The sequence below is a fragment of the Accipiter gentilis genome, unplaced genomic scaffold, assembly GCF_929443795.1.
Source record: "Accipiter gentilis unplaced genomic scaffold, bAccGen1.1, whole genome shotgun sequence".
NCBI lineage: Eukaryota > Metazoa > Chordata > Aves > Accipitriformes > Accipitridae > Astur > Astur gentilis.
The window spans coordinates 12-68,285 of record NW_026060919.1 but is presented as its reverse complement, the minus strand read 5'-3'; the positions used below and the strand labels follow the sequence as shown (position 1 = coordinate 68,285).

The 68,274-nt window shown below is 57.7% G+C and overlaps 1 protein-coding gene across 6 annotated transcripts; it reads left to right on the top strand.

The window, feature by feature from the left end:
• The first annotated feature begins 28,873 nt into the window (after positions 1 to 28,873).
• Positions 28,874 to 62,415, top strand: LOC126037109 (electroneutral sodium bicarbonate exchanger 1-like). Of its 6 annotated transcripts, none has more exons than XM_049797325.1 (16): positions 28,874 to 28,917; positions 40,984 to 41,118; positions 41,935 to 42,102; positions 43,996 to 44,117; positions 44,381 to 44,720; positions 45,398 to 45,578; positions 55,482 to 55,643; positions 56,374 to 56,487; positions 56,826 to 56,987; positions 57,601 to 57,852; positions 58,671 to 58,739; positions 59,283 to 59,456; positions 59,556 to 59,693; positions 60,172 to 60,272; positions 60,793 to 60,897; positions 61,168 to 62,415. In XM_049797325.1, the coding sequence occupies exons 6-15, from the start codon at positions 45,486 to 45,488 to the stop codon at positions 60,878 to 60,880; spliced, it is 1,353 nt and encodes a 450-aa protein (XP_049653282.1). In that variant the 5' UTR covers positions 28,874 to 28,917; positions 40,984 to 41,118; positions 41,935 to 42,102; positions 43,996 to 44,117; positions 44,381 to 44,720; positions 45,398 to 45,485; the 3' UTR covers positions 60,881 to 60,897; positions 61,168 to 62,415. The 6 variants fall into 6 exon arrangements, with proteins under 6 accessions (XP_049653282.1, XP_049653285.1, XP_049653283.1 ...); XM_049797328.1 differs by lacking the exon at positions 28,874 to 28,917 and adding an exon at positions 39,567 to 40,132; XM_049797326.1 differs by lacking the exon at positions 28,874 to 28,917 and having other exon boundaries at positions 40,318 to 41,118; positions 44,428 to 44,720.
• Positions 62,416 to 68,274: the final 5,859 nt, after the last annotated feature.

The following is a 68,274-nucleotide window of genomic DNA, read 5'->3' as shown; positions in this document are numbered from 1 at the left end:
GGGCCGAGCCGGCGGGTAGGGGCCTGGCCTCGGCCGGGCCGAGCCGGCGGGCCGGGGCCTGGCCTTGGCCGGGCCGGGCCGGCGGGCAGGGGCCTGGCCTTGGCCGGGCAGGTGCCGGGCCGAGCCGGCGGGCAGGGGCCTGGCCTTGGCCGGGCAGGGGCCGGGCCGAGCCGTCGGGCAAGGGCCTGGCCTTGGCCAGGCAGGGGCCTGCCCTGGCCCGGGCCGGGCCGGCGGGCAGGGGCCTAGCCTGGGCCAGGCCGGGCCTTGGCCGAGCCGGCGGGCCGGGGCCTGGCCTTGGCCGGGCCGGGCCGAGCCGGCGGGCAGGGGCCTGGCCTTGGCCGGGCAGGGGCCGGGCCGAGCCGGCGGGCAGGGGCCTGGCCTCGGCCGGGCCTTGGCCGGGCCGGGCCGAGCCGGCGGGCAGGGGCCTGGCCTTGTCCGGGCCGGGCCCAGCCGGCGGGCAGGGGCCTGGCCCGGGCCGGGCCGAGCCGGCGGGCATGGGCCTGGCCTTGGCCAGGCAGGGGCCTGGCCTGGGCCGGGCCGAGCCGGCGGGCAGGGGCCTGGCCTTGGCCGGGCCGGGCCGAGCCGGCGGGCAGGGGCCTAGCCTGGGCCAGGCCGGGCCTTGGCTGTGCCGGCGGGCCGGGGCCTGGCCTTGGCCGGGCCGGGCCGAGCCGGCGGGCAGGGGCCTGGCCTTGCCTGGCCTGGGCCGGGCCGGGCCGAGCCGGCGGGCAGGGGCCTGGCCAGGGCCGGGCCGGGCCGAGCCGGCGGGCAGGGGCCTGGCCTTGGCCGGGCAGGGGCCGGGCCGAGCCGGCGGGCAGGGGCCTGGCCTCGGCCGGGCCTTGGCCGGGCCGGGCCGAGCCGGCGGGCAGGGGCCTGGCCTTGGCCGGGCCGGGCCGAGCCGGCGGGCAGGGGCCTGGCCTTGGCCGGACCCGGCCGAGCCGGCGGGCAGGGGCCTGGCCTTGGCCGGGCCGGGCCGAGCCGGCGGGCAGGGGCCTGGCCTTGGCTGGGCCGAGCCGGCGGTCAGGGGCCTGGCTTTGGCCGGGCCGGGCCAGGCCGAGCCGGCGGGCAGGGGCCTGGCCTTGCCTGGCCTGGGCCGGGCCGGGCCGAGCCGGCGGGCAGGGGCCTGGCCAGGGCCGGGCCGGGCCGAGCCGGCGGGCAGGGGCCTGGCCTTGGCCGGGCCGGGCCGAGCCGGCGGGCAGGGGCCTGGCCTTGCCCGGGCCGGGCCGAGCCGGCGGGCAGGGGCCTGGCTTTGGCTGGGCCGAGCCGGCGGGCAGGGGCCTGGCTTTGGCCGGGCCGGGCCGGGGGGTGCCGAGCCGGCGGGCAGGGGCCTGGCCTTGTCCGGGCCGGGCCGGGCCGGCTGGCAGGGGCCTGGCCTTGTCCGGGCCGGGCCAGGCCGAGCCGGCGGGCAGGGGCCTGGCCTTCTCCGGGCCGAGCCGGCGGGCAGGGGCCTGGCCTTGGCCCGGCCTTGGCCGGGCCGGGCTGAGCCGGCGGGCAGGGGCCTGGCCTTGGCCGGGCCGGGCCGAGCCGGCGGGCAGGGGCCTGGCCTTGGCCCGGCCTTGGCCGGGCCGGGCTGAGCCGGCGGGCAGGGGCCTGGCCTTGGCCGGGCCGGGCCGAGCCGGCGGGCAGGGGCCTGGCCTTGGCCGGGCCGAGCCGGCGGGCAGGGGCCTGGCCTTGGCCGGGCAGGGGCCGGGCCGAACCGGCGGGCAGGGGCCTGGCCTTGGCCGGGCAGGGGCCGGGCCGAACCGGCGGGCAGGGGCCTGGCCTTGGCCGGGCCGGGCCGAGCCGGCGGGCAGGGGCCTGGCTTTGGCTGGGCCGGGCTGGCGGGCAGGGGCCGAGCCGGCGGGCAGGGTCCTGGCTTTGGCCGGGCCGGGCCGGGGGGTGCCGAGCCGGCGGGCAGGGGCCTGGCCTTGTCCGGGCCGGGCCCAGCCGGCGGGCAGGGGCCTGGCCCGGGCCGGGCCGAGCCGGCGGGCATGGGCCTGGCCTTGGCCAGGCAGGGGCCTGGCCTGGGCCGGGCCGAGCCGGCGGGCAGGGGCCTGGCCTTGGCCGGGCCGGGCCGAGCCGGCGGGCAGGGGCCTAGCCTGGGCCAGGCCGGGCCTTGGCCGTGCCGGCGGGCCGGGGCCTGGCCTTGGCCGGGCCGGGCCGAGCCGGCGGGCAGGTGCCTGGCCTTGCCCGGGCCGGGCCGAGCCGGTGGGCAGGGGCCTGGCTTTGGCTGGCCTGGGCCGGGCCGGGCCGAGCCGGCGGGCAGGGGCCTGGCCAGGGCCGGGCCGGGCCGAGCCGGCGGGCAGGGGCCTGGCCTTGGCCGGGCCGGGCCGAGCCGGCGGGCAGGGGCCTGGCCTTGCCCGGGCCGGGCCGAGCCGGCGGGCAGGGGCCTGGCTTTGGCTGGGCCGATCCGGCGGGCAGGGGCCTGGCTTTGGCCGGGCCGGGCCGGGGGGTGCCGAGCCGGCGGGCAGGGGCCTGGCCTTGTCCGGGCCGGGCCGGGCCGGCGGGCAGGGGCCTGGCCATGTCCGGGCCGGGCCAGGCCGAGCCGGCGGGCAGGGGCCTGGCCTTCTCCGGGCCGAGCCGGCGGGCAGGGGCCTGGCCTTGGCCCGGCCTTGGCCGGGCCGGGCTGAGCCGGCGGGCAGGGGCCTGGCCTTGGCCGGGCCGGGCCGAGCCGGCGGGCAGGGGCCTGGCCTTGGCCGGGCCGAGCCGGCGGGCAGGGGCCTGGCCTTGGCCGGGCAGGGGCCGGGCCGAACCGGCGGGCAGGGGCCTGGCCTTGGCCGGGCAGGGGCCGGGCCGAACCGGCGGGCAGGGGCCTGGCCTTGGCCGGGCCGGGCCGAGCCGGCGGGCAGGGGCCTGGCTTTGGCCGGGCCGGGCCGGCGGGCAGGGGCCGAGCCGGCGGGCAGGGGCCTGGCTTTGGCCGGGCCGGGCCGGGGGGTGCCGAGCCGGCGGGCAGGGGCCTGCCCTTGTCCGGGCCGGGCCCAGCCGGCGGGCAGGGGCCTGGCCTGGGCCGGGCAGGGACTTGGCCTGGGCCGGGCCGGGCCGAGCCGGCGGGCCGGGGCCTGGCCTTGGCCGGGCCGGGCAGGCGGGCAGGGGCCTGGCCTTGGCCGGGCAGGTGCCGGGCCGAGCCGGCGGGCAGGGGCCTGGCCTTGGCCGGGCAGGGGCCGGGCCGAGCCGTCGGGCAAGGGCCTGGCCTTGGCCGGGCCGGGCCGAGCCGGCGGGCAGGTGCCTGGCCTTGGCCGGGCCGGGCCGAGCCGGCGGGCAGGGGCCTGGCCTTGGCCGGGCCCGGCCGAGCCGGCGGGCAGGGGCCTGGCCTTGGCCGGGCCGGGACGAGCCGGCGGGCAGGGGCCTGGCCTTGGCTGGGCCGAGCCGGCGGTCAGAGGCCTGGCTTTGGCCGGGCCGGGCCGGGGGGTGCCGAGCCGGCGGGCAGGGGCCTGGCCTTGTCCGGGCCGGGCCGGGCTGAGCCGGCGGGCAGGGGCCTGGCCTTGCCTGGCCTGGGCCGGGCCGGGCCGAGCCGGCGGGCAGGGGCCTGGCCTTGGCCGGGCCGGGCCGAGCCGGCGGGCAGGGGCCTGGCCCGGGCCGGGCCGAGCCGGCGGGCATGGGCCTGGCCTTGGCCAGGCAGGGGCCTGGCCTGGGCCGGGCCGGGCCGAGCCGGCGGGCAGGGGCCTGGCCTCGGCCGGGCCGGGCCGAGCCGGGGGCCGGGCCTTGGCCGGGCCTGGCCGAGCCGGCGGGCATGGTCCTGGCCTTGGCCGGGCAGGGGCCGGGCTGAGCCGGCGGGCAGAGGCCTGGCCTTGGCCGGGCAGGGGCCGGGCCGAGCGGGCGGGCAGGGGCCTGGCCTTGGCCGGGCAGGGGCCGGGCCGAGCGGGCGGGCAGGGGCCTGGCCTTGCCCGGGCCGGGCCGAGCCGAGCCGGCGGGCAGGGGCCTGGCCTTGCCTGGCCTTGGCCAGGCCGGGCTGAGCCGGCGGGCAGGGGCCTGGCCTTGGCCGGGCAGGGGCCGGGCCGAGCCGGCGGGCAGGGGCCTGGCCTCGGCCGGGCCTTGGCCGGGCCGGGCCGAGCCGGCGGGCAGGGGCCTGGCCTTGGCCGGGCCGGGCCGGGGCGTGCCGAGCCAGCGGGCAGGGGCCTGGCCTTGGCCGGGCCGGGGCGTGCCGAGCCGGCGGGCAGGGGCCTGGCCTTGGCCGGGCCGGGGCGTGCCGAGCCGGCGGGCAGGGGCCTGGCCTTGGCCGGGCCGGGGAGTGCCGAGCCGGCGGGCAGGGGCCTGGCCTTGGCCGGGCCGGGCCGAGCCGGCGGGCAGGGGCCTGGCTTTGGCTGGGCCGAGCCGGCGGGCAGGGGCCTGGCTTTGGCCGGGCCGGGCCGGGGGGTGCCGAGCCGGCGGGCAGGGGCCTGGACTTGTCCGGGCCGGGCCAGGCCGAGCCGGCGGGCAGGGGCCTGGCCTTCTCCGGGCCGAGCCGGCGGGCAGGGGCCTGGCCTTGGCCGGGCCGGGCCGAGCCGGCGGGCAGGGGCCTGGCCTTGGCCGGGCCGAGCCGGCGGGCAGGGGCCTGGCCTTGGCCGGGAAGGGGCCGGGCCGAACCGGCGGGCAGGGGCCTGGCCTTGGCCGGGCCGGGCCGAGCTGGCGGGCAGGGGCCTGGCTTTGGCCGGGCCGGGCCGGCGGGCAGGGGAAGAGCCGGCGGGCAGGGGCCTGGCTTTGGCCGGGCCGGGCCGGGGGGTGCCGAGCCGGCGGGCAGGGGCCTGCCCTTGTCCGGGCCGGGCCCAGCCGGCGGGCAGGGGCCTGGCCTGGGCCGGGCAGGGACTTGGCCTGGGCCGGCCTGGGCCGAGCCGGCGGGCAGGGGCCTGGCCTCGGCCGGGCCGAGCCGGCGGGCAGGGGCCTGGCCTTGGCCGGGCCGGGCCGAGCCGGCGGGCAGGGGCCTGGCCCGGGCCGGGCCGAGCCGGCGGGCATGGGCCTGGCCTTGGCCAGGCAGGGGCCTGGCCTGGGCCGGGCCGAGCCGGCGGGCAGGGGCCTGGCCTTGGCCGGGCCGGGCCGAGCCGGCGGGCAGGGGCCTGGCCTTGGCTGGGCCGAGCCGGCGGTCAGGGGCCTGGCTTTGGCCGGGCCGGGCCGGGGGGTGCCGAGCCAGCGGGCAGGGGCCTGGCCTTGTCCGGGCCGGGCCGGGCCGAGCCGGCGGGCAGGGGCCTGGCCTTGCCTGGCCTGGGCCGGGCCGGGCCGAGCCGGCGGGCAGGGGCCTGGCCAGGGCCGGGCCGGGCCGAGCCGGCGGGCAGGGGCCTGGCCTTGGCCGGGCCGGGCCGAGCCGGCGGGCAGGGGCCTGGCCCGGGCCGGGCCGAGCCGGCGGGCATGGGCCTGGCCTTGGCCGGGCCGGGCCGAGCCGGCGGGCAGGGGCCTGGCTTTGGCCGGGCCGGGCCGGCGGGCAGGGGCCGAGCCGGCGGGCAGGGGCCTGGCTTTGGCCGGGCCGGGCCGGGGGGTGCTGAGCCGGCGGGCAGGGGCCTGGCCTTGTCCGGGCAGGGACTTGGCCTGGGCCGGGCTGGGCCGAGCCGGCTGGCAGGGGCCTGGCCTCGGCCGGGCCGAGCCGGCGGGCAGGGGCCTGGCCTTGGCCGGGCCGGGCCGAGCCGGCGGGCAGGGGCCTGGCCCGGGCCGGGCCGAGCCGGCGGGCATGGGCCTGGCCTTGGCCAGGCAGGGGCCTGGCCTGGGCCGGGCCGAGCCGGCGGGCAGGGGCCTGGCCTTGGCCGGGCCGGGCCGAGCCGGCGGGCAGGGGCCTAGCCTGGGCCAGGCCGGGCCTTGGCCGTGCCGGCGGGCCGGGGCCTGGCCTTGGCCGGGCCGGGCCGAGCCGGCGGGCAGGTGCCTGGCCTTGCCCGGGCCGGGCCGAGCCGGTGGGCAGGGGCCTGGCTTTGGCTGGGCCGAGCCGGCGGGCAGGGGCCTGGCCTTGCCTGGCCTTGGCCAGGCCGGGCTGAGCCGGCGGGCAGGGGCCTGGCCTTGGCCGGGCAGGGGCCGGGCCGAGCCGGCGGGCAGGGGCCTGGCCTTGGCCGGGCAGGGGCCGGGCCGAGCCGGCGGGTAGGGGCCTGGCCTCGGCCGGGCCTTGGCCGGGCCGGGCCGGGCCGAGCCGGCGGGCAGGGGCCTGGCCTGGGCCGGGCCGGGCCGAGCCGGCGGGCAGGGGCCTGGCCTTGGCCGGGCCGGGCCGGGGCGTGCCGAGCCAGCGGGCAGGGGCCTGGCCTTGCCCGGGCCGGGGCGTGCCGAGCCGGCGGGCAGGGACCTGGCCTTGGCCGGGCCGGGGCGTGCCGAGCCGGCGGGCAGGGGCCTGGCCTTGGCCGGGCCGGGGCGTGCCGAGCCGGCGGGCAGGGGCCTGGCCTTGGCCGGGCCGGGCCGAGCCGGCGGGCAGGGGCCTGGCCTTGGCTGGGCCGAGCCGGCGGTCAGGGGCCTGGCTTTGGCCGGGCCGGGCCGGGGGGTGCCGAGCCGGCGGGCAGGGGCCTGGCCTTGTCCGGGCCGGGCCGGGCCGAGCCGGCGGGCAGAGGCCTGGCCTTGCCTGGCCTGGGCCGGGCCGGGCCGAGCCGGCGGGCAGGGGCCTGGCCAGGGCCGGGCCGGGCCGAGCCGGCGGGCAGGGGCCTGGCCTTGGCCGGGCCGAGCCGGCGGGCAGGGGCCTGGCCCGGGCTGGGCCGAGCCGGCGGGCATGGGCCTGGCCTTGGCCAGGCAGGGGCCTGGCCTGGGCCGGGCCGAGCCGGCGGGCAGGGGCCTGGCCTTGCCTGGCCTGGGCCGGGCCGGGCCGAGCCGGCGGGCAGGGGCCTGGCCAGGGCCGGGCCGGGCCGAGCCGGCGGGCAGGGGCCTGGCCTTGGCCGGGCCGGGCCGAGCCGGCGGGCAGGGGCCTGGCCTTGCCCGGGCCGGGCCGAGCCGGCGGGCAGGGGCCTGGCTTTGGCTGGGCCGAGCCGGCGGGCAGGGGCCTGGCTTTGGCCGGGCCGGGCCGGGGGGTGCCGAGCCGGCGGGCAGGGGCCTGGCCTTGTCCGGGCCGGGCCGGGCCGGCGGGCAGGGGCCTGGCCTTGTCCGGGCCGGGCCAGGCCGAGCCGGCGGGCAGGGGCCTGGCCTTCTCCGGGCCGAGCCGGCGGGCAGGGGCCTGGCGTTGGCCCGGCCTTGGCCGGGCCGGGCTGAGCCGGCGGGCAGGGGCCTGGCCTTGGCCGGGCCGGGCCGAGCCGGCGGGCAGGGGCCTGGCCTTGGCCCGGCCTTGGCCGGGCCGGGCTGAGCCGGCGGGCAGGGGCCTGGCCTTGGCCGGGCCGGGCCGAGCCGGCGGGCAGGGGCCTGGCCTTGGCCGGGCCGAGCCGGCGGGCAGGGGCCTGGCCTTGGCCGGGCAGGGGCCGGGCCGAACCGGCGGGCAGGGGCCTGGCCTTGGCCGGGCAGGGGCCGGGCCGAACCGGCGGGCAGGGGCCTGGCCTTGGCCGGGCCGGGCCGAGCCGGCGGGCAGGGGCCTGGCTTTGGCCGGGCCGGGCTGGCGGGCAGGGGCCGAGCCGGCGGGCAGGGGCCTGGCTTTGGCCGGGCCGGGCCGGGGGGTGCCGAGCCGGCGGGCAGGGGCCTGGCCTTGTCCGGGCCGGGCCCAGCCGGCGGGCAGGGGCCTGGCCTGGGCCGGGCAGGGACTTGGCCTGGGCCGGGCTGGGCCGAGCCGGCGGGTAGGGGCCTGGCCTCGGCCGGGCCGAGCCGGCGGGCCGGGGCCTGGCCTTGGCCGGGCCGGGCCGGCGGGCAGGGGCCTGGCCTTGGCCGGGCAGGTGCCGGGCCGAGCCGGCGGGCAGGGGCCTGGCCTTGGCCGGGCAGGGGCCGGGCCGAGCCGTCGGGCAAGGGCCTGGCCTTGGCCAGGCAGGGGCCTGGCCTGGCCCGGGCCGGGCCGGCGGGCAGGGGCCTGGCTTTGGCTGGGCCGAGCCGGCGGGCAGGGGCCTGGCTTTGGCCGGGCCGGGCCGGGGGGTGCCGAGCCGGCGGGCAGGGGCCTGGCCTTGTCCGGGCCGGGCCGGGCCGAGCCGGCGGGCAGGGGCCTGGCCTTGCCTGGCCTGGGCCGGGCCGGGCCGAGCCGGCGGGCAGGGGCCTGGCCAGGGCCGGGCCGGGCCGAGCCGGCGGGCAGGGGCCTGGCCAGGGCCGGGCCGGGCCGAGCCGGCGGGCAGGGGCCTGGCCCGGGCTGGGCCGAGCCGGCGGGCAGGGGCCTGGCCTTGGCCAGGCAGGGGCCTGGCCTGGGCCGGGCCGAGCCGGCGGGCAGGGGCCTGGCCTTGGCCGGGCCGGGCCGAGCCGGCGGGCAGGGGCCTGGCCTTGGCCGGGCAGGGGCCTGGCCTCGGCCGGGCCTTGGCCGGGCCGGGCCGAGCCGGCGGGCAGGGGCCTGGCCTTGGCCGGGCCGGGCCGATCCGGCGGGCAGGGGCCTGGCCTTGGCCGGGCCCGGCCGAGCCGGCGGGCAGGGGCCTGGCCTTGGCCGGGCCGGGCCGAGCCGGCGGGCAGGGGCCTGGCCTTGGCCGGGCCCGGCCGAGCCGGCGGGCAGGGGCCTGGCCTTGTCCGGGCCGGGCCCAGCCGGCGGGCAGGGGCCTGGCCTGGGCCGGGCAGGGACTTGGCCTGGGCCGGGCTGGGCCGAGCCGGCGGGTAGGGGCCTGGCCTCGGCCGGGCCGAGCCGGCGGGCCGGGGCCTGGCCTTGGCCGGGCCGGGCCGGCGGGCAGGGGCCTGGCCTTGGCCGGGCAGGTGCCGGGCCGAGCCGGCGGGCAGGGGCCTGGCCTTGGCCGGGCAGGGGCCGGGCCGAGCCGTCGGGCAAGGGCCTGGCCTTGGCCAGGCAGGGGCCTGCCCTGGCCCGGGCCGGGCCGGCGGGCAGGGGCCTAGCCTGGGCCAGGCCGGGCCTTGGCCGAGCCGGCGGGCCGGGGCCTGGCCTTGGCCGGGCCGGGCCGAGCCGGCGGGCAGGTGCCTGGCCTTGGCCGGGCCGGGCCGAGCCGGCGGGCAGGGGCCTGGCCTTGGCCGGGCCCGGCCGAGCCGGCGGGCAGGGGCCTGGCCTTGGCCGGGCCGGGACGAGCCGGCGGGCAGGGGCCTGGCCTTGGCTGGGCCGAGCCGAGCCGGCGGGCAGGGGCCTGGCCTTGGCCGGGCCGGGCCGAGCCGGCGGTCAGGGGCCTGGCTTTGGCCGGGCCGGGCCGGGCCGAGCCGGCGGGCAGGGGCCTGGCCTTGCCTGGCCTGGGCCGGGCCGGGCCGAGCCGGCGGGCAGGGGCCTGGCCAGGGCCGGGCCGGGCCGAGCCGGCGGGCAGGGGCCTGGCCTTGGCCGGGCCGGGCCGAGCCGGCGGGCAGGGGCCTGGCCTTGCCCGGGCCGGGCCGAGCCGGCGGGCAGGGGCCTGGCTTTGGCTGGGCCGAGCCGGCGGGCAGGGGCCTGGCTTTGGCCGGGCCGGGCCGGGGGGTGCCGAGCCGGCGGGCAGGGGCCTGGCCTTGTCCGGGCCGGGCCGGGCCGGCGGGCAGGGGCCTGGCCTTGTCCGGGCCGGGCCAGGCCGAGCCGGCGGGCAGGGGCCTGGCCCGGGCCGGGCCGAGCCGGCGGTCAGGGGCCTGGCTTTGGCCGGGCCGGGCCGGGGGGTGCCGAGCCGGCGGGCAGGGGCCTGGCCTTGTCCGGGCCGGGCCGGGCCGAGCCGGCGGGCAGAGGCCTGGCCTTGCCTGGCCTGGGCCGGGCCGGGCCGAGCCGGCGGGCAGGGGCCTGGCCAGGGCCGGGCCGGGCCGAGCCGGCGGGCAGGGGCCTGGCCTTGGCCGGGCCGAGCCGGCGGGCAGGGGCCTGGCCCGGGCTGGGCCGAGCCGGCGGGCATGGGCCTGGCCTTGGCCAGGCAGGGGCCTGGCCTGGGCCGGGCCGAGCCGGCGGGCAGGGGCCTGGCCTTGCCTGGCCTGGGCCGGGCCGGGCCGAGCCGGCGGGCAGGGGCCTGGCCAGGGCCGGGCCGGGCCGAGCCGGCGGGCAGGGGCCTGGCCTTGGCCGGGCCGGGCCGAGCCGGCGGGCAGGGGCCTGGCCTTGCCCGGGCCGGGCCGAGCCGGCGGGCAGGGGCCTGGCTTTGGCTGGGCCGAGCCGGCGGGCAGGGGCCTGGCTTTGGCCGGGCCGGGCCGGGGGGTGCCGAGCCGGCGGGCAGGGGCCTGGCCTTGTCCGGGCCGGGCCGGGCCGGCGGGCAGGGGCCTGGCCTTGTCCGGGCCGGGCCAGGCCGAGCCGGCGGGCAAGGGCCTGGCCTTCTCCGGGCCGAGCCGGCGGGCAGGGGCCTGGCGTTGGCCCGGCCTTGGCCGGGCCGGGCTGAGCCGGCGGGCAGGGGCCTGGCCTTGGCTGGGCCGAGCCGGCGGTCAGGGGCCTGGCTTTGGCCGGGCCGGGCCGGGGGGTGCCGAGCCGGCGGGCAGGGGCCTGGCCTTGTCCGGGCCGGGCCGGGCCGAGCCGGCGGGCAGAGGCCTGGCCTTGCCTGGCCTGGGCCGGGCCGGGCCGAGCCGGCGGGCAGGGGCCTGGCCAGGGCCGGGCCGGGCCGAGCCGGCGGGCAGGGGCCTGGCCTTGGCCGGGCCGGGCCGAGCCGGCGGGCAGGGGCCTAGCCTGGGCCAGGCCGGGCCTTGGCCGTGCCGGCGGGCCGGGGCCTGGCCTTGGCCGGGTCGGGCCGAGCCGGCGGGCAGGTGCCTGGCCTTGCCCGGGCCGGGCCGAGCCGGCGGGCAGGGGCCTGGCTTTGGCTGGGCCGAGCCGGCGGGCAGGGGCCTGGCTTTGGCCGGGCCGGGCCGGGGGGTGCCGAGCCGGCGGGCAGGGGCCTGGCCTTGTCCGGGCCGGGCCGGGCCGAGCCGGCGGGCAGGGGCCTGGCCTTGCCTGGCCTGGGCCGGGCCGGGCCGAGCCGGCGGGCAGGGGCCTGGCCAGGGCCGGGCCGGGCCGAGCCGGCGGGCAGGGGCCTGGCCTTGGCCGGGCCGGGCCGAGCCGGCGGGCAGGGGCCCGGCCCGGGCTGGGCCGAGCCGGCGGGCATGGGCCTGGCCTTGGCCAGGCAGGGGCCTGGCCTGGGCCGGGCCGAGCCGGCGGGCAGGGGCCTGGCCTTGGCCGGGCAGGGGCCGGGCCGAGCCGGCGGGCAGGGGCCTGGCCTCGGCCGGGCCTTGGCCGGGCCGGGCCGAGCCGGCGGGCAGGGGCCTGGCCTTGTCCGGGCCGGGCCCAGCCGGCGGGCAGGGGCCTGGCCCGGGCCGGGCCGAGCCGGCGGGCATGGGCCTGGCCTTGGCCAGGCAGGGGCCTGGCCTGGGCCGGGCCGAGCCGGCGGGCAGGGGCCTGGCCTTGGCCGGGCCGGGCCGAGCCGGCGGGCAGGGGCCTAGCCTGGGCCAGGCCGGGCCTTGGCTGTGCCGGCGGGCCGGGGCCTGGCCTTGGCCGGGCCGGGCCGAGCCGGCGGGCAGGGGCCTGGCCTTGCCTGGCCTTGGCCGGGCCGGGCTGAGCCGGCGGGCAGGGGCCTGGCCTTGGCCGGGCCGGGCCGAGCCGGCGGGCAGGGGCCTGGCCTTGGCCGGGCCGAGCCGGCGGGCAGGGGCCTGGCCTTGGCCGGGCAGGGGCCGGGCCGAACCGGCGGGCAGGGGCCTGGCCTTGGCCGGGCCGGGCCGAGCCGGCGGGCAGGGGCCTGGCTTTGGCTGGGCCGGGCCGGGGGGTGCCGAGCCGGCGGGCAGGGGCCTGGCCTTGTCCGGGCCGGGCCCAGCCGGCGGGCAGGGGCCTGGCCCGGGCCGGGCCGAGCCGGCGGGCATGGGCCTGGCCTTGGCCAGGCAGGGGCCTGGCCTGGGCCGGGCCGAGCCGGCGGGCAGGGGCCTGGCCTTGGCCGGGCCGGGCCGAGCCGGCGGGCAGGGGCCTAGCCTGGGCCAGGCCGGGCCTTGGCCGTGCCGGCGGGCCGGGGCCTGGCCTTGGCCGGGCCGGGCCGAGCCGGCGGGCAGGTGCCTGGCCTTGCCCGGGCCGGGCCGAGCCGGTGGGCAGGGGCCTGGCTTTGGCTGGCCTGGGCCGGGCCGGGCCGAGCCGGCGGGCAGGGGCCTGGCCAGGGCCGGGCCGGGCCGAGCCGGCGGGCAGGGGCCTGGCCTTGGCCGGGCCGGGCCGAGCCGGCGGGCAGGGGCCTGGCCTTGCCCGGGCCGGGCCGAGCCGGCGGGCAGGGGCCTGGCTTTGGCTGGGCCGATCCGGCGGGCAGGGGCCTGGCTTTGGCCGGGCCGGGCCGGGGGGGTGCCGAGCCGGCGGGCAGGGGCCTGGCCTTGTCCGGGCCGGGCCGGGCCGGCGGGCAGGGGCCTGGCCATGTCCGGGCCGGGCCAGGCCGAGCCGGCGGGCAGGGGCCTGGCCTTCTCCGGGCCGAGCCGGCGGGCAGGGGCCTGGCCTTGGCCCGGCCTTGGCCGGGCCGTGCTGAGCCGGCGGGCAGGGGCCTGGCCTTGGCCGGGCCGGGCCGAGCCGGCGGGCAGGGGCCTGGCCTTGGCCGGGCCGAGCCGGCGGGCAGGGGCCTGGCCTTGGCCGGGCAGGGGCCGGGCCGAACCGGCGGGCAGGGGCCTGGCCTTGGCCGGGCAGGGGCCGGGCCGAACCGGCGGGCAGGGGCCTGGCCTTGGCCGGGCCGGGCCGAGCCGGCGGGCAGGGGCCTGGCTTTGGCCGGGCCGGGCCGGCGGGCAGGGGCCGAGCCGGCGGGCAGGGGCCTGGCTTTGGCCGGGCCGGGCCGGGGGGTGCCGAGCCGGCGGGCAGGGGCCTGCCCTTGTCCGGGCTGGGCCCAGCCGGCGGGCAGGGGCCTGGCCTGGGCCGGGCAGGGACTTGGCCTGGGCCGGGCCGGGCCGAGCCGGCGGGCCGGGGCCTGGCCTTGGCCGGGCCGGGCCGGCGGGCAGGGGCCTGGCCTTGGCCGGGCAGGTGCCGGGCCGAGCCGGCGGGCAGGGGCCTGGCCTTGGCCGGGCAGGGGCCGGGCCGAGCCGTCGGGCAAGGGCCTGGCCTTGGCCGGGCCGGGCCGAGCCGGCGGGCAGGTGCCTGGCCTTGGCCGGGCCGGGCCGAGCCGGCGGGCAGGGGCCTGGCCTTGGCCGGGCCCGGCCGAGCCGGCGGGCAGGGGCCTGGCCTTGGCCGGGCCGGGACGAGCCGGCGGGCAGGGGCCTGGCCTTGGCTGGGCCGAGCCGGCGGTCAGAGGCCTGGCTTTGGCCGGGCCGGGCCGGGGGGTGCCGAGCCGGCGGGCAGGGGCCTGGCCTTGTCCGGGCCGGGCCGGGCTGAGCCGGCGGGCAGGGGCCTGGCCTTGCCTGGCCTGGGCCGGGCCGGGCCGAGCCGGCGGGCAGGGGCCTGGCCTTGGCCGGGCCGGGCCGAGCCGGCGGGCAGGGGCCTGGCCCGGGCCGGGCCGAGCCGGCGGGCATGGGCCTGGCCTTGGCCAGGCAGGGGCCTGGCCTGGGCCGGGCCGGGCCGAGCCGGCGGGCAGGGGCCTGGCCTCGGCCGGGCCGGGCCGAGCCGGGGGCCGGGCCTTGGCCGGGCCTGGCCGAGCCGGCGGGCATGGTCCTGGCCTTGGCCGGGCAGGGGCCGGGCTGAGCCGGCGGGCAGAGGCCTGGCCTTGGCCGGGCAGGGGCCGGGCCGAGCGGGCGGGCAGGGGCCTGGCCTTGGCCGGGCAGGGGCCGGGCCGAGCGGGCGGGCAGGGGCCTGGCCTTGCCCGGGCCGGGCCGAGCCGAGCCGGCGGGCAGGGGCCTGGCCTTGCCTGGCCTTGGCCAGGCCGGGCTGAGCCGGCGGGCAGGGGCCTGGCCTTGGCCGGGCAGGGGCCGGGCCGAGCCGGCGGGCAGGGGCCTGGCCTCGGCCGGGCCTTGGCCGGGCCGGGCCGAGCCGGCGGGCAGGGGCCTGGCCTTGGCCGGGCCGGGCCGGGGCGTGCCGAGCCAGCGGGCAGGGGCCTGGCCTTGGCCGGGCCGGGGCGTGCCGAGCCGGCGGGCAGGGGCCTGGCCTTGGCCGGGCCGGGGCGTGCCGAGCCGGCGGGCAGGGGCCTGGCCTTGGCCGGGCCGGGGAGTGCCGAGCCGGCGGGCAGGGGCCTGGCCTTGGCCGGGCCGGGCCGAGCCGGCGGGCAGGGGCCTGGCTTTGGCTGGGCCGAGCCGGCGGGCAGGGGCCTGGCTTTGGCCGGGCCGGGCCGGGGGGTGCCGAGCCGGCGGGCAGGGGCCTGGACTTGTCCGGGCCGGGCCAGGCCGAGCCGGCGGGCAGGGGCCTGGCCTTCTCCGGGCCGAGCCGGCGGGCAGGGGCCTGGCCTTGGCCGGGCCGGGCCGAGCCGGCGGGCAGGGGCCTGGCCTTGGCCGGGCCGAGCCGGCGGGCAGGGGCCTGGCCTTGGCCGGGAAGGGGCCGGGCCGAACCGGCGGGCAGGGGCCTGGCCTTGGCCGGGCCGGGCCGAGCTGGCGGGCAGGGGCCTGGCTTTAGCCGGGCCGGGCCGGCGGGCAGGGGCCGAGCCGGCGGGCAGGGGCCTGGCTTTGGCCGGGCCGGGCCGGGGGGTGCCGAGCCGGCGGGCAGGGGCCTGCCCTTGTCCGGGCCGGGCCCAGCCGGCGGGCAGGGGCCTGGCCTGGGCCGGGCAGGGACTTGGCCTGGGCCGGCCTGGGCCGAGCCGGCGGGCAGGGGCCTGGCCTCGGCCGGGCCGAGCCGGCGGGCAGGGGCCTGGCCTTGGCCGGGCCGGGCCGAGCCGGCGGGCAGGGGCCTGGCCCGGGCCGGGCCGAGCCGGCGGGCATGGGCCTGGCCTTGGCCAGGCAGGGGCCTGGCCTGGGCCGGGCCGAGCCGGCGGGCAGGGGCCTGGCCTTGGCCGGGCCGGGCCGAGCCGGCGGGCAGGGGCCTGGCCTTGGCTGGGCCGAGCCGGCGGTCAGGGGCCTGGCTTTGGCCGGGCCGGGCCGGGGGGTGCCGAGCCGGCGGGCAGGGGCCTGGCCTTGTCCGGGCCGGGCCGGGCCGAGCCGGCGGGCAGGGGCCTGGCCTTGCCTGGCCTGGGCCGGGCCGGGCCGAGCCGGCGGGCAGGGGCCTGGCCAGGGCCGGGCCGGGCCGAGCCGGCGGGCAGGGGCCTGGCCTTGGCCGGGCCGGGCCGAGCCGGCGGGCAGGGGCCTGGCCCGGGCCGGGCCGAGCCGGCGGGCATGGGCCTGGCCTTGGCCGGGCCGGGCCGAGCCGGCGGGCAGGGGCCTGGCTTTGGCCGGGCCGGGCCGGCGGGCAGGGGCCGAGCCGGCGGGCAGGGGCCTGGCTTTGGCCGGGCCGGGCCGGGGGGTGCTGAGCCGGCGGGCAGGGGCCTGGCCTTGTCCGGGCAGGGACTTGGCCTGGGCCGGGCTGGGCCGAGCCGGCGGGCAGGGGCCTGGCCTCGGCCGGGCCGAGCCGGCGGGCAGGGGCCTGGCCTTGGCCGGGCCGGGCCGAGCCGGCGGGCAGGGGCCTGGCCCGGGCCGGGCCGAGCCGGCGGGCATGGGCCTGGCCTTGGCCAGGCAGGGGCCTGGCCTGGGCCGGGCCGAGCCGGCGGGCAGGGGCCTGGCCTTGGCCGGGCCGGGCCGAGCCGGCGGGCAGGGGCCTAGCCTGGGCCAGGCCGGGCCTTGGCCGTGCCGGCGGGCCGGGGCCTGGCCTTGGCCGGGCCGGGCCGAGCCGGCGGGCAGGTGCCTGGCCTTGCCCGGGCCGGGCCGAGCCGGTGGGCAGGGGCCTGGCTTTGGCTGGGCCGAGCCGGCGGGCAGGGGCCTGGCTTTGGCCGGGCCGGGCCGGGGGGTGCCGAGCCGGCGGGCAGGGGCCTGGCCTTGTCCGGGCCGGGCCGGGCCGGCGGGCAGGGGCCTGGCCTTGTCCGGGCCGGGCCAGGCCGAGCCGGCGGGCAGGGGCCTGGCCTTCTCCGGGCCGAGCCGGCGGGCAGGGGCCTGGCCTTGGCCCGGCCTTGGCCGGGCCGGGCTGAGCCGGCGGGCAGGGGCCTGGCCTTGGCCGGGCCGGGCCGAGCCGGCGGGCAGGGGCCTGGCCTTGGCCGGGCCGAGCCGGCGGGCAGGGGCCTGGCCTTGGCCGGGCAGGGGCCGGGCCGAACCGGCGGGCAGGGGCCTGGCCTTGGCCGGGCCGGGCCGAGCCGGCGGGCAGGGGCCTGGCTTTGGCCGGGCCGGGCCGGCGGGCAGGGGCCGAGCCGGCGGGCAGGGGCCTGGCTTTGGCCGGGCCGGGCCGGGGGGTGCCGAGCCGGCGGGCAGGGGCCTGGCCTTGTCCGGGCCGGGCCCAGCCGGCGGGCAGGGGCCTGGCCTGGGCCGGGCAGGGACTTGGCCTGGGCCGGGCTGGGCCGAGCCGGCGGGCAGGGGCCTGGCCTCGGCCGGGCAGGGGCCTGGCCTGGGCCGGGCCGGGCCGGCGGGCAGGGGCCTAGCCTGGGCCAGGCCGGGCCTTGGCCGAGCCGGCGGGCCGGGGCCTGGCCTTGGCCGGGCCGGGCCGAGCCGGCGGGCAGGTGCCTGGCCTTGGCCGGGCCGGGCCGAGCCGGCGGGCAGGGGCCTGGCCTTGGCCGGGCCGGGGCGTGCCGAGCCGGCGGGCAGGGGCCTGGCCTTGGCCGGGCCGGGCCGAGCCGGCGGGCAGGGGCCTGGCCTTGGCTGGGCCGAGCCGGCGGTCAGGGGCCTGGCTTTGGCCGGGCCGGGCCGGGGGGTGCCGAGCCGGCGGGCAGGGGCCTGGCCTTGTCCGGGCCGGGCCGGGCCGAGCCGGCGGGCAGGGGCCTGGCCTTGCCTGGCCTGGGCCGGGCCGGGCCGAGCCGGCGGGCAGGGGCCTGGCCAGGGCCGGGCCGGGCCGAGCCGGCGGGCAGGGGCCTGGCCTTGGCCGGGCCGGGCCGAGCCGGCGGGCAGGGGCCTGGCCCGGGCCGGGCCGAGCCGGCGGGCATGGGCCTGGCCTTGGCCAGGCAGGGGCCTGGCCTGGGCCGGGCCGAGCCGGCGGGCAGGGGCCTGGCCTTGGCCGGGCCGGGCCGAGCCGGCGGGCAGGGGCCTAGCCTGGGCCAGGCCGGGCCTTGGCCGTGCCGGCGGGCCGGGGCCTGGCCTTGGCCGGGCCGGGCCGAGCCGGCGGGCAGGTGCCTGGCCTTGCCCGGGCCGGGCTAGCCGGCGGGCAGGGGCCTGGCTTTGGCTGGGCCGAGCCGGCGGGCAGGGGCCTGGCTTTGGCCGGGCCGGGCCGGGGGGTGCCGAGCCGGCGGGCAGGGGCCTGGCTTTGGCCGGGCCGGGCCGGGGGGTGCCGAGCCGGCGGGCAGGGGCCTGGCCTTGTCCGGGCCGGGCCAGGCCGAGCCGGCGGGCAGGGGCCTGGCCTTCTCCGGGCCGAGCCGGCGGGCAGGGGCCTGGCCTTGGCCGGGCCGAGCCGGCGGGCAGGGGCCTGGCCTTGGCCGGGCAGGGGCCGGGCCGAACCGGCGGGCAGGGGCCTGGACTTGGCCGGGCCGGGCCGAGCCGGCGGGCAGGGGCCTGGCTTTGGCCGGGCCGGGCCGGCGGGCAGGGGCCGAGCCGGCGGGCAGGGGCCTGGCCTTGGCCGGGCCGGGCCGGGCCGGTGCCTGGCCTTGGGACAGCAGTGGGGAAAGAAGAACTTTTAAAGATAGTCTAGTGTTGCTCTCGTTCTAGAGGTGAATGATCAACTTTCTGTACCATTCTTGACAAATGCTTGCCTAATTTATTCTTAAACATTTCCTGTAATTATTACTACTGTTGCAAAGATTGCCACATACCCTAAGTTTTTCAGGTTGTAATTTAAGCCCCATGATTCCGTGTAACTGTGTGCAGTGGATGCACACAATAGTTCTTCCTTACAGCTACCTTTTAGAGTTTAAACATTGTTATTTCTCTTCTGTATTGCCCTTTCTAGGTTAAGCGGCTGTTTTTCAATTTATGCTTTGAAGTCAGACTTCTGTACATCGTTGAGCACCCTCTTGGACTTACTGTAGACCCTCGCCAGTTATACTACACCCTTCTTGAAAAGCAGTACATCATCTGGAGGGTTCAGCAGCTAATCCGTGCAAATGTAGCGCGGCAGAAATAATGCTTGGACGTACTAACTCCAGTGTGATGTGTGAGGAGGAATCACTGGGCCTTTTGATTAGCAAGAAACGGTACGTAAAAACTAGGTGACAGAAATAGGACACGCAGCTGGCATCCTCGTCTTCAAGCTTACAGTGCAGCTCCGTGGGCTTTGGCTGGCTAAAGAAGAGCATGAGGCACAGGAGGGAACTGCTGCTGGATCTTAGTGAAAGGATGGTAAGTCATTTGGAGAGAGGTTTTCAAAGCCGGGAATTCAAGTCGGGTGCCCGATTCCAGATTGCCTGTGAAATCCCTGTGTACTTCCCTCGCTTGTCTAACTTTGTGTTGTATATTGTCTAGCAGCTTTTCTTTGAAAGTTAACAAAGCTACACTTGTGTGATAGGTGATGTAATGATCTCATAACAATAGGCAAAATCCAAGTCACAGAAAATGCCAGCATTTGAAAGAGAGCCCTGATAAATTGCTAGTGCCTTATACCACTGCCACTTACCAGGCCTTCCATGTTAGAGCTGTCTTAATCATTGATGCTGTTTCCTCAGACTTGGAGCTGTAATATCTGCTTCTTGTTTCAGGGTATGTTATGAAGTTGCTGATGGCACTGCCTTAGCCCTTTGGCTAAGAAGAATAGCAAATAATTTGTGGATTATCCGTAGAAGCAGCAGCCAAACAGCATTCTCTTCCAATCAATAGAGAAGAAAGCTGCTGCACGGGTTTGTCTGGGTTCCCTCATACCAAAGGTCTTTCTCACATTTATTGATCCTTTTATATTTTCCAACTTGTTCAGGGTCAGTTGATGACCGGAGGGAACTGTCACATCTTTGAAAAGTGCTTGTAACTGTGAAAAGAGGTTTGTTGACTTCCTCACGTGATAAGTAGACATTGAAGAAATTGCATGTTGCTCATCTCTTAAGTCAGAGACCGGAATTGGATAGATGCTGTGTTAATAGAAAATAAAATACAGCTGGGCCCCTTGAGACAGAAATGTCTTGATGAAATCGTGTCATATTATCACAGGGACGTAGTGACTGTTTTCTGAACTAACAAACAGATCCTAGGCAAAAAGACTGTTTGTTCCAAGTAATTCTGGTCAGTCTCCCAAGGCAGTGGATCTGCTTTGCAAATGAGAAAAAGTGGACCTAAATACTATTTTTGTTCCCCAGTTCAAAATGGGCACAGCAGAGCCTCTACAGTTTTCAAATCGGTAGCAGCTCCTTCGCCTGCTTGTTAGCAGACAGAGCAGAATCTGTACTTTCTCCTGTATGGCTCTTGAAAGAAACTTGGTTGAACTCCTTTGCTTGGTGGAAAAAAAAGTGGGATGTTGGATCAAGTGCAACTGTAGCAAATACTGACCTTCCTGAAACTATTTAGAGTGTTCATGTGTTGATAGTCGTTAGAAAAAACCAAAACTTGAAAAAAAATCCTATAAGGATTAAGCTATAAGATTGTTTTCAGGGGAAGAAAAGGGAAAAAAAAAAAAAAAAAAAGGAAAACTAAATGGAAGATAGTTTTAGAGAAAGTAACTTTCATAGCACTTGGAGGTAACATAGCTGTCTGTAAACAGGATGTTTAAGGAAAAGATACTCGGTCTCTTTATGATTCTTTCTGTGGCCTTCTGACTGAAAAGTCTGACTGTGTGAACCCTGGTTATCTGTGTTACAGAAAACTGATGTGTTTTGCAAGCTGAGATTCTTCTGCAACAGAGCAAAGTAGGAGAGACATGGTCTTGTGGTTTGGGTTACTATCATGTAATTTACACAGACTGTGTAACAGCCAAATCTTTTTGTGATTTAAAAACTTCATTTAATTGCATAAAGGATGAATGTGCCCCGTGAAGAGTTTCTTGTGTTCGTGCACATTGCCAGTGATTTACCGCTGAGAGAAGTCCTAGCAATTGTAAACAACTAGATAATTCATCAGAATATCACACATAAATAGATCTCCAGTAATTTTTATATCACAGTTAGTCTAATGCATTAACTTTTTATCTGTGGAGCTCTTCCGTAATAATCTACTTCTCATTTTATGGGATAGACCATGAAAGAATTTCTTGAAATATCTAAAAGACAACATTGGATGACAAAAGGGGAGAGACAGAATGGGTTTTGAAGTGTCGATGCAGTATTACAGATTGTGTTGCCATTCATAGAGGAGAAGACTACTTTGGTTATGATACCAAAAGATTTCTCTTCCACATCTGTAAGCTACACTAATTATTTTACGCTTAGAAGCTTAAAAGATCCCGAGAAGGTAATTTCAACCTCTTAATAAAGGCTACATGGCTAACATGATATTATTCACTTTGTGTGATTTAGGTTAACACATATCATTCTCGGTGAAAACTGTTGAATTGAGAGTGTTATTTTCACATATCCTGGATATCAGAAATTAGAAGACTACGTAAATTGTCAGAGGTTTCAGTTTGCAAGTCTACTGAAGCTTTTAAATGCCTGATTAGTGTTTAAGCGCAGAAGAAAGCCTACTACTGAATTCAGGTGGGACCGTATTTCTGTGAAGCAGCACGTCTGGTTTTAGTACCCCCCCGTGCACCTTTGTACCCTCACCTACCCTCCCCACTAGGTCCGTGTCTCCGCCATGCACACCCCCATCTCCTGCTCCAGCCCACCCCCTTCACCCACACGAGTTTTTAACCCACGCGAGTTGTTTCGCCGTGCGCACCCTGCTCTCCTATCTCCTGCCCTGCCTCCCTCCTTTCCCTCCTCCATATTACACATGCGCGGTCCCCGGGAGCAGCGTGGCGGCGCGCAGGGCGCGGCTGTCGGCGGCAGCGGGCGAGCGCCTGGACCGCGGGTGAGGCGAGCGATCCCCTCCGGCGGGGGCGGCGGCGGCCGCGGCGGCGGGTGCCTCCTGCCCGCTGGCCGCCCGGGGCCGGCGGGACGGGAAGCTGCGAAGCGGCCGCCGCGGCAGGCTCCCGGTCCGCCGGAGGCGAGCCGGGCCAGGGCAGCGCCGGGCAGGTCCCCGAGAGCCGACAGAAGGGAAGAGGGGACGGAGGCGGGCACCCCCCAGGCGCGGCCAGCGGGCGCCTTCCCGAGTCGCCGGAGCTCCCCCGGCGCCTTTCCCCAGCCCCGCTCGGCCCCTGCGGCTGCCCCCAGCTGCAGCCCCTCCCCTGAAGCCTGTGCTGCAGCCGCAGGCAGCCCCCGAGCCCTGTCGTGAGGGCGGCAAGCTGGCCCTCCGGTGTTCTCGAGTCTCCCTTAAGGCGGGTGCCGTTAGCAGCGGCGCGGGGAAGGAGCGGCGTCCGTCCGCGGAAGCCCCTGCGGACGGAGGGGCTCTGGCCAGGGTGGAGCTGCGGTAATAACGGTCGCTGCTGCCTCTTTCCCTCTGCCAGAGGCCACGCCGTGAGCGGGGTTGTCCTTTCGTCCCCGGAGATGCCGCTGACTGCAGCAGCCTCAGGCTCGCGTGGCCTGTCTCTGCCCGGCCTCCCTCTCCTCACGGCACGGGAGCGCAGAGGGACAGGCGGAGCGCTTACTGGCTGTGGACGGGAGCTGCTGAAGCTGGAGAGGCCGCAGAAAGGTAAAGAAGAAGAAACGGAAGGCCATCTGGCTGGCAGCTGCCTCCCGCTGCAGGCCAGAGGGACCCTGCCTCTGTGGGTGTGGGAGGATCCCTCCTCGTAGTCCACAGCAGGTCAGACCGCCAGGGTGATGCGTGACCAGCAGCACGGTACGGCCACGTAGTGAACGAGCGAGCGAGGCTACGTGTCTAGGAGGCCTCATCTCGCAAGAGCTGCGAGGGGCTCGCGTGTTCCGTTATGCGGAGGACAGCCAAGCGACTGGAGTTACAGAAGAGGAAGGGAGGAGAGAAGGAGAAAGAAGCGGCTGAACTGGCAAAGTCTCTTGGCAGCGCCAAGAACAAGAGCTGCGGTGAGCCCCGGGCCCTCGGGGCCCCGTCTCCCCTCTTCGGTGTTGTGGTCCCTCCCTGCCCCCTCCGTCCCCTGGTCCCCTCTCTTTCCCACACCCCTGCTTTTTTTTTTTTTTGCTTTTTTTTTTTTTCCTTTCCTCCCTTGTACCTCTGATACTGAAAAGCCGGTTGACGAAACTCCCTAAGACTCATTTTGGAGTTTTAGAAAGCAGGCGTTCTTCACTGCAGCGCTGGATGCACGGGGGATAGTTCCACCTAGTGTGCGTGCCACAGCTTTAGCACAAACAGGTTATATAGAATAACTAATTGCTTATTAATCAGATGAGTATACATATACATAAAAACGATGGCAACCGATTATCATAGCACTGCCTACATCCGATCACGTGCAAGGAAGGATCCATTTGAGACGAAGGGCTGCTTTTGCGACCACCGACCCATTTGAAGTTCTTGCTGGCTGTCCTCGAAGTCTTTATTCTTGTCCTTGTTCTTTGATCTTGAAGCTTAACGCAGTTTCAATCACATGTGGTCAGTTTCAGCATTGTTCCCATTTAGCTTACAGGGGAACATCTAGTCATAAGAGCAAAGAACTGCAAAACTTAGGAGTACCTACCTCTGCTAGTTAATTGCTCGGCTATACTCTTGTCTGTTGTTTCAGTTGTAGCGTTAGTATAAGATTTCTAACCATTATTTACCAAATCTCACTTTTATAGTCACCTAGCAGCAAACCACAGCTGGTACAAAGTATTAAAACCACCCAAATATTTAGACGTGCCATACAGAACGTATGGAAATGTGCTATCAGAGGTGTCCGAGGGGCAGGGGGAGCGCCGGGGGGCGCCCCGAGCCCCGGAGCAGACTCGCTGGCAGGACTCGATAGGTGCGCGACTGACTGAATAGACGCTGGCCGGCCGGCCCCTTTGCCCTCTGGGCTGCGTTTGCGCTCCCTCTGCACGGGGCGAGGGGCTGTGAGGGAGCCCAGGGGAGGAGGAGGAGGTGAGGCGCTGGGGGGGGTCGGGCCGTGCCCCCCCTGTTCCTGCTGGGCTCCAGCTGTTGCAAATGTTCTGGTAAAGAAATCAACATTTAATCACATAGAAGAGTTAGGTTTGATTAAGAAGTAAAATTGTGAAGCGTAACGTATAGGATTGTTAAGTTTGAAACGTAGCCATAGAAACTTTAGGAGCTGTGTTATGCGTGACGCTAGGAACCGTAATATTGTTAAAGTTTGAAACAGCTAACCCTAGAAACCTCACCAGGAAGTTACTGGTTTTCCTACGTTCTGTTTCAGGAAACTAAGGAAACCGTCGTGGACACCAGTTTGCTGCTTGGAAACCCCCTTACCCTTCCCATCTCGATTTGAGTATCGACGATGCCAGTCAGCAGAGCCAAGTGTCACTGACCAATGATTGTTTTTAAATAAGAATATTGGTAAGGTTATATAATCACAGGACCGATCGTTACAACGGTTAAATTTAAGAACGAGCATAGTATGCGTTTTTACGGAAGGAGCTTAGGTAACAATGACCTGACGGGAAAAGCCTGTAAAAACTGATGGATTTTGATACTAAGTGGGACACGCCTTTGGAGGAGCGATCCCCCGTGTCCCCAGCGCTGCGATAAACAAAGTGCCTGCTTCTTAACTTCACGTTGGCGTTAAGGAGTTTTATTCTGGATTTCGGTAACGGTTTTGGCGACCCAGATGGGACCTTGCGAGTGAGACTGGACGAGATGGCGTGTCGATCGAGCTCCGGCCGGCACCGAGGTATTCTCGGGGAGAACCATCACCCTCGACACGCAAAGCTCCTCGCAGCGTTCCCTGGAAAAAAGGTAAGGCGCTGCTTCTTTGGAATTTGTTTGGAAAGCCTGCCCGTGAGGCGCGGCGAAAGCTTCCCAGGGTTGGGGCTTGGAGGGTAGCCGTCTGCAGTGGAAGCCTAGGCGTCTGCCCGTAAGTCATAAGCGAAAGCTATTGCTGGGTTGGACTTTGTGTATTATTTGGGACAGCTGTCGTTTGCATTTGTTTGGTATTTGGTATTTGAATGTATATAAGTATAATGGCATTAGCAAAATTGTTTAAGAATAAGAGTGCAGGAAATAGAACTGCTGATGAAAAGTTACCAGAAACGTCACCGCTGGGATGTTTATTGGCACGTTGGGGTGAACTGCAGGAAAAATGGTAAACAAACAGAACTTTGAGTTACAATACTATATTGCAATTACTGTTGTTTTGTAGGAGAGAGAGTAAATGGAATAAAGTGCCATATGTAGATTTGTTCTTTTTAAGTGAACGTATCGGACGGGGACCGGAGGGGAGTCTCCCAGCAGAACCTCTGGTTACAGCTAAACTGGGAGAACAGAAAATTGAATTTGAGTTGACACTAGAGTCACCTTTTCAGTTTTAAATACCTCAGAGGGAGAGTTAAGTTTTGAAGAAATTGGTGGTGTTGGTGCAACAAGCGAACGAGAAACTAGACCCTTCTTTAAATCTTTAACAATGAAATTAGGAAAGCAATGGGTCACTCGGCAGTTTTTGTATGTGCCAAATTCTCCTAAACTCCTGTTAAGGAGAGGTCTATTTGAGAACTTAGAGGCAGAAATTAAATTTAAAAATGGAGAGCTTAAAATTTTAATTCCAGAAACTAAACGTATCGAAGCAGCGGCTTTGTTGTTAACAGGATGTTTACCGAAAGCAGAAGATTATACCGGTCCAAGTGTAATGCTGTCATTCCAGTCGTCTGGACTGGGAAGTTCCCGGTAAATCCAAAAAGCAGAACCTGTGAGAGTTGATTTAAAGCCAGGATCGAATCCGGTAAGAATGAAACAATACCCCCTAAAACCGGAAAGTCGGAAAGAGTTAGTAATGGTAATACAAAAATTTTTAAGATACAAATTGTTAATAGAATGTGAATCCAGATATAACACCCCGATCTTGCCTTTTAAAAGGCTGATGAAAAAGATGATAGATTAGTTCAAGACCTCCTCAGAGCAATAAATCAAATAGTACAAGGTATTCATCCGGTCGTAGCAAATCCTTATACTTTGTTAACAACCCTAACGGAGAAATGAGAATGGTTCACAGTGTTGGACCGAAAAGATGCCTTTTTCTGTATTCCCTTGGATCCCAATAGTCAAGAGGTTTTTGCTTTGGAATGGGAAAATCCTGAGACTGGGAGAAAAACACGATATACGTGGACAGTCTTGCCTCAAGGCTTTAAGAATAGTCTTACCATTTTTGGAAATCAATTGGCACGAGAATTAGAGATTTGGAAGAAAGAAAATAATCAAGAAATCTTGCTGAAATATATGGACGATCTGTTAATGGTAGCTGAGACGGAAGAACAATGCACAAAGTTAACTCTTAACTTTATGAACTTTTTGGGAATCAGTAGATATCGAGTGTCAAAAGAAAAAAACCCAAATAACCCAGAAAGAAGAAACTTAAATTTGAGTTTTAAAATCCTAAAAGGACAGAGACAATTGGGAACTGAGAGAAAAGAGGCAATGTGTCGTCTCCCCGAACCTAAGACTAAAAAAATGAATGACAAGCATTTCCGGGAATGGTCGAGTGGTGTCACCTGTAGATTATAAATTGTGGCTTGCTGGCCTGACCTTTATAGGAGCAGCTCAAAACCTCAAACGACGGATTGGACCGATGCCGAGAAAGCTACCTTCCAAGAATTGAAACAGGCTGTAATAGGGGTGCCAGCCCTAGCGTCTGCCAGATCTCACAAGAGACACTTGAACTTTCTGCTCGTGAAAGAAGAGGTAGAGCTCTGGGTATCCTGGCCCAATATTTAGGGCCAAGTGGGCGAGCTGTGGCCTACTTCTCGAAGCGATTGGATAACGTGAGTCTGGGATGCTCTGGTCGTCCGAGAGCCGTCGCTGCAACTGTGCTACTGATCCAGGAAGCTCGTAAGTTCGCCTGAGGAGAAAGGATTACTGTACGTTTCCCATATGATAACTGTTGTGCTAAAACGGAAAGGGGGGCACTGGTTATCCCCTAGCAGAATGCTGAAATACCAAGTGGTGTTGTTGCTGGAACAAGATGATGTTTACCTAAAAACTACTACCGCCGTTAACCCTGTTGCGTTTTCAACAACTGACCGAGTTAAAGGAGAACTGGAACGTGACTGCTTGCAGGCAATCGAAAGAGTTTACTCCAGCTGACTGGATCTCTGAGATGTGCCACTAGAAGAAACAGATTGGGAACTATATGCCGACGGAAGCGGTTCCATCTGTGAAGGAAAACGTTTTATCGAGATAGGCAATAACTACTGAGGAGGTACTTGCGTTGCCAACTTTGCCTTCGATGATCTCTGCCCAAAAGGCTGAATTGATAGCTCTTACTCGAGCTCTGGAACTAAGTCAAGGAAAGCGAGTCAACACTTGGACAGACTCAAAGTATGCTTTTGGAGTGGTACGTGCGCATGGAGCGATACGGGGAGAAAGAGGACTGTTATCTGCACCAGGAACCGCCGTTCAGCACGCAGAACAAATACTGAAATTGTTAGAAAGCATTCAAAAACCAACAGCAGTCACGATGATGCACTGTAAAGCACATCCGTTAGGTAAGACCGGTCCTAACGCAGGTAACCGACTGGCTGATAAAGCTGCTGAAGAGGCTGCAGAAAAAGGCATCCTAGCACTAGTTCCAGAGAAAGGTATAAAATTGCCTAAAGAAACTCCAAATTATAATGAAAAAGATGAAGAATTAATTATTAGATTGCAGGCTAACAAAATGAAACAGGATAGGCTGTAACACCGACAGGTCGAATAATAGTCCCACCCACAATAATAAGAGAAATTGCCCCATTGAACATCACAAAGTATACTGGGAAACAGAAAGCGAAATATGACAAAGATTGTTTAAACAATTATAAGTGGACGTGAAATGTATATGTAAATTTATCCCCGAACCAGTAATAAGATCATCTTTGGGATTATTAAATAAGGAAATTTTTTAGAAGAATATTAGCAAATTGATTTTATAGAATTGCCTTGAAAATAAGGATATGTCCTAGTTTTAGTTGATATCTTTACTGGGTGGCCCAAGGCTTTCCCTTGTCGCACCAACAAAGCAAGGGAAGTAGTCAAAGTCTTGCTCAAAGAGATAATACCAAAATATGGGGTGCCTGTAAGAATGTCATCTGACAATGGCCCTCATTTTATAGCAAAGATTATGAGACAAGTTGAGCCAAGTATTATCTATGGATTGAGACTATCACACCCCACATAGACCACAGGCAAGTGTGTGGGGGGAGAGAGAGAGAGAGAGAGAATGAACTATATCCTTAAGCAACAGTCGAGTAAAATTTGTCAGGAAACCTCACTCCTCACATGGGTTAAAGCGTTACCCGTGGCTCTATTAAGAATCGGAGTATAGCCAGAAGAGAAAGAAAAGTCAAGTCTTTAGGAAATGTTGTATGAAAGACCATATCAAGAGTCCTGTGTTCTGAGTATCTTTGGAGATATGTTTTTAAAAGGTGTTATGATTTCTTTAAGCAATTCTTTTCAAGAACTTTGTCAGTATGTCTCCACAGCTGGACCCTTAGAACTGGACGTAGCAGCGCATCCCTTCCGACCAGGAGACTGAATATATATAAAATCACCGAGAAGTGGAAAGGACCGTATCGAGTCATTTTAACAACACTTGTAGCAGTAAAGGTCTGGGAGAAGAACCTTGGCTTCATTATTCGAGAATAAAGAAAGCACCCAACAAGAAACTGGAAGTCTAAAGAAACTGTCCCTTTAAAACGGAAAATCTATAAGTAAGTTTCACGTTATCTATTTGGGAAAACAGTTGTGTAAAGTTTATAATGTTGGGGTTGCTATTAGGAATATTGTCGAGGGCAATAATCTTTTTGTGTGTTTAGAGGGTGTATGTGGGTTTTTTTGAGGGGTTCTAAACATGAGATAAACAAAATGAAACAATTATTGTTTGAGCTATTCATCTTGATATTAACCGGTTTTGTAATTTGAATTAAAAAAAATAATGTAGTTTTGTAACTGATTCAAAGTTTTGTAAAGACACAGAATTTAACCTCGGTAACAGCCTGCCTTTCCGATTCCAAAGTCAGATGAAAATCTAGTTCCGTGGAGAATACTGACATTGAATTTAACCAAAACTTGAGAAAAGAGGTAGAACAATGAGAATCATTTTAGCAGAATAAATTGGATGGATTTAAAAGGCAGTTATTTTTTTAAAATTTGAAAGAAGGAATTATAGCGTTGTGAATTATAACGTTACCAAACCATCCACCTCACGGACAAAAGAATTAATTTACTCGCCCTTCGGGAGAAACTTGTACAAGCACCCCTCGGGGCTGTCAGCTGCCAAAACCGTAGAGACAAGTGCAAAAAGGAACTTGGGATCATGTTTAAAATATAAAACGATGTTTAGAACTTACTGGAGTTCCAGGATCCTTGTTAGAGCCACCCAGAGTCGGGACCATCTGTGGAAATTTAGACCGGTTTAGACAACCAGAGAAACATCACACATCCTAAACAGAGCTGTATGAAAGTTTGTACTTGCAGCTAGCTCCTCTGACCCCAAACTCCCAAGACCTTCTCTAGTAGCTAAAGCTCTAAGATGGGGGTGTATTTGTAGAAAGGATAATAATACTTCACATGATCTTTGGTCCCCTCTTAATAACAGGAAAAATTTAGCTTGGAGTTGACGGCATTAAAGGACAGGTGAAAAGTTCAGGCTTAACTGCTTGGGTGACTAGTGATGCTATATGATCCACTCACCTCTTCATGAAGGAGAAAAGCAAATCGTGGTCTTGAGACTTAATAACTCTATCCTCTCTCTGGAAGAAATCTCCCTTGTGGCCTCGCTCGCGGGTGGACCTGGGGAAATCGAAAAGATGATACCTGGCAATTGCCAAGTCTTAGAACTAAAATCAGATGGGTATTAAAATCTGTATTTTGACCCCAGTTAACACCTCTTCCACATCAGATGACTCTTGACATCTGTCACTCAGTCAAGGCAGTGCCTGCTGCTTCACTTCACCTTGGTGGTGAGGGGTTTGGTTCCGGGTTTCGGTACCACAGCTGCGGGCCGGGGCTGGAGGAGCCGCAGGTGCGGGCAGTGAGAGGCTGATGGCGACGCCCCCTCCCTGGCAAGGGGAGGGGCTGCCGGGGGAGGGGCCGCCGGGAGCCCAGGCAGGAGCGGAGCTGAGCAGTGACCGGGCTGCGGCTGCCCCGAGGGAGAAGGTGAGCGGGGCCGGGCGCCCCTCGGAGCGCGAACGTCGGAGGCGGGGGTGGCCCGGGGGAGGTGGGGGTGGCCCGGGGGAGGTGGGGGTGCCCCGGGGGAGGTGGGGGTGCCGAGGCCGAGGGGGAGCCCTGGGGGCTCACAGGGCGGCTGAGAGAACGTGCGCGCGGGGGTGGGGGGCGGGGCGCTGACAGGGCGGCTGAGAGAACGTGCGCGCGGGGTGGGGGCTCACCGGGCCCCGTGGCGGGGCTGCGCAGTCGGCCGGCGGGTCCCGGGGAAAGCCCCGAGGAGGACGGCGGGGTCCGTGTTGCACGCACGGAGCGACAGCGGGGCCGCGCCGTGCCGGAGCTACCCGGAGCGGCGCTGGGGGCTCGGCGGGAACTGCCGCTGCGCCGGCGTGGGGAGGTGGGGGGGAACGGAAGCGGCGTCCCCTCGGCGTCAGGCAGCAGGGCAGGCTGCCTCCCGGGGCATGCCGGGAGCTGTAGTTTTCGCGGACTCGGCGGCCGGGCAGCAGCGCGGCTCTCGGGCGCGGCGTAGTCCTCGCGGCCCCCGGAGTCCGACCAGGTCAGACTCGGGAGCGTTGCCGGTTTCGCGTGGTTTTCCGCGGGCTTCCCGCTGCGCCCGCTCCCCGACCAGCCGTGCGGACGCGCCTCCCGGGCGCATGCGCCGTGCTTTGCGTTGGGGCAGCCCGGCGTTCGCTCGCCGGCGCAGGCGCCGTCCCCGTCCCCGGAGGTTTGTGATCTTGGGAAGCCAATGTCTTGGATAGCTGGGGTTGTGCCTTGCAGGCTTGTGGGTTGTGGCTTGCAAGCTTGTGACTCCCAAGTTCCCAACAAATTCAAACGTAGAAATTGTGCATCAGCCCTCCTCGCCCCCTCCGAGCTGGTCTGTTCTCTGTGGTCACCATTAGTAGCCTCGGTTTCCCACCTGTGGTTCTCCACAAAGCCAGAGCCTCGCAGCTCCATGCTGAAGGGAGTGGGGAGCTACACACGGAGAAGGCAGAGGCCCGAGTTTGTCTTTTGGGGATGAGAAGTGGCGAGGAACTGCCATAAATGGGACGCATCCCTGCTTGAGGCATGGCTGTTTCAGCTGTGCACATGGAAAATCCTCAGATACGTTGCATCTAGCCCTCCTTTCCATTGACCCCAGGAGAACTGGCCTCCTGTGTCCCCCAAGTTTATTTACTTCATGCTGCAGTGAAGTGGCTATTTTTCTTCTTTTCTCTGAGGATTTTGTGGATCTGGGCGTGGGAAGGACTGCCTTAATGCTGGCTTTCTCAGCCTACTTCTGGGAAGCCAGGCATATCTGCAGATTAGAGCCGGGGGAGTGGCCCAGACGCCTTTTATTCCTCGGAGGGCAGTGGATTTGGGGAGTTAGAGCAAGGCATGCCTGGATGTTGGCCTCCCTGAGGGGGAGGGGGTTTACAGCCAGATGAGTGAAGAGCCTCCCCCAATCACTCCTGGGGAAAGGGTTGGGGGGTGGCTTTTAATGTACCCACGGTATCGATGTGGCAGGTGAGCATACACCCCCCTCTTGGCTGGGGGATCTTATGTGGACGCCTGCTGAGCCAGGGCTGGAAGCCCCTCTGCACACCCTGGAGGAGCTGGGTGCAGACTGGGGACGTGAGGGCAGTCGTGACATGGACACGGAGCGGCAGAGAGTCCTGCTCTTTCAGCAGTTAACGGTGCTACCGCGTGTTCAAAACCTCAAGTGCACCCGTCCAACCGTGCATTCTCTTTCCTGGGGTTTGTTTATGGGACAAATAAACTGCCCAGCACTAGATGAGAAGGTTGTCTGCACTCCACCTCAAATCAGGTGCATCACCTCTCCGTTGGGAAAGAAGTATGGGGGTGGGCATAAAAGGAACAGTAACTCCAACGTTGGGATTCTTTTTGGCTCTGGGCACAGAGCAGGTAACCACAGCGATACAGAGAGGGAAGGAGGTGCTGATGGGTTTGTACCTTGGACTTACACTGTAGAGGATGATCTGTTCAGGACATCCATGTCATAGAGTAGCTGTTGCATGATTTATACTTGTAATCAGGTTCCTACTTGATAGCCTTAACTTTGCGTGGCTTGCGTATTGAACTTTGCAGTAGTTTGTTTGTTTTTACATTTCCTTAAGGTCTAGGCAAAGGTTTAGAAAGTTAGCAGACTTAAGGATAAGCATTTATTACTTTGTCCTGCCACGTTGCCATTTGAAACCTGTTCTGAGTGTTGGTGGTATTCAAGAAATTGCCGAGATTTCGAGGGTGAATCTGTATCTTTAGGTGTACTGAGCAGAAAAGTACAATGGATCTTTTTAGTTGCCAGATAGCTTTCTTTATCCAGGCGGTCAATTTGTCAAGATCAGGCTGCAGTGTCCAGGGGGCCAGGGCGGGAAGGTTGGTGTTCAAGCTTCTCATTCCTGTCAGCGGTGACTCCGCTTGCACCACTAAGTGGTGCTGTGTACATACGCTTTATTAAATCGGGAGCTGCCTGTGCCTGCCTGCTTGTGTAGTTCGGAGTGGTCCTTTTAGAGAAAATGTTCTTTTGGCTGCATTTGTTCTCCTGTGATACAAAAACTTGACAGCTGTTGGGGGCAACTACTACTTTAGGAGAATTTCTATAAAGTAAGAAATTGCTGGTTTTATTTTGTCATGGTGGGCACAAAATTAACTGATTCAAAATCACGTCCACTGCAGCTTATGCTTCCGTAACACACCACTCAACTGATTTCTATGCGTAAATGTCTTCGGAGAGGAATCACAGGTGCCTGCTGTGACTATAGGGACAAGCAGTATGGGCTCACAGGAACAGAACATGCTTTGCCTTCCCATCACCAGAAGAAAGAGAGAAAGAAAGAAAGAGGTGAAGAAGGGTGCTCAGGAGCAAGAGGCTGCAAGGAAGTTGCTGTACGTGATCCTTTTGCCTTGCTTTATCTGACAGAAAAGCTGCCTTCTGCTAGTTGGGTCTTGGCTTGAAAGACAAGGGGAGAGAGACTCCCGCCCCTCTCCCAGGGAGTGTGCTACTTTTGACTGGCTTGTTCTGACTATGTGATCTGCAATTACAATATTGAGATTGCATGGTGACAGTCTATACCACTGACTCCCTGAGTGGTTTTTCATTTCTGTCCCCGCTTCCTTCTCCAGCTTTTTCCAATATATCAATTTAAAAAAAAAAAAAAAAAAAAAAAATTTAACCTTACATGAACATCATGCGTTGGCTTTGGCCCCAAACACTTTATTTCCTAGAAATAAGTTGAGTCTTTTCATCAGAATATGTAAAAGATTTCTAGCCACTGTAGTACTATTGTATTGTTTGTTTTTTTAAATAAGATTCTGTCCAGGTTCCAGCATGTGCACTAAACTTCTACTGCAGTAGAAGAGAGTCTTAAGCTGAAGAGAGATTTCATGCTTGGGAGAGAAAAAGGGCAGATCTTGACTCAAAAGTAACTTTTCCAAGGGAAAGGTAAACTCTTTTGTTTCTTTGGGGATTTTTATTCTGATAGCACAAGCATCTTGTTCTCTCAGGATTTTGTAATCTCTGGGAAAAAAACCCCTTGGTGTTGTGTCACTTCCTCCTTCCCTGGTTGTGTTTTTTTCACTCCTTTTCAGAGGAAGTGCTAATACTGTTATAATTTAGGAAGACATTTTAACTTTTGACTCGGAGGTCTGCTGACTTCACTGTAAAGGCAGTTTCTGTGCATCCAAATGCTGTTAATCCCTTAAAATACGAAATGAAAGATGTGTAACTTGGAGCTGAGACTGAGTCAGAGTATTCCAGATGGGTCTGGTTTACTTTGCATTCAGTGTTCCTGTAGCCTGTTGCTTTGGAAGGTGCAGGTAATAAGCTTTTCAATTGAATAAATGAGCGGTAGTGGTTTTTTGTTTTCCTCCCCTAGAAATGTAGTGCTTGATCAGACTGCACTGACCTGTAGAAGTTGTGGGCACTGTGGTGTTCTCCAGAATGCTACTTGGGCTGCCACTACAAGTAGGCCATTTAAAATAATAACCTTAGACTTTAAAAATACATAAAAACTTCATGATGCTTAAAGTATAGAGCAGAGTAGTCATCAGGTTAAAATAACTTCATGCTTATGACATGCACAGTGATGGTTCCTTTCAGGTTTTTTGGTTGTTGTTGGTGGTGGTTGTTTTTTCTTCTTTAAGATGGCACTGGTTGCAGTGATCTTCAGTTTTACGGCACAGCTAACTGTCTTAGTACAGATATGGTTCCTTTCTGCCTACTATTTCCGTTTACTGGCAGACATAGTTAAGATAGCTCTTTGGAGTTGTGGAGTGCGCGTGTGTATATAGATATATGTGTGTGTGTGTGTGAATGTGTCTGAAAATAAGAAGACCTAAAGTCCCCTCCCCACATCATTAGCTTTCGCTGCCCTGTATTTCAGTGTTACCAAGATTTTAAAGTGACCCAAGTATTGCTGTTGCAAATGTTTCCATGTTTGTCTAACTATTGTGATGACATAAAAAAAAATAAAATCAAAACACTAAATGTTTTATTACTTGCCCTATAAGTATATAGGCGTTCCCTGTCTAATATCTATTTCTTTTTTCAGGATTCACTGTATTTATTTTTTTTTACCCTATGAAACGGAAAGAGATTTCTGGCTTACTGTTGGCTTTTGATAGACGTTTTATCCTTGGGGAATTGCCCACCAATTACTTCATAGAGTTTGGAATTTAACTGAAGGACATTTTGCATGCCCGTGTTCAAATAGCGATGCTAACAGGCCACCATACGGTTCGTGTTGATAGCTTTATGGATACTTAAAGGTAGGCAATAGTCTTATTTTTTAATAATGCTTAACCTTTTTCTCTTTGGCATGAACAAGCAAGTCTGCCTGGTTTTGTAGGACTTGCAGCTTTTCCTTAACATCAGACTTTAAAAAGGGGAGAACCAGTAGTATCAGGTACGCAGTTAGGATGGCGATTTTTAAAATACGAAGCTGCGTAACAGTCTCGGGAAGAACATGTGTGACTGGGCGTGAGAGTCTGTGGTACAGCATTACTAACCTTTGCTAAAAAAAGTTTTGAAGAATGAAGCATTTGCTTTATGACCGGTACTTGAGGACGAATTCTGATGCTGCTGCTAAAGTTTATTGAAAAATAGGCACTGATTTCAGTGATGATGCAGGTGTGGTTTCTGTTCATGCCTTAAATCTGAAAAGAAGAGAAGAGAAACCTCCATTTGAAGGAGGATTTTGTATGAAGGGTAATCAAACCAGTAACCTGCTTTAAGAACGACTTTAACATATTTGGAGCATCGGTTAAAGGCAAATAAGTAAAGTTTATCATATCCTCCTACATAAGCTGTGACTATTGAATACAGTCGGCAGTCCACCTCAGAACTTGCTGGTGTGCAACTGCAGCGTGTTAAGTTGTAAGACTTCACAGCCACGAGCTGATGGGCCACAGTTCTCTCCGAGCATAAAGCGCTGTAAGTTTTAGTTTCTTGCACAGCAGTGACTCTTTTCAACATTAGTAACTATACAACAGGGTAAAAGGCAAATTTAGTGAAGAATAATGTGTCATTCTCAGAGTAGCTGTTTGCATTTCACCATGATGCAGATGCTTTTTATAGCAGTTGTGTTGGCACATGTGTTAGAATTCGGTTAATTCTCTCCTGAACTCATTTAAACTTTTGGCTTCAACTGCATCACTGGCAATATGTTTCAGAATAGAATAATTATTTCCTTTAAAAAAAAACGGGGGTGGGGGGGTAAGAAGAAGGGGTGGAGGAAGCGGGGATAAAAAAATCTGTTGTCTGCCAGTGCTGTGGGCTGCTCACTCATTTTTCTGTAGAACTTCTGGTTTTTCTTTTTTTGTTTTGTTTTTCTACCTTAGCCTATTAGCCTATCCTCTGCACCTTTGGTCATTTCCTGAAGTTTGTCTGTAGTTTCCTACATGAGTAGGTAAATGTATCTATTTTACTTTACAGAGCTTTGATAGTTTTTTTAAATTGTACAAGGAATTTAAATCTTGGAACAAATGTCTTTGCTTATTGATTTTTGTGAGTAGCTGCAAAAATCTTATGTATTAGTTGCCCCTTTTAAAATTAAAATAAAAATGAATGCTATGCAAGAAATAGGTTGCAAGTAACTGTTAGGGTCTTACTACTGCTTGCTGTTGAGAGATCGTGGGAAGTGCAGAGAATTTGTGTTAAAAGTTACGGGCATTTTTCAAGATAGTTTTCCAGGTCTGAGGCATGCTGAAATACCTCTTTCCTGTGATAGTGTGTTTAGTTTCATTGACTTCAGCGGAACACACAGAATACATTGACTTAAACTAGCTGAGAATCTGATGATAAGGTTTTATACTCTACCTAACATAGTGTTGTGATGACCTGTCCTCCAAACTCAAAATTATGTTTGATGATCTTAACAGGAGGCCGGATCTTTGATCTGGAAATTATGCTGGTAGCGACGTTACAGAATCCAGGCTTGTAACTTCACTGGTTTCTTGCAGCCCCTCAAGTTCATGAAGGACAATAAAGACCCATTCTTTCTTGTTCTTGTGCTATAATCAGTGATGGAAGTATGACATTGTCAGTTGTAAGAAGTGGCTTAACTGCTGTTGGAGTCTGCTTTTATGCCTGAAAAACCTGTTGATTTGCATGGGTTTGCACAGCTTATGCTAATGATGTGGCTGGAATGAGACAGGATCTTGTGTAGTCTGCAAGGGCTGTATATGGTCCTGGTTTATAGCTGGGTGGGAGGGATTGGTTCAAGTTACTTCTGATTTGCCCTATTTAATATCTTTGTTTCCTAATGGCAAGTGGCAACAGACAATGCATATGGGTTTCAAGGCCCTGTGGAACAGAGAAGGTAGTTTGCCAGTGTTCTTACTGCTGTTGCAGACGTCGTTTCAGTGGATTGAAAGTGGCACTTTCCAAGTACCTTTTCCTACTATTGCTGCGTTTTGGTTTTTTTTAAATCCAGAAGAATGTTTCTGTACTTCCCTTCCCTTCCCTATAGGTGCATGTTGATTTACATTGCATGCTATTGCAGCGTTCTTAGTCTACCAGTTACAGATTACTCCTTTCAGTTCTTGTGCATTTCTGAATGTGTATCTACCTATACATCTACTAAACTCACATTTATTCAGACATGATATGCGGCTGCGTGGTCCTTTGTTACCGGCTGGGCTGAAACCACGACACACTTGTATGCAGCTTTTTTTTTTCCCCCTTTCTTTTTTTCAGGTCAGTAATTTTGTTTCGAGTGTTCTGTTTCTCGAAATGAGCATTCAGTGATGGAGTTAAGTATTCTTTATTGCAGCGCTGGAAGAACGGAGGATCGCTCCTCCAAATGTGCTTTCTGGCTGGGACTAATTGTATAGGTTAAATACCTGCCTTACATACATATTCATAAAATTTCTGAGAAATAATATACATATTCATTGATTTTCCGAGAAGTCATTAGCATATGTAAATGTCCTTTATGCATGCGTGTTGAAGGTCTTCGTTGGTCTTCTGGAGTCCTCTGGTGGTCTTCCATAGTCTTCCTCACTTGTCCGCTGTTTGAACTTTGTTGTACGAGTTTGCGCAGTACGATCCCCTTCTGGGCCCCACAAACAACTTCTCTGCTTATCACCTAGCTTTTGGCTCAGTCACCACAAGAGACAGAACATATTTTCTTATCAAACAGAATACCTCCTCAAAGAGGGCATGTTATTTTGTCTTATATTACAGACACAGGAATCTTGTGCTTTATGTCCTTGGCTTGTCTACGTAAATCAACTTACAGAGGCAGTTGTTAACCTTCTAACAAATTCCTGAGTCTTTTATTTAGCAATACACTGAGTCTAAACATACGTTCTATTTCTACATCTACTAGGCCTAGTGTCAGTTTCTGCATCAGTTCAGGGGTAGAAAGATGGTTTAATAGTATGCATTGTTTGGGGTTTTTTTTGTTGTTTGGTTTTTTTTTTTATTCTTCATGCATTGTGTTTTCCTGCAATTCCCAACTTTATTGAAGAAGGAACGTTGGGTTTTTAACAGTTCTGCTGTGTAAGTTGTTATGTCTCTTAACGGGACTGATGGTGACATTGTTTAGCAGGGGTTAGGGTGAGCATCTTGTATGTATTTGTATATGGAGTTTTAGTACTACTGATGAAAGCAGAAGGGCCGTGAGGCACAGTGCCCTTCAGGGTTTGGGGTGCCTTTCCTCATTGCCCGCAGAATGCCACGTTGTCCTTAGAATCTTTGCAGCTGGTGGCAGGCCCCTCGTAGATTACAAGGCTTGGGACTTGACTTTCTTTTGTGGGCATGTAGCAGAGCTCAGAGTCTCTGGGGAGCTGTAGGTTAGGGGGTGCCCCCAGAATTTGGGATGTTGCTCAGAAGAGCGGCTCTTGAGGAGTAGCCACTGAAGGGGGTTCAGGAGTGCAGATTGAGGGCAGGAGGTGTCAGGAAGCAGTGGGGTTCCTTTCCTGACAGTTGAGGAGAAGAAAAGGGGTTTCTTAAGTTTTGGGACTGCTGGGGAAAGGGAGGAGGGTTCACCAGCCCTTCTCAGAGGAGTTTTGCAGTTGGATTTGAATGTCATAGAATCGTAGAATGGTTTGGGTTGGAAGGCACCATAAAGATCCTCTAGTTCCAGCCCTCCCCCACGGACGCCGTCCGCAAGACCAGGTTGCTGAAAGCCCCATCTGACTTGGCCTTGAATGCTTCCAGGGAGGGAGCATCCGCAGGTTCTCTGGGCAACGCGTTCCAGTGCCTCGCCACCCCTAGTGAGAAACGTCTTCCTAACGCCTAAACTAAATGTACCCTCCTTAGGACTAAAGCCGTTACCGCCTTGTCCTATGGCTGTACTCCCTTGTAAAAAGTCCCTCTGCAGGTTTCTTATAGGCACCCTTTACGTACCGTGAAGTCTGCTATAAGGTCTCCCGAAAAGCTGCATGCCGGTGAGCGGTCCGAGAAGGTGAGGCGGTCGTCGGCCGGGTCGGTGTTGAATAGCAAAGTATTATGGGGCTGCTCGGTTCAGCCTTTACCTTCTGTTGTGGAGGTGCTGTGTGGGCTATCTTTGAATTGGATGAGCGTTTCAGGTGAGCTGTGGATTAGCGAGGAGGAGTGTGGGGCCGATGGCTTCTCACGAGTGCCACGCTAACGTGGTTTCTCTCGGTACCTTAGATACCACGAGTGATGATGGCTGCAGGGTCTGAGTCTGGAATGAGCGGGGAAGTGAACACGGTGGCACTTGTGAGGAGGGGGGAGTTGGGGAAGTAGTTGGCGTTGGCCAGCGGGATGCTTACTCCCTTTTCTGATTTGTTTGTGTTTGTTTTTTTCATTGCAGATGTTGAAGAGCAATGTTCCCCTTGAGGAACATCCCAGTTAGCCCGTGTGGTTTTGTGGAGGATGGATTTGGACCCTCAGCCCTCTGAAAGCTAAGTTGAGGGACCAGGCTGAGAGGAAGGGACAAAGCTGGGAATAGCAGGGAGGAGTTTTAAAGTTAGCGCAGGAGAGAGGGCTGTCCCAAAGCAGTCGCCTTTGCGCAGGAGAAGGGAGCGGGTTGCTTTTCAGCACGAGACCCGTGTGTGCCGGGCAGGGCAGTTCCAGCCCGTGTCCGCGGTGGCGTGTAGTTTGTGTAGTCTGTCTTGTGCGCTTAGACCTTCCTCGGGTCTCGATGTCCTTGTCGCGCTTTGCGCCAGAGGAGCGAGGCATGCGCTTCGGGTGCTGTCCCTAGGGTTTTGAATGCTCTTACTCATTGGCCCGGTGCCAATCGGGTGCTTCTTTTCTTGCGCTCGGAGCTCTAAAGCATGGATCGGTCTTGGCGGGTTCCGGTCAGTGCTCTATGGCAGCACTTTTTTCAGCCTGCATCGGCAGCTCTGCTCTCTAGCCGTCCGTTTTCTCGGAGTGGGACTTCTTCCCCGCATCCTGACATCCTTAGGTCTCGACGCCAGGCTTCTGGCGCATCTGTCGTCTGGGTTTTGACAGTGCTGTCTTGTAACGGGCCGCTCCGTTTGACTCCTCTGGGTCTGCTGTGGAGCCTCCTGGCCTCGCGGTTGCGGCCCCGTAGGTCATCTTGCCCGACAGCGCCTCCCGTCCGGGGGTCATTCTTCTTGCTGAGAGTTTTCTCTCTCGTTGAATCACCTCGTTGGTGGCGTTCCACGTGGTGACGTTCTGCACACGGTGTGCTTGGCTTGGAGCTGCTCTGCCTGGGGGGGTGTGGAGTCAGGGGTAGGTGGAACAGCGATAAGAGTCTACGGGTGAAACGTTGATGTGCCTAGACCGTTTAGGCGAGGGTTGTACAGTCATCTCGGCTCGAGTAGCCATCAGCGGCCTGCGCGGACAGCCGTGCCGATAGTGTTTCACGGAGACAATTGGAGCCGTGTGGCAGGGGTTGTTGAGGGGCAGTGAAGCGGATTTGAGTCTCTAAGGTGTTAAGACTTGCACATGATGGGCTCCAAGTTTGGCCCTGGGTTTTTTTGGTTGGTGGGGTGTAGGGTTTAGGGTTACTCCGTGCGGGGCCCGGATGGTAGAACACCAGTATGATGATCAAAGTCGCCCCTTTATTGAGCTTAGCTGATCATTCTTACACAATTCTCTAAGTTGTTTAGAAGCTTTGATTGGCTGCTGCACGCAAGCATGTGGTGTCCACGCGCACAAGCGTAAGCGGTGATTGGTTACATTGATACTGTCCACGCGTAGAAACATAAGATACAGTTAGTTATACTCGCTCTGTACACGTGCATACACACAGGATATAATTGGCTATGTTAGAGCATGCAAAACTTGTCTTAGTCCAACTGGTCGAGATAAGCCCCTGAATTGAGGTCGGTTGTGCCAAGTTCCCTTTATCGTGGAATGTGCACCTGTGTTTTTCTAATTGGGATCTTTCTTCTTCTATCTTCTTGTTTGTTCTGTTCAGAGCCTTCAAAGGTGTCTGGAACTCTCTTGCAACCATGAGCTACTTTCAGGGCCAGTAACTAAGTTCCATATAATTGAACCCTACAGTGGGCAGGGGGGTGTGTGTGTTGGGTTTTTTTGTTGTTTTTTTGTTTGTTTTTTGGTTGTGTGTTGTTTTTTTTTGTTGTTGTTTTTAAAATGACAGGCTGTAGCTGCATTCCAGATGGTCTTTGTAGATGGAATCAAGACCTCTGGAGTTGTGAAGCTCTTGCTCTGCATCCAGGTGACTCATTCAATATGTTTGTTTGGGTTTTTTTTTTCAGATGTGGAGGGACAGGATGTGTCCCACAGAGCGATGGGGGAAGGCAGCAGAGCACTGTAAGGAGTTGAGTCCGTGAGTGGACTCTGAAGGAAGATGCATCCGGTGGCTCTATGAGACTGCTTTGCTTTGCTGTGTTTTGCAGTTTTCTTGCATTGTATTGGTCTGTATTTGCCTTTGCCCTGTGGTGTTTTGTTGTGTATTTGTATCGACTGTCATGTGAGACTGTCTCGCATTGCCTGGCCCTGCATTGTGTTTTGTATTGCAGTGCTCTGTACTTGTATGGATTGCCACCTGAGACTGCCTTGCCTTCTATGGTTCTGTATTGGTTTTGTATTGTTTTGGTCTGTACTTGTATTGACTGTCACGTGAGAGTCTCTTGCATTGGCCCTGTTCTGTTTTGTCTGGTATGGCAAGGCTCTGAGTTGTTTTGCCTTGACTGAGGTAAGAGTACTGCCTTGTATGGCATTACATTTGCATGTGAATTACATGGCTCTATGTTTGTGTGTGTCTTGCATGGCATTGTAGAGGCAGCGTAGAAGGTTTAATGACTTCGGGCTCTTTGCATGCAGAGTTGAGGGGATCGCAATTGGACTGTGAACTAGCATTGAGTAAGGCAGGAACTGGGCAATGGTGTTCATCTTGTTTATGCAGATGCTTTGTGGCAAGTCTCTAGAAATGGTCAAGGCCTTGAGGTCTAAGTAGCAGCGTGATGGGTCTTGGAGCGATCGGTAACTTTGGGACAGCTCTGTGTTTGTGATGCTCTGTTTTTTTCAAGTGTCATGGAGGACACTGGCTGTGAGGATGTGTTATTTTTGGAATAGGTGGGAAGCAGGGTAGGGGAGTGGTGGAGGACTTCTCTCTCGAGGATGAAGTGTCTGTTGACAAGCTTTGTGTGTTGTTTTTGCAGGTGATGACAGGGCACGAGAGGTGCTTGAAAGAACCTTGCGTTTAGGTGACATGGCGCTACGGAGGTTGGACTGTGACACGTGGCACTGTGAAAGCTAATTATCGGGTTGAAAATGCACGGATGGTGGAGATGATGGTGCGTGTTGAAATGTTGGTGTAACGGAAGGGCAGTTTGTGGGGAGGTTGGTTGGAAGGAGGTTGGGCTGGGGCCTGGGTTTTTGCAGGTAGGGTGCTTTTTTGAGGCCCCTGCTGCTGCAGACGGGGTGACGGCCTCTTGAGGCCTGTGGACGGTATGATGGATGAGTTGAGAGTGAGGGCTGGCGTTCATGTGATCTGAACGAGTGGTGTGTTGTGAATGTCTCTAACCTTGTAGGGTTCTGTGGTTAAGCCTTTTTGGTTTTTTTTTTCCTTTCAGGTTGGATGTAGAGTTGAGATGTTTTTCAGGGAATTAGGAAAAAAACCCCAAACTTAGAATAAAAAACCCCAGCTGGGATATGGGTTGGTTTTTGGTGTGTCCTCCCCTGCCCCATTTATTTTTCCTTTTCCCTGGTCCCAGCTGCTCCATGAGGCAATGTTGATTGCCAATGTTTGGACTGGGGTCTGCCTCGGGCCTGGGTTTTCAAAGGCAGGGCGATTTTTTTGTTTTTGTTTTTGTTTTGTTTTGTTTTTTTTTTTCCCAAGGCTCCAGGGAACGGTGTTCCTGTGGAGCGCTCCCCTGGAACCTGGTAATTGCCAGTCAGCACAGAGAGATATGTTGTTCGGTGGATGGTCTTTGGAAGACAGTTGAGGATTTTGTGGGGGGAGTTGGACTAGATGGCCAGCATGGAGTAGGCCAGGGTTGTGAAGTGCGTGAGTGTAACTGTATTTGTCTGTGGTGGGTTTGTAAAATATTTGGTTGCTCTTTGTAGCTTGTGATGTAATGATATTTTTCAATTTCTGGTTTTGTGTCGAGGTGTGGAAGTGGACGGTCTGTCAAGATGATTGGAGGTCACTCGTTTGGTGCCTGGGAACAGGGATCATGGCGGTAATGTCACCTCAGGGAGTAAAACTTCTGGATGTGCAGCGATGTATGTAATGGGAGCGAGGAATGTGGAAAAGACCACTCCGTAGAGCATTGCAGGTACTAAATAGTGGCATTTCTTCTTCAGGTAATGCTAAATTTTTGGAGTTTACATGTATTTGTAAAAATAGTGATTAAAAGAGGACTAAATCTAATAGTGTCAAATATTTGACGAGTGAGGCCATAAGTCTTTTCTATATATTGTAGAAAAAGTACATTGTAGAATTGGATTGAAATACTGACATAGCTGAATCTATGTGGAATGAGTAATGGACCAAATGAAGCGCTAAAAATAAAATGTAAAAAAGACAGGTAATTATGTGTCCTTGTGGGAATTACAGTACTAATGGCAATCACAAAGGGAAGCGTAGAGGGAAGCATGGGCGTTTAGTGCCCATAGGTAAACTTAGCTGTTGAAGTAAGTGAAAGTGTCTGTTGGAATTAGGCATCCAAGGGCGAGTTGTAGATACCTTGAGGTAAATGTAGCTGCTGCTGGGTTAATGGAAAGGGGGTGCATTCCTTCCTCTAGTGATTGCAGAACTTTGAAATTGGAGCTGTAGGTAGAGAACCGTGAAATGGGCTCGGGCGTGGTGCGGCGCCGAAATGGGCTCGGGCGCATGTGTTACTTTTCTTAAAGGGGCTGAGGTACTGTGTAACTCTGAAATGGGCTTGATGAGTGGATAACATGTGTGTAATATGTGAGGGTTTTTTTTATTCTGTTGTCCTTCTCTTTCCCTGACCCTTTGTGGTGCTCTCTACTCTTTTCATTCATGTCTTCTCTCTCTCCATCCTCCTGTGCTTTTCATAGTCTCTCTCTATCTCTTGTCATTATTATCATCTGACGCTCTGTGTTACTTTCTGTCCCATCGTATCATGTTGTATGTTTCTCCTGCTTTTTTCTTCATCTGTCCAGATCCCTGTCCCTTGTTTCTTCTATTGCTGTCCCTCTGCCTTGCTTCCTCTTGCCATCTTTTCTGTATTTCTCTCTGTTCCCTTCCCTCTTCCATCCTTTCTAACTGTATCCCCCTCTCCAGCTAGCTGTCCCTTCTCTTTTCTCTCTTCCTCCATGTCTCTCTCACAGCCTATCAATGACAGTTGTTTTTTCCTCCAGTGCTGTCCTGCTCTGTCCCTTGTTTCTCACTCTCGTTCTGTCATGCTCCCTGTGTCTTTTTGGAACTCCTCCATCTCTGTCCTGTAGCCTATCACTATTTTTTTCTTCTGCCATCCCTTTGTCCTTCTTCCAGTCTTTGTGTCTCTCTCCCTTTGTTCTCCCTCCCTTCTTTTTTTGCCTTTCTTGCTACATCTCTGTTCTGTACCACAAAAGCACGGAGGGTGTTTAGTAACAGAGAAGAAGGATATAGGCAAGGACAAAGGAAATTAATGGCTGTTATTCGGGAAGAAAGGGGAAGAGGGCCTAGACGAGACTTGCCCCGACTGGGCAAGGATCAATGCGCTTTGTGTAAGAAATTCAGTCATTGGTAGAGGGAATGCCCAGGGAACAAGGAGCATCAGAGGGCTCAAACAGGAAGAACAGTAGCCTCTGTGAAGGGAGACTGACGAGAACCTGGGGAATCTACCCTAGCGGATCCACTGGTTATAATTAAGCTAGGGAAAACAGAACAAGAGGTAGAATTTTTGGTAGATACAGGAGCAACATACTCGGTTTTGAATCAGGCTTTGATGCCCCGGGGAATGATTATGTCACGGTGAAAGGAGCGACTGGCCAAAGTGAAAAGGCATAGTTTTGTAAACTTTTAGAATATAAATTAGGAAAACAGTGGGGCATTCATAAATTTTTATATATGCCGAACTCCCCAAAGGCCCTTTTGGGAAGGGACTTGTTGGAACCATTGGGAGCAAAAATTGTATTCAAGAAGGGAGAAATTACTCTGGAGGTAAAAGATCAGCAAAATATTCAAATATTGAGCCTAACCTTAACCAGTCTCCCCCTAGAAGGAATCATTAATGAGGACATCTTAAAGCAAGTGTACCCGGGGGTATGGGCTACCGATGCACCTGGAAGAGCGAAAAGTGCTCCACCTGTTGAAGTTAGGATCAAGGAAGGCCAAAAGCTGGTAAGAATTAAACAATATCCCCTAAAGAAGAAAGACAGAGAAGGAATCCGGCCGGTGATAGAAAAATTTTTGCAGTTGGGACTATTAAAAGAGTGTGAGTCTGAATTCAATCCCCCTATATTACCTGTTCGGAAGCCCGATGGGTCATATTGGGTGGTCCAAGACTTATGGGCGGTGAATAAGATAACTGAAGATCTTTACCCGGTAGCGGCGAACCCATAGACCCTGTTAACCGTACTAACACCTGAATTGACTTGGTTTAGTGTTTTAGATTTGAAGGATGCTTTCGTTTGCCTCCCTCTCCATGAAGCCAGGCAAAACTTACTCACATTTGAATGGGAAAAGCCCAAGAGCGGTCGAAAGACCCAGCTCACTTGGACGGCCTTGCCACAAGGATTTAAGAATAGGCCTACCGTTTTTGGCAATCGGTTTGCGAAAGACTTGGAATCCTGGGAAACCCCGTCTGAGGAGGGGAAGCTGTTGCAGTATGTGGATGATATCCCGATCGCCACCAAAACAGAGAAAGATTGTACGACGTGGGCGGCGAGTCTGTTGAATTTCCTGGGACTTCAGGGGTACTGGGTATCCAAGCAAAAGGCACAGGTAATGCAAGGCAAAGTGAATTATTTGGGCTATGAAATTAGTGCGGGACAAAGACCTTTGGGACAGGCCTGTAAAGAGGCAATATGTCAAACTGGGAGACCTCAGACAGTAGAAGAGTTATGGACTTTTCTGGGAATGACAGGGTGGTGCCGATTGTGGATCTATAATTACGGATTGCTTGTTAAACCACTGTATGCGTTGACAGCCACTAAGCAGAAACACCTTGAGTGGAATAAGGAGACCGAACGAGCCTTTGAGCTACCGAAAAAGGCTTTGATGTCGGCCCTGGCCTTAGGACTCCCAGATGCGAGTAAGCTGTTTCTTCTTTACTCCCATGAGAAGCAGGGCATTGCTCTGGGAATATTAGCACAAAACCTGGGCCCGTATCGATGGGCAGTTGCCTACCTCTCTAAGCAGTTAGGCACGACTGCAAAAGGTTGGCCTGGATGCCTGCGGGCGGTTGCGGCTGTGATACTAAATACACAGGAAGCCCGAAAGTTTACTCTGGGCCAGAAGATGACTGTTCTGGTGTCTCACGCAGTATCAGCAGTACCGGAAGCAAAAGGCGGACACTGGCTCTCTCCACAAAGATTCCTGAGATATCAAGCTATATTGGTAGCGCGGGATGACGTGGAGATTGTAGTCGCTAACATTGTCAACCCAGCTTCTTTTCTCAGCAGGAACACAGGAGAACCGGTACATCGTGACCGTTTGGAAACCATCGAAGCAACGTACGCCAGTTGCCCAGACGTGAAAGACGGCCCCATGGAAAACGGGGAAACTCGCTTCACAGACGGAAGCAGTTACGTCCTAAACAGTAATCGACACGCGGGATACGCCGTCACTGCCAGCCAAGAGGTAATAGAATCGGGGGCTTTGCCCAGGAACACCTCCGCACAGAAGGCAGAAATAATTGCTCTAACCCGCGCCCTGGAATTGGCCCAGGGCAAAGTTGTGAACATTTATACAGACTCAAAATATGCCTTTGGAGTTGTACACGCACGTGGAGCAATTTGGAAGGAGAGAGGACTAGTGAGTTCTCAAGGGAAAAATATCAAACACGCAGAAGAAATTCTGAAGTTACTGGAAGCTGTCCAGCTCCCTAAGAAAGTAGCAATTATGCATATTAAGGCACACCAGAAAGCGAGCTCAGATTTGGAAAAAGGGAACGAGCTGGCGGACAGAGAGGCAAAACAAGTGGCCAAAACACAGGTAAAAACAGAAGGGGCCTTAATTCCTGATAGGTGGATTTCCCTAGAAGGTAAGCCAGAATACACTAAGGAAGATCAAAAGCTCATTACAGGTTTAGAAGGGTCATATAATGAAGAGGGGTGGGCTCATACCCCACAGGGAAAGCTAATCGTTCCCTCTTGCTTATTATGGCATTTGATAGGGGAGGAACATAGGAAAAGACATGGGGGAACAGAAGCCCTGTATAATCATCTGATAGGAGAAATTGTGGCTAGGAATTTATACGCCACGGTGAGGCAGTGTGATCGCACAACAGTGTGATCTTTGCCTCCAGACTAATCCTAAGAGCACCCCCAAGCTGGAAATGGGCCAGACTGGAAAAGGCAATGGGCCTGGACAACAATGGCAAATTGCTAATGTTTATTCATTACTAAAACACACCCACTTGTGATTTGCAGCTATGCATGTTCCGTAGCTTTCTCATGGGAACTTCTTCAAAAGTTACTTATGAAGTTATGCCAAGGTCACACTGTCCCTGTTTTTCTCCTGATATCAGCAAAGCCAGCTATTTTCGGCCAAGGCCTAGTCTTGCTGCTCAAACTGACATTCTTTCACACAGAACTCTGCTCGCACAGCTTTTCTATAGACCCATGTCCTTTCTCATGAAGCCAATTTCCAACAATTCCCCCTTTTTCTTTTTGTGCGAGTAGAGCTTGGTGTGTCAGCTTTGAGACTCCTTTTATCATGCACCCATACGGAATTCTAACTATTACACAGATTAATATCAATATACCCAACCATCATAAGGCTTCCTTAATCAATGACATTACCCATAGTGTTATCCCGCCGAATATTGATTGTAACACTCCATCAAACCAACTAGTTTCTTGCTGGATCTTTGTGTATGTTTCTTCAGCCAATCTATTTGTTTGTATATAGATTGAGGTAAAATTTTAACACCTGCTGTATTGCCCTTTGCAAAGATCTGTGAACACAATTAATTAAACACAGTAAAAACAACATTATACCTAATAAAATACATAAGCACACAAAAAGAGGTTTGATTAATAGCTTTAGCTAGTGGCACCCAAACATTCTTACTGTCCCATGGTGTTAACCGATGTGGATCAATCACCGGTGTCACTGTCATGCTGCTTACTACAGTCAGTGTGTTCCATATCAATCTCAGCATAAGGTTTCAAATTTATGGGTAAATCAGGAACGTATCTGCCAGACATGGATGATGTGATGGGGTTTTTTTGTTGTGGTTTTTTTTTTTTTTTTTTTTTTTTTTTTTTTTGTCCAATTGCTGCCAAGGCTTGCCATCCCGGTGCACTTAGTTGTCTTGTAGAAGTTAAGGTACCGCTGCCCCACAATAAATCCAGCAGCGGCTGTAAGTCTGTATTTGTAATACCACAACAAGGTTGAATCCACTGTAGGTCTCCGTTTAAATCTTTCTCCCTCTTTTTGTTTTTGAGCAATCCAGGCTTGCTTAATAACTTGGGATGCCATTTTCCTTAATAAGCTGAACAAGGTAAAACTATTACAATAGCTAAAATCACAGTAACTACAATAATGCCCATAATTCTTTGAGCCAACCCATTACCCCTAATGACCCAGACCATGAGGAAAATGAACCATCTATACATTCTTGTGCCATCTTGCTCCACGAACTCAGCCCAGCAATCGGTAGGTGCCAGCTTTCCGTGGGCGTCCCCACAGAGGCAACGATGGCCTCACTGTACACCAGCCCGATGCTCTTTGGAAAATCCCAGTATTTATACATTTGCAGAGGAACGGGTTTTAGCACACGTGGCCAGCGGGTGCCAAAAGTCCGCCTCGGTTGCAATCTATGACGCATGCGCTCGCTGGCCAGGCGCGCTGCACGAGTCATAGCCATCTTGTCTATTGGTTCATGGGCTTTACGATACAGTTGCGACGCACAGAGAATCTTGACCTGTTATGTTAGCCAAGGTGACCTATACATTAGTTTTTGGCTGAGGTAGTATTCATATTGCCACATCATCTATGATGCTCCAGATGATGATGGTCATGCAAATCGAACAGGAGTCCATCGTGGGCCTGTATCTGTGGAAACACAATCAACCTCGTTCCCAGGTTATTAATGGAAATAGACCTTACCCCTAATTTTGGCTTTAACTAACTTTTACCCCACACTGTCTTCCCGTAATCACACTATGTTTAATCAAATTATGCTTTACACACTTTTTACCTAAAGCAGGTTCTATATACAATAAGGCACGCTGTTCTGAAAACCTCTCTGAAGGACTCCGTGTCCACTAGTAATACTCTATTAGTTAGAATCTGTCAGATCAGTGGCTCCAGCACCCGCCGGTGCCGTGCCAGTCGCCATTGGAACAATTCCGGGTCCAGCATCAGTGCGAAGCCATGGCTTGTCCCACTTAGCCAGGATCTCCCAGTAAGTTTTACTTCTGCTGATCTGCACCATTTCCTGGATTCTGGGTCCTTATACATTACCATGATTCCTGTACTTTGTTGCGTCCTTTCTGCCTGTAAAAGAACATGATGCACTACCATTGGTGGGTCTTTGTGATCACCTGTCAATCTAAGATAATTTAGCACAAATAAGGCTTTGGCCAATCGTTCCTCTGGGAGTAAGCCCTGGGTTCCCCCCTTTTGTTTTTGCAGCATGTTCTTTTAGGGTTTGGTTGGCCCATTCGACAATAGCCTGTCCTGTGGGAAGATGTGGAATACCGGTACCGTGGTGAATTCCCCACAAATTACAAAATTGAGCAAATCGTGTAGAACCATAGGCTGGGCCGTTGTCCATCTTAATTTCTTGAGGCACACCCAGTACTGCAAAAGAAGCGTGAAGATGTCATTCAATATGTAAGGCCTTTTCTCCAGTTCGTGCCGTGGCCCACATGGCAGCAGGATAGGTATCAATACACACATGCACAGAACGCTTTGCACCAAACCACATGACATGGGTGAAATCCATTTGCCACAACTGCAATGGCAAAAGACCTCGTCGGTTAACCCCACAGCCCAAGCCGAGCCCTTCGTTTTGACAATCAGGGCATGCTTTAACGATACCTTGGGCATCAGTAAGTAGTAAGTCAAATTGCTTTGCTAACATCCTAGCGGGTTGGTGCAAGAACGCATGCGATTGCCGTGCTTTGTTGAAAACGATTCCCTGGAGGAGGCTCCCGTGGCGCTGCAACCAATTGGTCAACTCTGTCATTTCCCGTTTCTCATCTGCACAGTGTTCTCATACCCAAGAGTTCTACCAGAGGGGTCATATTGCCATTAGTGATACCGCAAAGATTCCGCACCCACTGGATATCTCCCACAAGCTTCTGGACATGATGTAACATTGAAATTTCTCATGTTATTTGAACCTTCTGAGGTTTAACATTTGCTAGCATTTATGTGCCACCCCAAATACTTCCAAGGTGCTGCCTTTTGCACCTTTTCAGGAGTGATTATTACTCCGCGATGGCTTAAGATGTCCTGCAATTGAGTTAAAATCTCATCCTGTGGCAAGTTACTGAGGTAACTGCTTTCTTACAGGCTCTGATGCCCAGGCCACATACACCTGACGCATCGTGGGGGAATTGCGCATTCATTGCGGTAACACGACCCAATGGTATCTCTTATAGGGTTCTGCCTTGTTAATCGATGGTACCGAAAAGGCGAACCGTTCAGCGCCATCTGGGTGCAATCTTTTAGATTTATAATTAACAAATCCCATTCTTCTGGAAGCATAACTGGAGATGGCAAACCTGGCTGCAGGGCTCCCATACTGTGCATCACCACATTCACAGCTCTGAGATCATGTAACAGTCTCCGCTTCCCACTTTTCTTGGGAATGGTAAATATTGATGTATTCCATGGACTAGTAGAAGGAACAACTTGTCCCGCTCTCAACTGGTCCTCAACTAACCCTTGTATTTTTAGTAGCCTTTCAGAATTTAGCAGCTACTGATCAATCCAAACAGGTTCATCTGTTTTCCAGTTAATTTTCAGAATCGGCTACCCCTCAGTGACCGCTCCTAAAAAGGATGCGTCACTAACATTGCCTTCATTTGGCTCAATAAATCATGGCCTACGAGGCCAAACAATTCAGTTGGGGTAGTCATGACATACGGACACGTCGTAATGTGTTCACCATCGGGGAACACAAATGTAATTGGTAGCTGACTTACTAAGGTGGCTTGTGTGCCCCCTATCCCTGCAATACCAAAGTTTGGATTGATCGATGGCCATGATGGAGGCCAAATGCATTGTGAAATAATCATAACATCAGCACCTGTATTGATTGTCATCGGTTTCTTGACAACAACTCCATCGGGCCCTTCCAATTGCACTACCTTTTCTGGTTTACCTCTTGTTGTGTCCATGGCAAAGTATACCTGCGGTTTCCCTGGGGAGCCGAATCCACCATCTCCACGTTGTACTTCACCTGGGTTCGGAACACACGACCTGAATGGAACTAATTGTGCTATTCTGGTACCTTTAGGAATAGAAACAGGAGGGATTAAAACATGAATCATAATTTTCACAGTCCCACAATAATCTGCATCAATAAGCCCTGGGAGCACCAGAATTCCTTCTAGAGCTGTTGAAGATTGCCCCATTAAAAATGCACTAAGTCCAAACCCCAATGGTCCCTTTATGTTGACTGCGGTTTCCACATCCACTCTGGATCTTCCTGCGGTGGCGGATCTGGTGGTTGCGAGGCTGCCTGAGGGCTGGCAGCTCAAGCCCCTTGCATTCGTGTCGTCGCGCGAGGGGCCTTCGCAGTCGGTGTAAAGTTTCCCTTCTTCCTGTATTCTTGGTGGTATGGTTATCTTTCTTACACTTGTTGCAGCACTTAGTGTTAACAGTACCTGTACATTTGCTCCTAATGTGTCCACGTTTGCCACAGTTAGAACACTTGACCAAGGGCGTCTTACTGGCCTTGTGTTTCTTTGTAGCTCCTTGGAGAGCTGTGGCAGCATAGGCTACTTTCTGTGAGTCCACTGATCGATCCGTGTATTCTATCATATCAACGATGTCTGCATTTTTCGGCAAATTACACAATGCTTTGCGTGTCTTTTCAGTAGCATTTTCAAAAGCGAGTATTTTGAACATGTTTTCTTTCATGCCCTCGTTCATGTCAGGGTGGTCATAAATTGTATTCTCCTGTTTCACCTGGGTAAAAGCATGGCTGTACATATTGTCTGGTACGGTAAGAAAAGCTTGATACGCCAAGATCTGTGATAGATGATGAACCTCAGTGACACATTGTAACTGAGCGTTCCCTGATGCGAAGGGTCCAGTACCCATCGGCATCTGCATGGTTACTCCCCATAGGGGATCTGTTTGTTGTCGTGATGTTGCTTGTTCCCTATCACAGAGCTTCTCCCACTGCCAGAAAAACACTAACATTCGGGCGGGTGTCAAAATCAACTGTGCTAGCTGTTTAATATCTTGAGGTATCAGCGTATCAGCAGAAAAAATGAATTGCAGTATTTGGTGAGTTAACGCAGATTTGATTCCGTACTGACTCACAGCATTCCTTAATTTCTCAATGACCTTCCAGTCAAACACCTCCCATTTTTTCTGTCCATTTGATGCAATAACTGGGAATGCTTAGAGCATAGTCCCTTCTATAATGGCATCTGTTATTACACCCCTCCAATGTCTCTGCCTTTCTTCTGCAGCGGCTATTACAGGCGGCTCCGCGTCTGTCACGGGTGCGGTTGGTTTCCCCGTCTCTTTTCCCCATTTCCTTTAACAATTCTAACATTGTCTCTTTTTGTTCTATTATTAGAGTAGCCAAGTCCTTGTTTGCATTATTTGAATCAGGGTGTATGCTAGGTATAATTTGTTCATGTTGAACGGTGGTATCTGAGGGCTGGTTTTTCGTAGGCAGATTTTTACTCACTCCCTGATTCTGTAGGGTTTCCTTTAATCGTACGGTTAGGGAGGCTTGGGAACTGTCGGATGGCTGATTAATATCGGCAGTCCCAGGGAGTGGAGCAGAAGTCAAGGGCACGAGAGTAGGCGAACAAGCTCCAAAAAGTCTCTCTCGCTGCATTATGTTTTTCTCCCCGCTTTTCCCTTTCGCTTGCGGTTGGAGAGAGAGAGCAGCAAAAGCAGACGCAGACGCTTTACGATCTGCTTTCATTTCTTACAGAGTTGTCTTAATCAATTTCCATAAAGTTACAAGATCTTTAACTTCTTTAGACCCGTCACTAATTTCATCCCATAGGGAGGTTCCAATAGCATTCCAGGTACTAAGCTCAAAAGCTGTACCCACACTAATTGAAAGGTTTCTGTCCTTGCTTCATTAGTTTTTTAGCTGATTTATCATCATCAGTTACCATATCCCATAATACGTCTCCTAATCTACGCCATTCACTCTCCTTAAATAATAAATCTGGATTCTTAAAGCATCCCTTAACGCGACCAACCCCGAAATTTGCTTAATGCAGTTTACTCCCCGCTTTTCTAAAAAGCACTGTAATAATTTTAGGGCTACCTCTTGATCCATTGCCGGCCAGCTTCTTGATACTCCTGGGTGCTACCTTGATTAAGGCACCTCGGTTAAAAAGTCTTTGCAGCCTTTTTCCAGTAGCCCTCACTGACGGCGAACCCCTTTTGGATGGTCCAGGCACGAGAGTTAACACACCAACCAAGACGATCAGCGTTCGGTTAATCTTTTGCCCCCCAGTCGCTGCTACCGGTGCTTCTCAGTGTCCGTCGCTCCAATTCCCCTTTCTTCGGTCCCCGTTCGGGCACCATTTGTTGGAGCGGCGGAGGAATGCACATAAGTCGACCCAATATGAGTGATAGAAGTGATTCAACTTTATTTGCACGGATAGCTCATATTTATACAGTTTGCGATAATTATGCCTACTAGTCCTAATATGATTGGTACATTGCTAATGTTTATTCATTACTAAAACACACCCACTTGTGGTTGGCAGCTACGCGTGTTCAGTAACTTTCTCATGAGAACTTCTTCAAAAGTTACTTGTGAAGTTATGCCAAGGTCACACCGTCCCTGTCTTTCTCCTGATAACAGCGAGACCAGCTGTTGTTTTTCTCCCAATATCAGTAAAGCCAGCTATTTTCAGCCAAGGCCTAGTCTTGTTGCTCAAACTGACATTCTTTCACACAGAACTCTGCTCGCACAACTTTTCCACAGGCCCATGTCCTTTTTCAGCAAGCCACTTCCCAACAAAAGGTATTCCTAGAAAAAGTTTCCCGTTTATAAAGCAGGAGTTTGTTGGGGCTGAATTACAGTTCCTTTGTAACTGAATTGGGTCAATATTCCGAAAAAGGGGAATATGTTTATTTTTGAAACAGGTCAATACTTGCATGTGTTGTGCTGGCAAGGAGGAGGCTTCTTAAATGTAGAACTTGTTAAATTTAAAAGCACACCTCCACTCTCCATAGTATTGCTTCTATGTTAATTCAGGGTTAAGATATTCGTTCACTTCAGTTTCTGTGAATCTGTTAGGGCAGCGTGCTCTAAGGTGATGGGAGGGAGCAGGGGGAAGAAGGGGAGGAGGAAAAGCAAAATATCTGGAACCTGCTCTTCCATGACTCCTGCAAACTGTAATGTTATTTTTTTTTCCCAAGCCTGAAAACTGTACTTGGCAGTGGGATTGTGGCTATCTTGTTAATATTCTTCCTTCCTTTCTTGTTTTGGCCTCTCCAGGAAGCGATTCGAGTAATCCTTGGAAATCTTGATGATTTACATGCATTTTCTACAGACCACTATCTTTCTGTGTACCCTTTCTTTCCTACTTGTAAAAGAAAAGGTCCAATGACTTGTATCTGTTGGGCATTGCTTAATTTGACATTCCTGCCTAGTAGTGCGCAGATCTTTAGCTGGAGTACGACTCCTCTGAGCTTCGCAGTTTTACATTAGCTGAAGATCCTCCTCAGTTGTTGCCTTCACCAGAGAACTGATGTATGTAAAAAGAATGTTTTGCAGTGTTTTCAGATGGCCACCCCTGCGTTCCAAATCTGATTTAGCCAGAGAAAACGAACGTGCATATATAAAGTCCCAGGAAGCCCACGTAATGCGATTGCAAGGAAAGCTAGTGCGTTGTTTCAAAAGGTTAATAAAATGTAAAGCGCAGCAGCGTTGGCCGTCTAGTAGACAAGACCGCAGTAGTTTTCTTGTAAGGTACATTAGGATTAAGTATTGTAGTTGCTGTAGTGTAAAGGGTTACGGAGAAGTTACTCTCCTGAGGCTGTTGTTGCAGAGAAAAGTAAGTTAGTGGAAGGAGAAGCCTTTTCAGTCCTAAGGTGCGTCAGTTTGTGAATCGGATCAGGCCCTTCGGCATCATCTCCTCCCGTGATTCCGAGTGCCCAGGAGTAATGAACACCCGCGTGTTTCCGCCTCCAAGGCATCCCCTTCCAGTCTCGGCAGACTGCGTTATTGCCACCCCTGGTCCTAGCAGGCAAGAACGAGATCATCCTCTTTCTCTGTCAGAAGCTGGTAGGTATGAGAGCAACTTATTCCTGTTGCTGCCAGGAAGAGAAAGTAGCCCAGAGCATCGTCAGACAGGAGGCACCCAAACAAAGGAAGCCTCGTTGTTGGTTTGCTTCGCTAAAGCGCAGCCAGTTTTGCCTGCGTGCTTGAGGAGGGTTTGATTCACGAGCTTGTATTTCTGGAACTGGGAAGTCCATCCACCTGCTCAGGCAGCACCGGGCCCTGCGGAGAACTGCAAGCTCAGAGGCCTGGCGTGATGAGTTGTCCTGCAGTCTGTGTGTCGGGCTCCTCGCTGTAGCATACCTCTTAGTTAATCGCCAGCTGTGGGAGTCCTTGAAGCCAAACTCAAACGAACAATTTCATCCCTTAAAGGAACTGACTGTGTCATCTAGGCAAATCTTGGGCTTCATCTCTGGTCCTCAGGATGCAAATGGAGTAAAAGTATTCATGTTCCCTGTTTCTTCCTGAGGTCAGAGGCACGTAAGGAGGCTGCTGCCTGGCGTCACCCATTCGTGCATGCATGAGCTCCTAGGTGTGCGAACTGCACCCCCAGGAAGGAACGTCTGTAACTGTGGCGTTTGTCATGTCAATTATCTTTTGTTCTCCCATTTTGAGGAGGACTGTGAAGTGAATGTAATGACGCTAGTCCTGTGAATCCTAGTCCTTTTCAGGTTTAAAAATAATTTTTAAAAGAATTACTTTTTAGTTAGGAAAGCTGATGAGGTTTTCTTCACAGGGTTGGGAGAGCCTGGCATGTTGTTTTTTGCGGGAAGATGTGAGGACTGAAGCCAGATGCAGTTAAGGAAACACAGTGCTATGAATGCAAGCAACTGATGGGAGAGTGTCACCTGGATGAGTGTTTCTTGTAATGTGTTACTAGCGTATGGTGTCTCCTCACATCTCATTTCTCCGCTGTGTAGTTCGATGTGTCACTTGTTCAGCTGCTGCTGCTCATTAAATATAAATCTCCATTGGCAGGAGCAGTTACAGGGTCGTGGATCTTGGACCAAGATCCTCAAAACCCCCTAGCTATGCGAGGTTTCCCTGCCGCACGTGCACTGCCTTTGTGTCCTGACGCTCTGTTTCTCCAGGAATGTCAGTATTTGCGTGGGGAGTTTCAAGGACCTGCCTGTGGACGCGACGGCCCCTACACCCCTGATGTATTCTTCTGGTGCTGCATCCTCTTCTTCGCCACCTTTGCCCTGTCAAGCTTCTTGAAGACGTTTAAAACCAGCCTCTACTTTCCAACCAGAGTAAGTAGAAGGAGGTGGCCAGTGTCCATCTCCGCACTCGTTTCCCAAAATGGCTTTCCTGGAGCACTAAGCAGTATTTGCCCTGCCTTGGTCAAGCTGGGAAATGTTGGCCTTGCAGGCCAAGCTCTCCAAGAGCTTGGATGTCCCACACTCATTTCCATGAGTGCAAAATCATCATAGTGTTTCCCACCTGCCTCGTGACCTGCCCCAGATTGAAGATTTTTGGGGTTTGATTTTTTTTTTTATTTTTTTTCTTCTCCTCAGGTAGTAGGAAGTCAGGTTTCCCAAAGTTTTGGGGGTTGGGGTTTTCGGTTTGTTTTTTTTCCCCTACCTTCTGCGCATTATGTGCTCGAGTGGAAAGTAGATTCGAATGAGAAGCTTCCTTTTGAGGACTAAAGGATGCCTCAGTGCCTTGTTGCCATTGTAGCTGTGAGTGTAGCTGTAGTGGCAGACATGTGTTTTCTTATTTTTAATATTATTATTATTATCTTTAGATTTTGACTTAAACCAACCCTTGTTGGCCTAGTTAAGCTTTTTTTTATTGTCTGACCCCAGATCTCACAGGGACAAACACAGCAGCAGTATCTAAGCAAGGGATCAGGCTGCATGTGCTCAGAGGGGTGGTGGGATTTGGTTAAGCAGCCTTAATGTTGTGGATGTCTGCAACTCTTGCATCTCACCTTACGGCCCTGTTTGCCATGCCCCTCTCACCTCTGGTTTCTCGCCCCAGGTACGGTCCACAGTGAGCGACTTTGCTGTTTTCCTCACCATCGTCATCATGGTGCTCCTTGACTTTGTGGTTGGGATCCCATTGCCGAAGCTCCAGGTCCCCCATGCGTTCAAGGTAACGGGGTGTTTTGGCACGTGGGGGTGCCACAAGGTGATGCCGGGGCAGGGCAGGGCTGAGTCTGGAGGAGATGCTGGTGGTGTGACCATCTCCTCTTCCACCTCCAAGTGCCTTGCTTCCTCCTGGAAACGAGAAGATGGCCCCAAAACTAGATACCTACAGGGGAAGTATCTAGAGCTGCTTGCAAGGAGGAGACTGGCACTGCTGAAGCCCCCGGGAGAGGGGGACATGAAGCCAGGGCTGGGAGGTGCTCTGACGCAAGGAGGGAGGGGAAAATGAAAGCCAGTGGAGTGCCTGGGCTGGGAGACAATGCTGATGTGTGGGCTTTGTTGCAGCCTACCAGAGACGACCGCGGGTGGTTCATCAACCCCATAGGACCCAACCCTTGGTGGACGGTGTTGGCTGCGCTCGTCCCAGCTCTGCTCTGCACCATCTTGATATTCATGGACCAGCAGATCAGTGCCGTTATTGTGAACAGGAAGGAGCACAAGCTGAAGGTAAGGGCCTGCGAGAGATGACCCCAGCCCCTTCTGGGCTGCAGGTCTGGGGGGAAGCTCTTATTCCCGATGCTTTCTGAAGGCATTGGTTTGGGACAAGGTCAGGCTGCGTGGCAGGATGCTCTCCTGGATTAACGATGAAGCAGGGAGCAAGTGACAGGGCAGTATAGATGAGCAACCTTTTGGAGGAGCAAATTAATCTTGGAGCAATAGAGAAGTGCGTTTTTGTTTTAAAATGGCAGCAGCAGCAGTTGTGGGGAATGAATTGTTTTGATGCGCTGCCAGGGATAACTCAGAGTCACACCTTCCTCGCAAGTGGCAGAATTTTCTTTGTGAGTGAAAAAAATGATTTGGTGCTTTTGGGTTGTGGGTTGGTTTTTTTTTTGAGAAGTATGTATCGCACAAGCTCTGCATATCCATTGTTTCTGAACTCCTGCCAGATTTTCATGCCAGGTGCTTGTGCAAAGTCTGCATACACCCTTGCTTGTTTCCATTTCTTGTTTTGAATTCTGAAGAAATTGACTTGTGCTCGAGCAGGGTTTGAGTCTGACTTGCGACGTTATCCTTGCTCTTGTGCTATGGGATGCTCTGTTTCTTGTTTTCCTGCCTGCAGAAAGGATGCGGGTACCACCTGGACCTTTTTGTGGTGGCCGTGATGCTCGGGGTGTGCTCTGTGATGGGGCTGCCCTGGTTTGTGGCTGCGACCGTCCTGTCCATCACCCACGTGAATAGCCTCAAAGTAGAGTCTGACTGCTCAGCTCCAGGAGAACAACCCAAGTTTCTGGGGATACGAGAGCAGAGAGTCACTGGCTTGCTGATCTTTGTGCTCATGGGCTGCTCCGTCTTCCTCGCTTCTGTGTTAAAGGTGAGAGGAAAATGCAAACCACCCAACAACCGCGAGCTTGTTGGAGGTTACAGAAAAACACTCCCCTCTCTGCAGGCCTGAGTAGTTAGTTGTGGAGCGGAGGAGGAGGAGGTGATCCCAACCCTTGGGGCTTGACCCACGGTGGGAATCAGCCTCAGTTAGGCTTTGCAGCCCTTCAGGCCCCTGTTTGGTGTGCTCGAGGTGAGCGAGCAACGCAACTGCTTGAATTTTTGGGTGTCTTTCAGGCCCACCCATGTTTATGGGTTACAGTTGAGCATATTCAGACCAGCACATCTGCTGTCTTTCAAACAGGCAGCCCTTTAGTGGCTGCAATTTGCTCCCCAAATGCCCCGGAGCAGCCGTTCCCAGGAGCTAAACACACTGAGGTCATCCCTGTGGGCTTCCTTGCACGTTCCTCCCACAAAGTAATCTCGTCTCTAGGCTAGGAGGAGGCCTGTGGCCTTTGCCTGTTGCCCCAAGAATAGGCAGAAGTGTTTCTTCTACCGCCAGAGGATGCGGCATAGGGTAGCACGGGTGAAATCACCTATTTTCCTCCAACCTTTCTGGAAAATAGGGTTATTCTGATGAGAGGTAACTCCCAAGTTCAGCCTAAAGCAGAGCCTTAGCTCACTCGTGCGCACAAAATGGCAAAAAAATGGTTAATATCTGACCTATCTCTAAGCCTGAATGGAAGCTGGAAAGCTTCAAGCAATTTTAGGCAGTGCCTGTAGAAGAGGGTGGTAATACTGAAAATGCAATACAGAAAAAGAAACGATTGCATTCTTTCTTTTTCTTTTTGTTCCCCCCCCCCCCCCCAGTTTATACCAATGCCTGTACTTTATGGCGTCTTTCTCTACATGGGTGTGTCGTCGCTCAGAGGAATTCAGGTATGGACTCTTTTACAGCGTGCAGCATGTCGGCTCCCTGGTATTTTGTCTCCGTAGCAGCAGGGAAAAAAGCAGTGGCATGGGAAAAACTTCTCGCAGAGCAAGCAATGAAACTCTTTTGTGTAAGAAAAAGATTGGTGGAGGCACAGGAGGTAGATAGGGCTGGGAGGACCAGGCAAGTTCAGCGCTCTCTGTTGCAGGGTTTAGGGCAGGTCAGTGTTTGGTTACGTGAAAGCGGGGGAATTTGGTGCAAAGGGAAGGCAGTTTCTACCACTGGTGGAAATCCTCGCGGGGGGATTCAGTGGGCCGAGAAATGCTAATAATGGAATGGCATTGGAATAGTTGCCGTTTGGTGGGCAGCTCTCAGGGGCAAGCCGGTTGCTAGATGGAGCGAAGGGAAAATGGGTGCTGCTCCCAGGAGGAATGCAGTGGGATCCAGGATTTCTGACGGCAAGCGAGATGCTGCAAAGTGCCTCCACGTCTCGAGAGGGCCAGCAACTTGCCGCAGTCCCAAGGTGGCAACCTTTCCCTTTTATTTCGCAGTTCTTTGATCGCTTGAAGCTGTTTTGGATGCTGGCGAAACACCAGCCGGATTTCATCTTCCTGAGGCACGTGCCCTTGCGAAAGGTGCATTTCTTCACGGCGATCCAGCTGACCTGCCTCGTCCTGCTCTGGACCATCAAGGTGTCCCGTGCCGCCATCATCTTTCCCATGACGGTAAGAGCTGCCGCCACTCGGCAGCGGGGTGTTTGCAGCGTTGGAGTGAGAGGTGGCATCGTCTCTGAGCTCACCGCATCTTCCCTCTTATTCGTGAAGGTTTTGGCTCTCGTCTTTGTCCGGAAAGCGATGGATTTCTGCTTCTCAAAGCGAGAGCTCAGCTCTCTGGATGACCTTATGCCAGAAAGGAAGAAGAAGTTGGACGATGCCAGAAATGAAGCCGGAGAAGAAGAAGAGGTAAGGCTTGCTGTGTCCTCGGGGCTGGACATCTCCGTGTGTCTGTGAGATTGCCTGTTTCTCTTACAGCTTGTCTGGAAACGTTGGGGGAAGATCAGCACTCAATTGAAATAGATCCCAATAGCCTGTAACTTTTGTAACCTTTGTTTCCTCAAGTAGCAGTGAGCTGAACGTTTGAATACAGGTGTAATTTTTAAAACGAGTCGTTTTTCACAAAGGTCATTATCATTATGATGATTATTATTAGATGCTGCTGCGGCTGCTGCTGCTGGCAAGACTTGCTCATAATCGTGTTTTGAACACACAATCCCCCTGCCCCGAAATCTTTGGAGTGAACGGTTTCTCCCCTGCTGCACTAATACCTATAGCTGCCAAGGGGCAGAAGCGGAGGGCAGACTGCTAAGTTTGTGCTGGGCATTCAGCTTATCTCCACTTTGATCAAAGACAGAGAACGTGATTTGTCCCTTTTTTACATCAGGAGTCCAGGAGGGCCATGGAAGCTGCTGCTGCTGCAAGTTCAGTTCAGCTGAACGTGGGGAAGACCAGTGACGTGGATATCCCAAAGCAAAGCAGTGACGGGTAAAGCCCCACCAAGCGCCAGGAACCCCGGCAAGATTAGCTTGAAGGTGTTTGGCAGAGTTTTCTCCACTTGCCTCTTTGTGGGGCATCCCACAGAAACCAGCAGGCAACTTGGTGGGAAAATCGAATTCGGGGGCAAGGCTGCAGGAGGCAATTGCAGGGCTCTGACCCCAAGCAGAGTGGCTGCAGCACTCATGTTTGACCCCCAAACCTTGCCTCATCAGTGCCTTTACGGTAGCTGGAGATCCTCATACTTACACATGAGGAGTTGCAGGCGTGATCTGTACCAGCAGTGGCTTAGGAACCCGGACCGGGGCTAAGCCCCAGCAAGAGCCTTTGCACAGAGCTGTTGCTCTGCAGCTCCCCGGCTTGCCTCCCAAAACTCCTCATCCAGCAAAACCTCCCACACTTATGCGGAGCTTTGATTCTCGGGGCTCCGCTGTTCCTCTTGCTGATGCTAATGCCCTTGGTGGCATCAGTTCCCATAATCACGGATTGCTATGTAAAATATTTATTGCAGGACTGATCCTTCTGAGATTGTTATCCTGGATGAAATGTCACAAACGACCATATGGAAGGCTCTCACTTTGAAGACAGAAACCCTTTGAATCCAGGGAGGAAAAAGGTAAAGGATTGCACGTGAACGTGACCGTGCTCCTCTGCAAGCGACGGCGCACACCTACGCTTTTCCCACGCTTTGGCCGGCAAGGCTGAGCAAACGGCCTGTCCCTGGGAACAGGCAGGGAGGACCGTGGCATGCAAACCAGCTCCTCTCTGCTGGGGTGGTCCCCCAAACAGGGCTGAATCAGCAGCAGCTGGCAGGTCTTCCACTGATGATGCTCTCCCTCTTTTTCTCTTCCCTTCGCCTTTCCCCACTCCCGCTTTTCACGTTTAGGAATCTTGACTTTGAAGGAGAGGAGTGAGAGCGTGACTCGGGGATGTGCCAACGCAGACAGAGGGAGAAAGCGCTTTGTTTCAGTTGGAGGATTCCTATTAAAGCCATGCAGATGTTTTCAGTTATCCTTGGTGTGCTTCAGGCATTCAGTATCTCTAGACCAGCAAGCTGAGGGGAACGTCACAGTCAAGGGGAGTTTGGTGGTGTTAAGTCTGTGTGCGTACGTGCGTGTGGGGGTGTGGGTTTGTAGTGGTAGAGGGACTGCTACAGCTTTATCATTCAGTGCTGCTCTTTTAATACCTAATTCCTCCTCTTTTTTTTTCTCTTTTTTTCAAATGTAAACTGGGAATGTCCAAAATAATTTTCTGTTGTATTTGATGCATTCTCCACTTTCTTCTTGATCACGACCGGGTTTTTGGTCTGGTTTGGGGTCCTGGCTTTAATTCGCTCCTACATCTCTTACTGATACAAGAGGGATACCCTCTGCGGCAGGTCAGCATAGAGAGCCTCCGAGCCGTTGGTCTAAGGTGAAAGAAAAGCATTTGCTCCCTGCGCTCCAGTTTTACCTTTCTTGGTTGGTTTGGCAAGTATCACAATAACGTGTGATGAACTGACCATAAACCCCATTCCCCGTCCCCCTGTGCCACTGGGGGGTGGTAGGGAATCCGGGAGTGAATTTGTGCCCAGGAAGAAGGGAGGGGTGGAGGGAAGGTGCTCTGAGATTTGGTTGTATTTCTCATTACCCTGCTCTGGTTGACTTGTAATAAATTGAGTTAATTTTCCCCAAGCGGAGTCTCTTTTGCCAGTGACGGTAATTGGTGAGTGATCTCTCCTGTCCTTATCTCGACCCACAAGCTCTTTGTTATATTTTCTCTCCCCTGTCCAGCTGAGGAGGGGGAGTGATAGAACAGCTTTGGTGGGCACCTGGCATCCAGCCAGGGTCAACCCACCACAGGGGGAAATGATGTACTTAAGAAATGATGTACTTAAGCCACACGAAAAAGGCCACAAAGCTCTTGTGAAACAAGATCCCCTTTGTATGATCAACGCATGCCTTGCTAACAACTGTTCCCCTGGAGAAGAACTAAAAGACTGAGAAGAAGGGAACATCCTACCCCAGGAGGCGCCAAAAAGTTGAACAATTGCTAATAGGCATGAAGTCAGAAACATCTTCGCAAACTGGAGGAAAGGTAAAGAAAGGTGGCAGGGGGAGATCATGACCACCAACTCAATTCCACACCAAAAAGACTTACCCCCCCCCCTCTCCTTGAGCATGCGCTGTAGAAGAAAAGAACATTGGACCTTTAATTCCAAGCAGGGGAACTTCAACCTGATAGAAACTGTGCGAGATAAGCGACTCCCAGCAATAGTTTTGGGAAGAACTTTGGAAATCGAATATGTATAACTGAACTGTATAGATTGCTTGCCCGTTTAGGCATGAGGGGTGCTAGCGTTGCGGATTACCACCTAGCCCCCATCTTTTCGTAAACATGAACTGGAATAAAATACCTCTGCTCTGTGTTTATATTGGCATTTTGCACGCCGGGTAAACGACCCCACTTTTGGGACAACAGTGGGGCAGGCAAAGCACCGCATCCCGCAGGCCAAGGGGCTCAGGCACCCACGCCGCTGCCAGAGGACTGCCGGCAAGAGGTTTGGCATCTGGCGAGGGGCTGCTGGGCCAGGGTGCCCAGGCACCCACCCCACTCCCCCAGCCGCAGCCACGAGTGCTCTCAGTGCTGGGGCAGAGGCCGTAGCAGCTGCCTGTGCCCAAGCCTGTCCCGAGCGGAGGGAAGACTTTGCTGGCGAGGAGCAATCCAGTGAAGGCATTGCTGAAATTGCTGGGCTTGAAGTTGCTGCCGGGCCAGGAGGGGGCCGAGGGGTCCTTGTGCAGCACGTCCTGCTCCAGGGGCAGCAGCTCTCAGGCCAGCAGCAGTCTGCTGGGGGGGACGCTCAGCAGGGACTCGGGGATGGGGACCCATGATACCGAAAAGCTGGTCGAAGAAACTCTCTAAGAGTTTTAGAAAGTAGGCATTCTTTATTGCAGCGCTGGATGCACGGGGGATAGTTCCACCTAGCATGCGTGCCACAGCTTCAGCACAAACAGGTTCTATGGCGTAACTAATTACATATTAATCAGATTACTATACATAGACATAAAAATTACTGTAACTGAGTATCATAGGACTGCCTACATCTGATCGCACGCAACGGTTCTTCATTTGAGTCGAAGGGCTGCTTTTGCGCCCACCGATCCATTTCAAATTCTGTTGGCTGACCTTCAAGTCTTGTTCGTCATCCTTGTTCTTTGATCTTGGAGATTAACATGGTTCTAGTCATATATGGTCAGTTTCAATATTAATCTTATCTAATGTACAGGAACATCCAGTCATAAGAGCAAAGAACTGTAAAACTTAGGAGTGGGTTACTAACTCTACTAGTTAATTACTTGGCTACACTTCTGTCTATTTTTTCAATCATAGTGTTAGTATAAGATTTCTAATAATTATTTACCAAACTCCCTTTTACAGTCACCTAGCAGCAAACCAGTTTCCACGGCTGGTACAAAATATTAAAACCAACAAATATTTAGACATACCATACATTCTGTATGGACGTATGCTATCAGCCACTGCCTCACTTTGGTGCCCTCCTCATTCACCTCCAGCAGCTCCGAGAACTGCAGGGTGTAAAGCGTCAGCCACCAGTCATGCGTCAGGTATTTCACCTGAGGGACAGAGGGGGCCACTGCGTCACTGTGAGTCTCCCCAGGCAGGGGCCACCCTAAACCCATCATCCAGGCAGGCTGCAACCCCATCAACCTGAGGTCATGGCAAGGCAATATCCCCCATTCAGGATTTGTGGGAGAAGGTCGCCTGTGCTCCCGGACCATGGCAAGAAGACACAGCTTCCCTGGACATCACACCACCAGTGCTTCCCTGCAGTTTTTTAGTTAAGGCATGATCTCTCCCAGAGCAGCCTAGGGGAACCACGGGCAGAAGAGGCGAACCCAGCCCTGGGCTTGGGGTTTGAGGACTGCTCACCGCTTCCCCAGCCACCCTCCCTGGGTGGAGAACTGCTGCAGCACATTGAAGGCAGAGAGCAGGACCCAGCTCTGCACCACCAACGCTTTGCCGGGACACAGGCAGCCTGAGCAGAGCCTGGACCTCCCCGTACACCTCACCGCAGACAGCCAGAGCACACCCAGACACCCAGGCATCCTCCACGTGGAGGCCACTTCCCACCCCGGCTGGCCAACGCAACGGGCTGCCTACCTTCTTCAAGGACGTCAGCGGTTTGATGCTGACGAAGCCCATCTTGTTCTTCTGGACATGTTTCAGGAGGAAAGCATCCTTGGCCAGGTTCTCGTCAGAGAGGTGGAATTCCACCTGGGACACAACCCTCCTAGCCAGCTGCCGGTCAGGGACAGAGTAGCTGCAGTCCAAGAGATCAGCCCCCAGAACATCGCTCGCATCGCAGAAGCTCCCGGCAAAGCAGCAGGGACACGGGTGTGACTTGGTGGCCTTTGGGATGTGCAGCACTGCCCGGTCCCAGCCACAGCGGTGCAGATGGCAGAGTCTTGAGGAGCGGGGTGGCTCAGCTGCGCTCTGAAATGAAATGGAGTTTTATGGTTTTAGAAGCGCGCTTGCCTTCACGCCCCCAAGCATCGGTCCCTGCCACAAGTTACGCAGCACATGGCCTTGCACAATCTTGCAGCCAGAGGTGCCTCACGAACAGAGCGCAATCTCTTTGATTACCAGGATACAGGCCAGGAGAGATCTTTGGCCTCCGGTTCACGGCAGTTGTCCCGACTTCCCCAGGCCACACACTGTTCACACAGCGGGAGCGAGAGGCCTGTGTCCTTGGTACCCTTGGGGTGTCCTTGCTAGCGCCGAATCCTCCAAGCACGAGGAGGGGATGTACTAACCCCATCCCTGGGATCCCGTAGAGCGCAAACAGCCCCAGCGCCCCGACACCGGACGTTGGGCAGAATCCAGTCCTTTTCTGGGAGCATGGGGCGGCGGGTACCGTCTCCTCCGGGGTGTCACGCACCCAGGGAAAGGGCCGCCCCCTCCCAGGGGGATCCAGAGCTGCTGCTTTTCCCAGCAGGAGACTGAAAGACCTGACAGCACTACTGGAGCGAGGGCTGGGGGAAAGCGTGCCACCGAGCGACACCGCGTGACCTTCCTTCGCGCCCTCGAGGTCCTTTTTCCTATTTCTGCCTCGCTCCGGTCAACGCAGTGAAACAGAAGCGCGGGCAACGGTCACAAACGCATTTGCCATCTGGCGCAAGGAGGCTGCGGCTGCAGCTTGGTGCCCACTCGGCTCGGCTGAATCAACTTGTTCTTCTTCCCCCACCGGAAAAATACTGTTGAAAGCCAAGAGCATTTGCACCCGCAGACCCCGAGAGCCGCCTGTAGGCCCCGGGGCCACCCCAGCCTCCCTTAACCCTTTTCCTCCCCAGGAGGAGCTGGGGAGGCTCTTGGGGTGGGGCGGAACACAGGGAGCCCCCGCATTCCTTCCGGGGAGACGCCAAAGAGTCCTTGGCAGCCAACAGCCAGAAGGGACCATGGCGCGGCCACCAACGCAGCTCCCACTGCCTGGGCCCTGGGGCCCCCCGGCGCCCCAGCTTTTCCAGCCATTCGTGCTCCCCAAAACCTTCTACCCTCGAGGTAGGGACCGACCCCAACCCCTGCAGCCCAGGGACGCTCTTGGGGGGCAAGAGCAGAGGTGACCGCCGGCCATCGCTCCTGTCTCATTCTCTTAGGCTCAGCCAACCCGTGCCGCCTGCCCACGCGGGAGCAGCCCTTCCCTGCAGCCCGGGCACCCCGGGCCCCCCAGGCACCACCAGCAGGTATGGCACCCCAGTCTGCTCTGGCACCTTCGCCATCCCCATCACACCCGTTCCCCCGGCACTTTTCGCATGGGGGTTCAGCAAGCCCCGGTGAGCATCCTTGCCCTCGCCCGGGCGGCGCGTGCCCAGTAAAGCCCATCTGCAGAGAATTCCCCAAATATTTGGGGCCACCTCTCCCCTTTCACCTCCTAGATGCCAGTCTCCTCCCCGATTTGCAACCCTGTCCCACCGGCACAGCGGTTCACCCCGTGGGGATCGCCCCGGCCACAAGCTCCCCACGCCCCTGGCCCAGAGCTGGGGGATGTCAGCCATCGGGGCCGGCTCGGCGGGTGCCCCTGGACAGTCCCCCTGGCCCAGCATGGCTCCCCCTCACCCACACAGGTCTGCAGAAGGCTCCATGTGGCTGCCTCTTCGACCCCCGGGTCTTCCGCATCCCGTGGACAACCACCAACCTGCCTCCACCGGCCACCGCCACGCTCGGCCAAGGCTCCGCTTCTCTGCCGGGTGCTGCCCTGTGCAGTTCCGGGGGCTGCGGGGCCCCCCTGGCCTGGGCAGCCCCAGGGACCCCCCAGGGCCAACCACGATACCTCGCACCCTACAAAAACCAGAGGAGTGGGGTGGCCCCAGACCCTCTGGAGCTGCCAGTGTCCATCCCTGGCTACCAGCACAGCGAGGGGCAGCTGGCACAGATCAACATCCCCAGCACGGCCACCCCTGTGGGGGCACCCCCCGGCGGCGATGTCCCCCCCAGCCAAGCCCTTGGAGATGCCCTTGCCGTGGCTGAGAAAGTGGCTCTCCAAGAGGCCCTAATGCTCTTTGATTGCTCCCTGGGCGGGCTGGCAATCAGCCAGCATGCTCCCAGCAGCAGCCCCATGCCTGGGGACACTGGTGGCACCGGCGCAGACACCCCCGACTGCGACTTCAGCTCGCTCTCGCTGCCTGAGGAGATGCTCACCCCCGACTACTGCATCCCCGAGCTCAGCGACGCCATGCTGAGCCTCAAAATAGTCAACGACAGTGGGATGGAGCCCCAGGAGCCGTGGCAGGATGCGGGGATGGACCTGCCACCGTCCCCACCTGCCACGGCCGGCAAGCGGAGGAAGAGGCAGGCGCAGAGCTCCTTGCCAATGGCACCCAGCAAGCGCAGGGCTCTGGCAGCCAACGTGAGGGTGTGAGGGGGGGGTGGGGATTAGACAGGGGTGAGAGGGATGGAGATGGGGGGAGTGGGGGGTGGGAGAGGAGGGGTGGGGTATATGGCAGGGGGGGTGGGCGGGGGGGGCTAGGGAGGGGTTAGACCAGCTTGGATGGGACCTTTTCTCTTGTCTTTTCAATTAAAAGCTGTTTCTCCAGAACCGCTCGGTGCCTATGTGGGAGGGGGAGGGAGCACAGGGGGCACCAAGAAACAGCCCCCAAGAGGTGCAAAAGCCCCACTGAGCCCCAAATCCGAGCCAGCAAGCCACGAGGGGAACCCAGCCACCCCCAGGGCCCAGTCACCACCAGCGGGGCAGGCAATGGTGGGGGGGACGGGAACGGGAACAACTCCCCTGTCCCCTTCCCCAGGGGAAGCAGCCCTTTGGTGGGGAAGCCAGGACAGACAGGTCCCTGCAGGACTCACGGACACGGCCCCACGCAGAAAGCAGCACAGAGCCCCTGCGACAACGACAGACCTTGGGGGCCGGGGGGGACACAGGTACACACGACAACAAGGCCTGCAAGGCCTTCGTCTTGAACACCACCAGTGTCCCCTCCAGCGGGGACAGGGCTCGGTGCACAGCCCTTCAAAGCCTCAAGACCATCACGGCCTTCCTTGGGTCCCACTGCACTCAGCCGCGGAAAGCCCAGCTTTGCCTCACTGACACAGCAAAATAACCCCAAATCACCCCAAGAATGGCGAGGGAGGGAGCTGCAGGCCAGGCAGGGACCCTCCTCCACTTGTCTGGCTGCGCCTTGGGCAGCCGCAAGACCAGGAAGCGGGGAGAAAAAAAGTCAGAAGGAAAAAAAAAATAAAAATCACTGCACCGGCCAGAAAGTGCCTGGAAACTTCATCCCTCTTCATTGCCCATCTCCCATGCGAGCTCCATAACCTGGGAGCAACGCAGCCAATAGAACCTTCGAGAAGCAGACTCACAGCCTGCTGCAGCTGGCCCTGCTCGAGCAGCCGAGGTGGGCTGGATGATCTCTAGAGGTCTCTTTCAGCATCCATTCTGTGCTGCTGTGACTCTGTCTCTGTCGTGGTTTAACCCCAGCCAGCA

Excerpts from the sequence above, each read along its gene's own strand:
- LOC126037109 (XM_049797325.1), top strand. The coding sequence starts at position 45,486 with ATGGAAAACGGGGAAACTCGCTTCACAGACGGAAGCAGTTACGTCCTA. Across the intron at positions 56,988-57,600 it reads GGAAGGAGCACAAGCTGAAG|AAAGGATGCGGGTACCACCT; the intron begins GTAAGGGCCTGC and ends TCCTGCCTGCAG. Across the intron at positions 58,740-59,282 it reads CGTCGCTCAGAGGAATTCAG|TTCTTTGATCGCTTGAAGCT; the intron begins GTATGGACTCTT and ends TTTATTTCGCAG.